General features: G+C 38.1%; 4 protein-coding genes across 11 annotated transcripts; 1 reads left to right on the plus strand and 3 right to left on the minus strand.

Annotated features, from left to right (window-relative positions):
• Positions 1-3,021: 3,021 nt before the first annotated feature.
• Positions 3,022-10,924, minus strand: jph3a (junctophilin 3a). The gene is made up of 6 exons (XM_053635564.1): positions 10,393-10,924; positions 9,427-10,156; positions 5,169-5,931; positions 4,852-4,976; positions 3,435-4,762; positions 3,022-3,176 (listed from the first exon to the last, which is right to left on the minus strand). The coding sequence occupies exons 2-6, from the start codon at positions 9,806-9,808 to the stop codon at positions 3,096-3,098; spliced, it is 2,679 nt and encodes an 892-aa protein (XP_053491539.1). The 5' UTR covers positions 9,809-10,156; positions 10,393-10,924; the 3' UTR covers positions 3,022-3,095.
• A 1,554-nt stretch (positions 10,925-12,478) lies between these two features.
• LOC128613760 (26S proteasome non-ATPase regulatory subunit 13-like) lies at positions 12,479-23,943 on the minus strand. 2 transcript variants are annotated; one of them, XM_053634834.1, is made up of 13 exons: positions 23,727-23,943; positions 21,207-21,285; positions 21,086-21,120; positions 20,717-20,772; positions 19,842-19,885; positions 19,661-19,747; positions 17,783-17,954; positions 17,571-17,650; positions 17,324-17,449; positions 17,173-17,235; positions 17,007-17,078; positions 15,205-15,321; positions 12,479-14,651 (listed from the first exon to the last, which is right to left on the minus strand). In XM_053634834.1, the coding sequence occupies exons 1-13, from the start codon at positions 23,825-23,827 to the stop codon at positions 14,556-14,558; spliced, it is 1,128 nt and encodes a 375-aa protein (XP_053490809.1). In that variant the 5' UTR covers positions 23,828-23,943; the 3' UTR covers positions 12,479-14,555. The 2 variants fall into 2 exon arrangements, with proteins under 2 accessions (XP_053490809.1, XP_053490808.1); XM_053634833.1 differs by having other exon boundaries at positions 16,998-17,078.
• Positions 23,944-24,142: 199 nt separating this feature from the next.
• sirt3 (sirtuin 3) lies at positions 24,143-32,998 on the plus strand. 7 transcript variants are annotated; one of them, XM_053634838.1, is made up of 9 exons: positions 24,143-24,260; positions 25,079-25,184; positions 25,293-25,566; positions 25,763-25,924; positions 26,064-26,296; positions 27,064-27,164; positions 27,299-27,460; positions 30,663-30,875; positions 32,131-32,998. In XM_053634838.1, the coding sequence occupies exons 3-9, from the start codon at positions 25,544-25,546 to the stop codon at positions 32,152-32,154; spliced, it is 918 nt and encodes a 305-aa protein (XP_053490813.1). In that variant the 5' UTR covers positions 24,143-24,260; positions 25,079-25,184; positions 25,293-25,543; the 3' UTR covers positions 32,155-32,998. The 7 variants fall into 7 exon arrangements, with proteins under 7 accessions (XP_053490813.1, XP_053490816.1, XP_053490815.1 ...); XM_053634841.1 differs by having other exon boundaries at positions 25,293-25,417; XM_053634840.1 differs by lacking the exons at positions 24,143-24,260; positions 25,293-25,566 and adding an exon at positions 24,377-24,406 and having other exon boundaries at positions 32,131-32,997.
• Positions 32,999-40,066: 7,068 nt separating this feature from the next.
• Positions 40,067-50,788, minus strand: drd4b (dopamine receptor D4b). Its single transcript, XM_053635506.1, has 4 exons — positions 50,167-50,788; positions 46,004-46,116; positions 45,180-45,778; positions 40,067-40,625 (listed from the first exon to the last, which is right to left on the minus strand). The coding sequence occupies exons 1-4, from the start codon at positions 50,416-50,418 to the stop codon at positions 40,381-40,383; spliced, it is 1,209 nt and encodes a 402-aa protein (XP_053491481.1). The 5' UTR covers positions 50,419-50,788; the 3' UTR covers positions 40,067-40,380.
• Between the last annotated feature and the right edge of the window lie 9,581 nt (positions 50,789-60,369).

Genomic DNA, 60,369 nt, shown 5'->3' on the forward strand with positions numbered 1-60,369 from the left:
CTCTAGTTTCCTGCAGGTCCCAAAAAACTTGACAGTAGGTGGAATGGAGACTCTTAGGTGTGCATGTGTGTGTATACAAGGTGTTCCTTGTATATATAGGCGGTGGATTTACTGCAACCCTGAAGCATTTATTGAAGATGGATGACTAAATAAATAATCGGGGATTGTTTATATTCCTAAAAATTTAACAGTGTTAGTGGGTTTTGTTTTGTTTTTTGACATTTTTAAGCTTTTATGATATTTTTAAGCTTTCTTTAAATTGTGAGTAATAACTTCCTACAGGAGAGATGTGCCTAAAAACATGTCATATCTTAAGGCTCTTAATACCTCAATGCTCTTGTAGTAGTTATGGAAAATTCCCGTTGGAGTCTCACTGTTCATGGGAACTTCATGTAAAAACATGGCTTCTCATTGAAATGCTGTGGTGCATTCATGGGCAAATCATGAGCTATATATAGGATCCCAAAAATCCATGGTCCACCCAGTTAGGTTCTCATTTAAGACAGAATGTTTGTGGTATTCACATAAATCCACATACCTCCATAAAAAAAGGGCCTAAAAAGGGCCAAAGGACTTCCATGGAACTCCTATAATTGCATATAAAAACTAGAATTTTTGTGTTCACGTGACTCACACTGAATGCTCTCCATAAGATAAAAGTATCTGTGTTATGCTATGGGGGTATTTCATTATTTTGCTGTGTGTCAATGGAAATCATTACAACACAATTCTGTCATTTCTATGTCTCTTCCAGGATGACCTCACCCTCATCCACAGGACAATAGTTTAATAAAGATGAAAATGATGTAAATCATATGCTAATTGGTCTTCAATTGGTCTCAACCCAATTGAACAACTATGGGAGATTCTGGAGCGATGTGTTACACACCACCATCATCTAAACACCAACTGAGGGAATATCATTTGGTAGAACGGCGTTCATTGCTCCAGTACAGTTCCACAGACTTGCAGACTTGATGCCAAGGTGCACTGAAGCTGTTCTGGTGGCTTGTAGTGTCCCAACATGACTTAGAAAGACACTTTATAGATTTTTTTCTCTTCAATTTGTCACCTGTTTATATACTGCATTTCACATAAATAACTAACCCATATATAAATAAGACGGTATTCCAATTGGTAACTCAACCTCCAACTGGAATGTGAGATAGCAATGGGAACCCCTGGGAATTTCCATTAAAGGTGACTAATCAGCAGAATCTCGGACAGAGCACGGTCTGTATCAGATCGGTATCGGACAGTATCAGGATCTGTCAGTATCAGATCGGTATCAGACACTTCTCTCAGGAATAAACGGGACTGTTGAATTCTTACCACATCACTTCCTTCATTACACGTACATAAAAGTGCATTCCTTGTTCTTGTTCCTTTTTTTTGGAAAAAAAAATATAAATAAATAAATAAAAGAAAACTGTAGAAAATATCATAACCTCAAACGTTTTATTAATTTTTCCACATAACTTGGAAACATGTCATAAATCATTGCGTAAGAAAGGGCATGCTCGGGCATGCAATGATTCCACAACATGATGATGTCACTGGATGAGTAGTATAAAATATACAGTAGCAGTTTTATCATTCATTAATTGAGATGATTTCAGTCAGGTCCCACTGAGAAACAAGCTGGCTTATTTTTTTTTAAACTTTTTTTTTTGTTTGTTTTTTTTACACTGCTTTCAGTCCCTATTGTCACCTAAAGTTGCTGGACAGAGAGACAGGCAGAAAAATCACACAGAATAACAGCAGAAGAATACAGGCCAACAAACATGCTGTAAAAATTTCCACGGGCTCAGTGTTCTAAAGCCAACCCATTCAGTTCAAAGGTGAGTAGAGAGAGAAAGAGAGACAGATGGTTCCATGCCTCCTTACACGACTTCCGTATATGTCGTCACTTTGTACAAAGCCTGCTTGCTGGGATGATTTTTTTTTCTCTTTAATTAAAAAAAGGCACTCAGCTTTATCAATGATATCTTGCAAACAGTTAAAAGATACTAACTTGTCAATAATATAGAATATATATATATGTATATATATACATACATACATACATATATATATATATATATATATATATATATATATATATATATATATATATATATATATATATATATATATATATATCGAAAGCAGTGGTCAAAAGGTAACAGTCTCAAACTTTCAAAGCATGAGCCAGAATACTCAACCGTCGATGTACCTCTGTTGTGGTTCAGGTCATACAGGATGTATGATGCATGTTTGGCATAGTAGAGTATGTAGTAGTTTAGTGTGAAGTAAAACAAACGAACAAAGCAATGGACTGGATTGTGCTGACATTCAGTGAGGGTGCCGAAAGGGTTCGTATTAGGAAGAAGGAAGAACGTCGCAGGGTTACTCCATTCACTACACACTTGTGAATTTGGATTCGGATGAAAACATATCATGATGAAGCCCTTTAAGATAGCCTTTACCTCTGACTTACAGAGTGTGGGTATGGATATGTGAGATTTTTCGATGGATGAACTGATGAGTGGTTGCAGTGGTCCTATAGGGCAGGAAGTACCCTTGGATATCCGAGGGGGTGTGTAGTCTTGGACTGACTAGTTACATATCAGTGCCGTGTGCACTTGACCGCCTCGCATGCGCTAGAACATCTTTGTACATAAGACCACAAGACCATCTCACTAACCCTATACAATCATGTTCAGAAAACAAAAATCAGGCCAGATGTGCACTCAAAAAGGAAAATAAACAACGTTGTTAACGAGCAAAAAAGACATGACAAATTATATCAGGCAATATTGTATCTTCAAAACCTAAATATGTGCAATACTTTTAATTCCTAAAGAATACTGTTAGTGGGCCTTTATTATGGAGATGGAAAAAAAGGAAGCAAAGATACCTAATGGATAAAAATGGAAATATATCATTAATGGAACCACAAACTAAACTTACAATTTACATGGTGTTTTCCAGCGTAGATTAATGTAAATTCTGGGTTCCTTACATAAAGTAGTGATGCTAAGTGTGCAGCATGTGCATATCTTACTTTTTCATAATAGTAAGTGCTGTTATTAACATTCTCTAGGCCATTGTGTTTAAATAAAGAAATGAATGAATAAAATGGCTACACCAATGTTGAGTAAAATCACCATGACCACCAGGACAGAGCTGGAGCCCTGTGGAAAGAAAAAGAAAGAGTTACAACGAGCTTTTCCTTGATACTTTCTGTCATTATTTGAGAGACATGACTCATTTGACGTCAGGAAAATGATCTTATCGACGATGATTCCGTATAATGCAGTTACAAGTGCTCGTTCCACTTACACATCTATCCAGGTCCCTCAATGCATATTCATAATCACAAAAAGAATATTACCTTTTAATCAATTTCCTTTGTTTTTTTGTTTTTTTTTTAAAAATAGAGTCATACTTACTGAGTTTGTTTTGACCAGGTTCAGATGCTCTCCATCGTTTTCTAGAGTGATTGGAGAGGATGTTAAAGGGGGAGAAAGGGTGACATCCCTGTGCAACGGCCATTCCTCCAAATCCACCCCGACATTCAGGCTGTCCAGCATCTGCACAGAATCCATGGATCCTTCCCTGGCTGCGAGACTCCACTCTTTTCCTTCATGACTCCGTTGACGTAGTGTCTGCGAATTGTGCCCTTGGAGACTTGGACATTCCATGCCTGAGCCAAAGTGCTGCTGCGAAATGGAGTCAAGGGGCTGAAACCTCATTTCCACCCGGTAGTCATCCAGCTTTTCATTGTCTTTCTCAGGCAGCTGTGAGTGGCAGGGGATCCACTGGGAAGAGTTCTCAACAGTCCATCCCAGACTGGAGCTCTTGGCTCCTTGTTCTGGTGGCTGGTAGTCATTCAGACTGGATTCACCAGCTGTATGATTAGTAAAGGTCTGGCTTAGTTTGTGATTGGAGTGGACATGCTCGTGTGATTTGCGATAGGAAGATACATGCTCTCTAGTGTTGTAGTGGGAGGATGCGCGGTCTTGTGGTTTTGCATGTGTGGAGATATACTCCTTTGGCTTGTGATTGGAGGAGGAATGCTCATGGGTTTTGTGATTGGACAAATTATGACCCGAGGCCTTGTGATTAGAGTATGTGTGCACTTGCGGTTTGATCTTGGAAGTGTTGTGGTCCATAGAGTTGTGACTTGATGGAATATGCTCCCATTCTCTGTGTTTGGAGATTGTGTATTCCCTGGACTTGTGATTCGAGGATGCATGCTTCCAGGACTTTTGATTGGACGGCATGTGATCCCATCCTTTATCTGAGGAGATGTGCTCAATGGGCTTGTGATTGGAAGAGCCATTCTCCCATGAGTGATGTGTTGAGGAGTTTTGCTCATGTCCATTGATGTGGCCGATCTCCTCCTCCAGTAGGGATGGTGTGGTAGAACGACTACTGTCTCCTTTGCTGCCCCGTCGGTTGGGATACATGTCTGCAGTCCAACTGTGTGCTCCACCTCTTCCATTGTCCATGCCTCTTCCTTCAACCAGAACCTGAATCTCTGCCCCTCCCTGTTCGTCCACAGCACTCTGACGCATGAAGCAGGTGTTCCTGGTGCGGTGAGATGGTGGGGTACATGGAGGTGATGGAGGGTTGCTTAGGACAGGACTCAGGTCTGGGGTCTGGGCTGGAGGAGTTGTGTCTGGTGTGCAGAGCTCTGGGCTGTCTGTCCCAGTTGAGATCACTTCCACCTCTTTCTCTTTTCTATCTTGATGCTTTGGTCTCTGGCATTCCAGTCCTGGTGGATAGCAATGACATTTTGTTAGTGAGACAATGGTGCATCAGAACAGGCTTTAATGTATTAAAGGGACCTTTCTATTAACTGACCATTTCCATAATGATGGAAGGAAGGGGAGAGTTCTTTGGCAATAATCCGGGCCAGACGAAACTCCTCCAGGGCCCTCTGTGCAACTCCCTCAGCTGCCTCAGCTTTTCCTCGGGCATGACTTGTTCTGCATCAAGTGGCATTAAGAAAGGTTATATTCAGCACAACGTTTAACTTCATTTTACAAGTTGCAAGTAATTTAAAATCTCTAATTGGTTAAAACTCTCAAAATTCCCCAATCAACATATTTACTCTTAATATATCCTTGGTTAAGAGTTAAAGATGAAACATGATGAGTTAGAACCCAGTAAGTGCATACCTTGACAATGCAATCTCTGCCTTCTGTTTAGCAATTTCTGCAGCCTTCTCAGAGGCTTCAACAGCGCGGTCCACTTTCTCCCGAATTTTGCTGGTGCGCAGTGGTATTATGTTCTTCCTCTTGCCACTCACCAGAACATTCTGCTTGTATTTGCCTTCCTCTTTTGTTCCATCAGGGAAGGTGGTGCAGCCATAACCATGCCGCTTGTTCCCAAACCACTCGCCCTGGTAGCGCAGCCCATCCGAGCGATGACTGATCCCCCAACCTGTTCGCATGTCATTCCTCCATTCCCCCACGTACGTCTCAGTGACTGTTGCATCTACACTGGCTCCTGTCTCCCCATCCCCGAGGCTGACGTTAGAGTTGATGTCGGATGCAGCTGAGCTGACCGTGCTCATGCCTGCCTCACTGCAGAAGGAGCTCTGTTTGCTTAGCTGGCTGGCCAGGGAGCTCTTGGACTCAGAACGGCGTAATTTCAGGCCACTAAGGATGGACTGCCGGAAACGCCCTTTCCTCTTTCGTTGCCGGTCAGCATCACTTTGGGCACAAAGAACAAAGCCTCCACGCCCCACCGGGCTCCCGGCCACCCCGCACACAGCAGAGCCATCATCGGGGGTTGGAGCTCCCTCGCTGTGTTCAGAACGAAGCGAGTTTATGGAGGTGCGCAGAGGGGAGAAGATGACAGCGGCCATGCCATAAGGCACACTCTGACGCACCCCATAGCCATGTCGCATGCCACTCAACCACTGTCCCTGGTAGGTACCTTTCAGAGAAGACATAATGCAGTTTAAGTCAAACAATGGCCACAATGCAATATATTTGCTCTATAACTTGTTTGGCTATATACTCAATCATCTTTCAAGGTTTCATTTTCCATAGCATGGCACAATGTTTTCCTTTTCCTGACAAACACAAAATCTAATCTTTTCTAATTAGATTAAATCCAACTGGTGTATTTTTTTTTTATCACTATCATGCACTATTTAGCTCGTTCTCAGGTCTGACACGAGTAACCAATATCCAGTAAAACCCCTTAAACTCCCAGGAGCAGGCAGGTCCAAGTTCCTAATTCTCATAACTATTATCTTTCCAAATAGTTTCACTGTAGTTACAGAATAATTCAGTAGTAGTAACATGCCTATTAAAATATCATCTATATGTATATTTGCTAAATGGCGTCTTGGGCTTTTAAAATAAGCAGTATTAATGATACTTTCTCTGGAATTCCAAATCATTGTCACAACTTAATTTAATAATAAACTAGCTTGTAAACATCGACTGTACAACACCGGATGGTTTTCTTTTCTATTATTCTTATTGTTCTTAATAATGAAATTACAATTCTTTACAGCAGCTATAGACAATTGACTTATTCAGTCAGTTGAACAAGACAGAATCATTAACCTTACAAATCAGTAGTGTGGATTTCTTTATATTGATTTATTTTAAATAATCAATAAATAAGTGCAGAGAAGCAGTCAATGAAATTACAAAATAATTCATAGTAGTTGCTGAATATTAGGTCATTTATCTTAACAATTTAATTCATTTAACAATAAATTAGCTTCTGATGTACACCTACCATATACCACTGGTTGGTTTACTATTATTATTATTAATGTGAAAATTATAATTCAGCTAATTTGTACAGATAATTTACAATTTACAGTTGAGGAGCTAGACCAAGGCAAAGATAATGAACCTTAGAAATCGATGGTGTGGATTTCTCAACATTGATTTAAATGAATGAATGAATAAATAAATAAATAAATAAATAAATAAATAAATAAGCACAGTCAGGGAAATAACAAAATAATTCATAGTAGCTGTTAAATATTTTTAATGTGCATATTAAATGATCATCAAACACTATATTTGGCTTTTTTTTAAATCAGCAGTTATATTTACATTTATGGCATTTGGCAGATGCCTTTATCCAGAGCGACTTACAATTATCTCATTTATGTAACTGAGCAGTTGAGGGTTAAGGGCCTTGCTGAAGGGCCCAGTAGTGGCAGCTTGACAGTGCTGGGGTTTGAACTCACTACCTTCTGATCAGTAGCCCAACATAACCATTGAGCTACCACTGCCCATAATGCTTCCAACTCACAATCCAGCACACTACATCCATAATCATTAAGAGAGTATGTGCTCTTTATATGCATATTGCAGTATAATCAGACCACACTGAAAGTTTGGAGGCAGTGTTTAAAATCCATGCTCCAGGTGAGGCTCGGACTCACAACCTCAGCATTGCTTCACCTGTACTGCTGTATAAGTACCACGCGCTGACCGATTGCGCCGCTGGAGCAATCGGTTGTCGGTATCATACTTTCTTTGGTATTGCCAATTATCTTAACATTTTAAATCACTGAACAATAAATAAGCTTCTAATAAACGTCTACCATTAGTCGGCTTACTTTTTTTTTTATTATTATTATTATTCTTAATATGAAACTTACAGTTTCTCTAAAGCAGCTAATTGCTATAGATAATTGACATATTCTCTTAGTTGAGAAGCTGGAGCAAGGCCAAATCATGAACCTTACAAATCGACGGTACGGATTTCTCCATACGACGCCACACAACAACAATAAATAAAGGCTGTCAGTGAAATAACAAAATAATTTATAGTAGTTGCTGAATAATAAGTTTTAAGGCGGATATTAAATTATTATATATATAAACTGGCTTATTCTTTCATTGCTATGGCAAAGTATCTTAACAACGTAATTCACTGAACAATTAATTTGCTTCTAGTAAACATAAGAAATACCATTGGTTGGCTTACTTTTATTATTATTAATGTGAAAATTACAAAATTCTGTGAAGCAGCTAAATTTGTGTAGATAATTTACAATTTACAGTTGAGAAGCTAGACCAAGGCAAAAATAACGAACCTTAGAAATGATGGTGTGGATTTCTCCACATTGCTTTAAAAAAAAAAAAAAAAAATCAGTAAATAAGCACAGTCAGTGAAATTACAAAATAATTCATAGTAGCTGCTAAATAATATTTTTTTAATGTGCAACATCTACCACTGGTCAGTTTACTGTTTATTATTCTTAATATGAAAATGACAGTTTCTCTAAAGCAGCTAATTCATATAGAGCATTTCAAATATACACTTGAGGAGCTGGAACAAGGCAAAAATCATGAAGCTTACAAATCGATGGTGTGGATTTCTTCATATTGATTTTTTAATTTAAATAATGGATAAGTAAGCGTTATAAGGCAGCCAAAGAAATGACTGCATTCTTATTTTGTGTGACGTCAACCTGGAAGTGGTGCGGCGTGAAACCAGATGCTGTCCAAGGTGCTATACTGGAGCCCAAAACAGTGGGTTATACTCTAAAATATTTATTTTTATTATTTTTTTTTTAAAGTAAAAATTGTGTAATCTGATACTCATAATGAGTTCTGGGAATCCATAAAATAAACGATAAATATACAAATGTAATATTTTCTCTGATATACTGTAAACTACCGTCTTCCTCTCCCAAAAATGCATGCTTCATTTTCCTATCGATCATGTCGTTAATTGTAGTGTAGGTAAATAAACAAGAACAGCAACATAACAGATGTGATTGTATGGATCAGCTGTCATGTATGTGCAGCGTGTACATTTTATATCCCATGCCTGCCCTAATGCAATCCTAAATATGTAGTCACTATTATGCGCATTCACATATGAACGGAAGTTGTAGCCCACGAGGGAGTGAATCACGAAAATGGCAGCCCGTCCAATCAGATTTCAGAACACTGGAGTCTCTGGTGACCCAATGACCCGCTGCCTTTTGGTTTCCATGGTGATTGACTGTACAGAGGCGTGTGTGGTGTGGATGGTGCTGGAGGAATGGGATGAGATGGTGGAGTGGTGATAGACCACTTCAAACAAACATCAGCCATTATCATTTGTGTTCTGGTAAATACATGATTACACACTGGAAAAAAAACATGCATTGTTTTTTTTGTTTTTTTGCATTAGGAAATCACATTCAGACTGCAGTGTTACATAATTGGCAAGAGCAGATTTTTACGTTACACACACACACACATATATATATATTTATATATATATATATATATATATATATATATATGAACACCCCCACCCACCCACTTGCTTACTCAGCGTGCAGTTGTATAAAAATGACACACCTAGAAAAATATACAAGTTAATATGAGTTTTAAAAAAAATGTGAAACAACTTTGGGTTAGCGAAATGAGAAATAAGAGTAGCATTTATTTTTCTCACCTCCATCAGAGTAGGTCTCAGACCCATAACCATCCTGTAAGCCATTACTCCAGGTCCCTTCATAACGAGCCCCGCTTCCGATGCTTTCCAGCCTCCCATAGCGGCCCTTGAATCCTTGCGTCCACTCCCCCTTATACTCCCACTTGCCTTTGGTCTCCACGCCGATGCCGTGCCTCTTCCCCTGCGCCCAGGTTCCTTTATAACTGTTCCCACTGGGCCAGGTATACACTCCAAGAACCTCAAATCCATGGCTCCAGGCCCCTGCGTATTCCCCTTGGCCCTGGGGCCCTGTGCAGACCCCTCGGCCGTGAGCCTTGCCCTGCTCCCACCCTCCACAGTACGACCCCCCATCATCAAAGTCAAACCTGCCTCCAGTGGACATGCATGAAACAGGTTTTGGCAAATCCTCAGAATGTTAGAGAAAGCACGAAACGAGCGAGGAAGACCGTGATAAACAGTAATGCTAAAGCAGCTTTCCTCCCCGTATCTCGAGTCTCGAATCTTGTCAGGGAGACAAAAGGATCTTTCAAGGCAAAAGGGAAAAGGGATGCAACCCAACTAATCAGGCTCTTATCCAAACGTTACAGCTCCTCGCTGTCTGTGCCGGGCCTGTGGTAATGGATGCCTTTATTACGCCTGCTTCTTCCCATGGGCATGCAGATGGTGTACTTCTCTGTCTCTCTCCACACGGCCCCGCCAGGCAGAAGCTCGCATCGGCGCTTTGCTTTCCCTGCGTGGAGGCAAACAAGGCCTGTTTTTTTCCACACTCACACAGATCCACACAGCAGCAACAGCACCATTGATATGCTCAACCAGACATTACATCGCACCCCACTCACCACCACCACCACCACCACCACTAATGTGCCGCACCGGTGATGGCAACAGTATATTAGGAAGAGAGGAAGGCCTCCGTTCTAGATCATGCTTTAAATACAAAAATGCAGCATTTCATCAGACGTGCACCTATCAAGACCTATCTGGCACAGCATTTCTCTCGTTGCTCCTGCTTCTCGTTCTCTCTCTCTCGCTCTCTCTCCTGCTTTGATGTAGAGGTGAAGCTCCTTCCCTGGAAGACTGATTAAAAAAAAAAAAAGATAAGAATGTCCAAGTGATCCTGCTCCCTCCCCAACGCCCCCGTCTTTTTTGTGGGCGGGGGGGTTATAGAGACATATAAACGGATGTTATATTGTCTTAAGCCATATGATGCTCAGAATGTGCTCATTACTGGACTGTTCCACCCCAGCCGATACCCCTCCCCCACTGATGCTCCTCTTGTCCTTGCTCTTAAAGGGAAAGAGGCTGAGAAGCATGCAGCATCAACACAACCAGACTGTGTATATACTATGACTTTTCAACATTTTAAACATTTAAGTCACCTGTCCATCAATTAACCCTAAATATCAAGAATAGTGCATTCATTCTGTTATTTGATTTCTTTAAATTTATTGCAGCACATTGATTTTTTTTTAAAGAAAGTCCTACATATTAAACAACAGTATTTAATTTTTTTCAATTCATTGTATGTATTTGTTCAAAAGTCATTTAAATTATTTAAACTGATTTAAAAATATAAAATGAAAATGATTTAAAAATAATTGGACTGTTTTATGAAGAGAAAAAAAGGAACTGGCCCTAGAATATTATGAATGTTGTCATTAAGGAAAAATAAGAGAAGAAAGGAGCCATTTATGGGTTCATCCATACACTAAAATAAGGATACGTATAATATTTTGATTATGTAACAAAAGTAAATGAGAAAAAGGTGATCTTAAAAACAGCAACAAATGTGCAAACAGTGCTGAAGATTCATTATCTTTTTATCACTGTAACCTAGCAACACCGCTTTCACTCTCAGAAAAAAACTGCAACTGCAAATGTCCCCAGAGGTCACAGAGCCAAACCTAACAAAGGTCAGATCAACTGACCGAGCAACACCAGTTTCACCTTGTCAACACTATCGCTTTCACCACTCAGAACACGTAAAGATAAATGTATCACCTAATTTAGTGTAAGACTGCGTGACTAGAAATATTCTGGCGTATACTGTATACACAGACAACTAATGAAAGTCGACAGTTCATTAAGTTACAGTTGCAATCAGAATGATTCAATCCCCATTGCAAAGCAGCCCCAGAGCATCACCGAGCCACCACCATGCTTGACTGTGGACAGAGTGTTCTTTATTCATTCTTCTTCCTCCAGACATACCGCTGATCTATCGTGCTGAAAAGTTCCAGTTTTGTTTCATCGCTCCACAGAACAGAATCCCATAACTTCTGAGGATTATTTATATGATTTTGAGCGAATTTTCTTGTGCTTTTGGGTCAGTAGTGGTGTACGTCTTGGAGTTCTGGCATGGAAACCTTCTGCGTTTAGTACGCGCCTTAAAGTGCTCACTGAAACCTCAGTGCCTGTTGCCACCAGGTCTTGCTGCAGGTCTTTTGTAGTCACTCGAGGGTTTTTCCACAACCTGCCTTCTCAGAGATCTGCTTGCAGCCATTGATAGCTTCCTTTTTCTTCCCCGTCCAGGTATTTCATTTATTTTCTACCCCTAGCCAGTTCAGGTATTTCATGTGTTCCAGCTCAAGCACACCTGCTGCAACTAATGAAGCCCTTGATTAGCACCTGTTCTGCATATTTGTGCTGTTGTGAGGGATTCTATTCAGGGGGGTGAATCATTTTGAGACTGGAGAAATCATTATAAGTTGCATTTTCAGTTGAATTTGGGGAAACCACTTGAAGCACTCGTTGTGTTGAACTATTTCAATTGCTTTTGTTTGATTTGCTCATCGCAAACAGCTGAAACTCTGTACATTTGGACAATAAACCCGATTTGTAATGGGGGTCGAATAATTTTGATTGCACCTGTACATTATTGACAAATAACAAACAGGAATTGTACTGCAACTCACAGCAAGAGCAAAATCTTTTTCACAATTCTCAAATCTTTTTGTATAGAAGATCATTTGTTTTAAGTTTAGTTTATGGAGCAACTTTATTGATGATGGGCAAAACTTAACATATAAGAAATAACAAGTGCAACAATTAGTGAAATTCTGAGCTTAAAAACAGAGATGATGTTTTATTTTCACACAATATGTCAAATTAATTCCAAATGAATGCTAACGTATTGTCATCCTTGCAAGAAAAAAAAACTTATATAAATATAAATTGCTCTTTCTGCTAGCCAGAAAGTACTTTTGTGTTTGAATTTTTTGCTTCTTTTGACCAAATATGAGGTTGTACACATGTAAAATCCATATTACACTGGTTTCAAAATTATTGGCAGCCACTCAACGAACATTTAATGACGTCTTCCCTGGATAAAATAAAGAAAATGAAATTTTACATGTATGCAACCTCATATTTGAGTAAAAGGCACAACGAGGTTGTTCAAATACAATGATTTCTGGCTGCTAAATAAGAGCAATTTATTTTTAAGGTAATGTTTTCTTTTCTAAAATTTTACAATTTCAAATAATTTCTTTTAATAATGATTTTCATCAGTGGAAAGGCATTTAATTTCACAAATTCCTTAAGTGAAAAATTTGACTCGTAGTGTGTAATGCTTATTTTGTACACTACTTTTCCTCACATTCTCATAAAAGGTGCCAAATATTTTGGATTTCACTGTACACCGACATTTAATAATTATGTAGGTATTAATCTAAAGTTGTTGTATCATTAATCCAAAAATGCAAAACACAGTTCGATGATTGAATAACTTGGATTAGTTACTTCTAACTGGCAGACCACCACCACCACCACCACCACCATCCTCATCATCATCTTACAACCATGTTGCTACTATAGATAAACGCGGAAATCGTAATCATTCTAATTCATAATTTACAAAACCATGAAACTGAATATTGATTTGTATCCTTGTTCCAAATTAAGTGTAAACTGAAATAAAAAACATACACAGGCATTCAGGTCATACGTTTGACTTTAGTCACTAATGCAGGAGGCGTACAATATGCAGCCATATACGTACACTTACAGGCAGGTGACAAATTAAAAGAAAAATGAACACATTTAAGAAGTGTGTTAGTAAGGTGTTGGGCCACAATGAATCACCAGAACAGTAATGAACACTGTTCTTTCAAAACCTCCCAGGTGTTCATTTTGGTTGAGATCTGGTGAGCGTGAAGCCCATGACATATGATGTACATCATTTTGATCTTCATTTTAGTATTCAGTGAGCCCTGTGGATGGTAAAATAAATAAATGCCGCCACCCCACTGTATACAAGAGCTGTTTTTATTTTTATCTTTAATTTGTCACCCATCAGTAAATCAGTAGTCTAAATTCTGGTCAGCTTAATTGATCAATTTATAATTGATTTTTTTTTTTCTTCAACCCTGTGATATGTGATTTGAGATATTTACAATTAGCAGCAGAATATTCTTGACTTGCACAGCAATGGACTACAATTTGATTTCAATCACTACATCAATGTAGGGATATGTGATATGTCAATAATATATTAACACCGCATTTATATTTCAACACAATACATTTTCACAAGGAGGAGTACCTAAGGCCAACTAGCAAGTTGTTTAAAGGAAATATTACCCTGTCCTGGACAAGCTTTGAATATATACAGTGTGTGTATATATATATATATATATATATATATATATATATATAAATAAAAGACTTCTGACTTATGTATCCATATGCAGGTTTAAATTTTTTGTCAGTAATTCGAAACGTGTCAAACAGCAAGAATAGATATATTGTACTTCAAGAAATATTATATCTGAAATTCCTGACAATGACATTTTATACGGTGCCTTAATTCACAAGGCTATTTCTATGGAATGAGTATGGAAGGAATTTTTCTTGACCTGTATTTTATCTACAATTATTATAGAATAAACATTTCTTTATCTGGACTATAACTGCATTTTCAGGAATGATAAATACATAGTGGTATTCTATTAATTGAATGCATCTAGAAAAACAAAAAACCCACAAAGCTAAAATTGCACAGAACCCAATAGAAAATATATGCTCACATTTACTGTGGAAATTAAAATCCTCAATGGCAACGTAAAAAGTGTAAACACAAAGGAAAAAAGGACTAGTGGAATGAGTGTTGATAGGATTGATACGTTGTGTTAAGTGAGGACGTCCTGGGCTCGCTGCTCCACTAACACTGCCATGTTCTTCACGTCTTTACACCACAAGTCCAGCCGCTCATTCATGCCCTTAATCTGAGAAAAACAAAATCAGCCCTTCTTATACACTACATGATCAAAAGTATGTGGACACCTGACCATCACACCCATGTATTGTACCCATACAACTGTATAGAATGTCTTTGCATGCCGTAGCATTACAATTTCCCTTCACTGGAACTAACAGGCCAAAACCTGTTCCAGCATGACAATGCCCCTGTGCACAAAGCATTCTCCATGAAGACATGGTTTGCTCAGGTTGGAGTAGAAGATCTGGAGTGTCCTGCACAGAGCCCTGACCTCAACCCTACTGAACACCAACTGCGCACCACACCTTCTCACTTAAATCAGTGCCTGAACTTGTGGCCGATTCATGAATGAACACAAATCCCCACAGCCACGCTCCAAAATCTAGTGGAAAGCCTTCCCCAGAAGAGTGGAGGTTCTTATAACAGCCAATGGTTGTTGGCCAATGTTTTGGAATGGGCACATATGGGTGTGATGATCCACATACTTTTGGCCATATAGTGTATAAAAAATCCTATGTTACAGACAAATGCTGAAAAATAAAAATTAAGTGGTGTAGTACCTGGTGTAAATCGAGTACTCTTGGCTGAACCCATGTCATCTGAACAGTCTGATCCACTTCATCAATGCTGCCTTTTATCAATCCAACTGAGAGTGCTTTCATCATGAGCGGCTCCACCTGCACACATGATCAAAACACATGGACATTCTCTATGGAATAAAACGTCATTATAGGAAAATAATCAGCGACAGGGTGGTGTGATGTGGAGTATTTTCCAATAACAGTGTTTTCTTCCTCTTATACCACATCAATTTGCCAATGATTTCATTTTCATTTCATTTTTTGGTCCATTTATAGTTACATTTAAATTTTGTGGAATGTCCACAAAACAAGTTAGTTCCTCTTCTCACTTACGCTACAGAGCACTGACACTGGAGACTCCTTCCATAGATGTTAAATAAACATTTCCTTACAGAAAGCACCATATTAACGGTTTTCTTTGTTAAATAACAATGCAATTTTATCAGTTTATTATTATTATTATTATTAGATTATATGGATAGCCCACCATAAAAGTTCCTGTGTAAGCTGTTACTATAGAAACAATATATCAAAACGAGCAAATTAATACAAACTGGTATAGAAAACTAATCAACAATTAAATAATAACTGAATAATTCCATGGTATAAAAAAAATACATCAAATCATGACTTTATTTAACAGCTTATACTGTATATGCCTGGTTTACACCAATGCTTAAAATATCTTAATGCTTAATTTAAGAGTTAAATTTGAATGAATTACTAGAAAATATTTGATTTTTTTTTCTTTTCAATCATATTATAATTGGACTAAATAACATTTGACAGAAAACTAAATTTGGCATTTTGTTACATTTTCCTTATAAGACTGGCGTGTATTATGAGCCCAATGAGCATGCAGTACTATGCAAGGTTCTTAATGGAGTTAAATGTCAGCAGTAGTGGGTCTACTATTAAATAATTATCTTCTAGCTAATATTACACCATTACGCCCAGCTGCCAGTCCAAATTTAATTGTAACTGAAAGTTGAAGCAATGGTTACAGCAAGGGACAATCATACACAATATCTGGCATATAATTATATATGTTTTATATATATATATATATATATATATATATATATATATATATATATATATATATATATATATATATATATGCCTTTTATTCAAATCCTTATGTTATGCCAAAGGAATAAGCCATACAAAAAGTACTGCATGAATTTCACTTTAGAATCCAGGAACATGAATTTACCAAGTGTACAGTGCCTTCCATTAATATTGGCACCCTTGGTAAATATGAGCAAAGAAGGCTGTGAAAAATTGTCTTTATTGTTTAACCTTTTGATCTTTTGTTTAAAAAAAAAATTCACAAAAATACTCTGCTCTAATGGATATCAAAGAATTGCAAACAAAACACAGGTTTATAAAAAATATTTGTTAAATATAGGTGTGAAACAATTATTGGCACCCTTTTAGTCAATACTTTGTGCTATCTCCCTTTGCCAAGATAACAGCTCTGAGTCTTCTCCTATTATGCCTGATGAAGTTGGAGAATACATGGGAAGGGATCTGAGACCGTTCCTCCGTACAGAATTTCTCCAGATCCTTCATATTTCGAGGTCCACGCTGGTGGACTCTCCTCTTCAGTTCACCCCACAGGTTTCTATGGGGTTCAAGTCAGGGGACTGGGAATGCCATGACAGGACCTTGATTTCGTGGTCAACTGTGACTGACGCCACATAGGTCAAATATTTCTAGATCTATTCATGCATGCTATTTGCGATGTTTGCTGTGTTAACACTGATCACCTCGCTCACTGGGATTTGGGCGCGCTGTGCAATTTCCTGGAATGAGAGCTGTCTGTTATTGGTGGGCCGTGTAAAAGTCATCTGGAAGGCATAAATAAAAAAAAAAAAAAAGAAATCTCATTTTTGTGAAATAATAAAATAGAAATCTACAAAAATGTATTTAAAAAAAAATCACCTCCATTACGCAGAGTAGCTGAATCTTCTGCATCAGTTTGACCTCATGAGCTGCAAGATCTGGCTGTAATGCAAAAGTTCCTTCTGTATCACTGTTACAAACCATGAACACACCACTTCTATTAGGAAATAATGTACTTTTTTTTGCTGACCTGCTGACCCCAGGCTGACTTTAAAGACTTGAACTTGATGACGTTGCCACTGTTGAAGCCGCACAGCGTTTCTATAAGCCACTGCTTGTCCGTGTTTCTTAAAGATTCCAACACTGGGTGCATCAGCTGACAAAAACAACAACAACAAAAACAACAGTTTACATTATACACGAATCATTGTGAAAAGCAGTGAGACTGAACATTCTCTGTGGAACAGAGGCATGGTGAGAATGCCCAAGGGACTTACGAGTTCTCCAAAATTATACACTCCCTCACCGAGCAGTCCCGCGAGCCCCAGTGTAAACGCTCTCTCCTGTTTCTCCGTCTCTGAAAACATGAACAATGAGCATCGTGAGGTGAACGTGTTTATGTGGAATTTAAAGGTCATATACTAACTAATGTCAAACATCAGGGTGCATTTTTATGTCTCCGCACTGCAAAAATAATTACACGACTTACCAGATAAATCTTTTATGTCTATGCAGCCGAGATATCTCAGCGCATCCTTGTAGTACAGCGCGTGGTTTCCCACAAATCGATAGTACTTGCTGGATAAATCATAGAAACGCCCGTGGACTGATGTTACGCCAGGCAAATTATTAAGCATCTCTTCCACTTCCTCTATCAGTTTCTGTAAACAATGAAAACACTGAATCAATATGTGGAAACTCAGACTCTTATTTGCACAAACACTGGCTCTTCAAGTAATATTTACCTATCAGGATTCCTCTTGAATCTCAGATAATCTACATGATGGTTTCACGATATATCCATGAGCCATCACTGGTGATCATGTGCACCAGTAATTATTCCCATGCTCTCAAAACCAACTCGCTAATATCCTCCATAACGCACAGTGTTCCTTTCTACATCAGATCCTGGGTTGTGCAAGATAACAAATATTCTCCATTACAAATATATTTCCAGCAACAAATAATTTTCAGCTCTACTGCCAGATAATTTGCACCTTGGGGGCAATTTAGTCTCGCCAGCCCACCCACCACCACCCAACATGCGAAACTCTGCTCAGGCAGTAACCCGAGCTCGGGACCCTGGAGCAGTGAGACAGCAGTGCTACCCGCTGTGCCCACCTGCTGAGGTCAGTTTCATAATCCAAATCAGTGTGTAGGATCAAACATCTGATCCAGCTAATGGCAGCCTTCAGTAACATCTGAATATTTAAGCCAGATGTTTTTCTAATTAGTGGTGTGATGGCATATTGCTATGACAGATGGTACACTGTGATCATAAAACCTTAAATACTGTTAATGAAATGCTATGTAGATATAAAATGAAGATTGAAAAAACATTATTCCCAGCTGTAGTGTAGGGGGAATATGATTCAAATATAGCAGGATAAATTCAAGGAAAAACTACTAAATGCTGAATGATCTAATTTTAAGTGACTGAAGAAGACTACTTCCGGTTTTTGTGTGCTACATTCAGGAAAACAAAATAAACCTGTAAAAAATTCAATTCCAAAAAAAAAACAGAGAGAGAGAGAATACGTAATGATGCTTTACAAGTTAAATATTAAGACAATACATCAGTTGCCTTTGTACATTTTCACTAACATGGCACAAGCAAGATTTAAAAATCTGCACTGTTTTCTCCAGTTTCTCATTTATAGACACAGTCAAAGCCTGATATTTGCTCATCTCTCACAAATGTTGGACAGACGAGCGTCTTTGTGTCTGAAGTGCTTTCATATTGTGTAACTGAAATAAGCCCCACCCCCAATACGATCCAACATCATCGTAGTCAGTTTTCCAAATGGGTTTTCTCAGCCACATAATACTTTTGTCCTGAGGTTATGGCTTAAACCATTATTTCTAATCAGGTACTACATATCTTGCAGGTTATTTGTTCAAGAACGGAAAAAAAAATAAATAAAAGCAACTATTGCATCTTTGATTGAAAAATGCAATTTACTGTAAAATATTTTAAGTAGTCAACGATTATAAAAAAAAAATTCCCTTTTTTTTATTGAAATTCAGAAATTATCAAAATAACAGATAATACAGTTTAAGATCTGGCAGATGGAGGAGGAGCTCATTTCAAGGCTAGAAACCTAAACATAAAATTCTGAAATGAAGAACCTAGTCAGATTCATAGCATGGAAAAATTGCAAGTTAGAATTTTTCAAAGTTATATATTTAAAATGACTAGATTGTTACAGGTATAGAAGCTCTTAACACTGCCAAAGAGTACAACCTGCACCTTTAAAACCTTTAAAATATTCACAAATGGGCCCATCCATAAGGTATCATGTCTTAACATCTATTTAATATGAAACCTTTTATATTACCTTCTCCAACTCGTCTGGTTATAATGTACCTTAGTCGTAGCGAGGTCATTGATCTCTAATTTCAGACACCCGATAGCTGTTTTGCACAAGATTACAGCTTCGTCACTGCTCTTCACCTGTCAACAAATGATAACATAATTATAACATATACACCATAAACGATTTGAGATTCCTGTTGTTCTATAAGACACTTATAAATCGGTTTCTTACCTTTTCTTTGGTCTTCTCAAGAAAGGTAATTGCATCATTTGGGTCTGTCGAAGATGAAGTGTAATATAAGGGAATATAAGTGGTTGCATCAATGTTACGATCATTTTAAGACCTCTATGATGATCCAGACATATTTCTGCTAAAAAAAAAAAAGAAAGAAAGGAAAAAGCCAGCACTTTCTCCGAGCGTGTAAGTTCATGTCTGTGTAGATGTGTTCTTTCTTGAAGTCTGAGGCGATCGATGTTCCATGTTCCTTGCAATTATGCAAATTATTGTTATTATTATTATTATTATTATTATAAACCATATTTATCTTGTAAGACTATATACTGAATTGCACTTTGCAGTCTGGTAATGCATTAAGCTTGTGCAATATAACCACGTAATCGTTTCTACATGAACTTACACCACCATGACATTTAAGACCTTTGATGAAATCATGCAAATCTGCCATAGAGCTTACAAATTATTTTCGTTTTGCATTTATTATGCAACAAATCATACACAACAGGACATATAATTATAGGAAAATAATAATCTATGCCACTTAATGGATTTTATGTCACTTTTAGGTCGCAAAATTCGACCTTCTTGTGTAGTTTCTAGACAATTAAATTGTTAATTGAGAGTTTTAAAATATAAACCACAGGCAGAGGACACGCAGTTGTTTTGGTCGGTCTCTTGAAATTTTTATCGGCTCAAGGCTTGGATTGAATCTTGCCTCACTTGTAAGTAACTGTTAACCAAACGATGAGTCACATGACTTAACAGTTATTGGATTAAGCACAATAAAAGGGAGGACAAAATAAATTCTCTTGTCTAATGAAAGGCAAAGGTGTCTTTTTTTTAAAAAACAAAACAAAAAAAAACCTCACCTGTGATTTGTCTAATAACATCGAGTATAATTTCCATCAGAGAGAGGGGGTTTATTCTGGAAATATAAAAATGACAATTAGTGCAGTGACAAATGAGCAAAGAAATCAAATACAGATTTCTTTTCGAAAAGTAAGAGTAGTGAAACGATTGAAAAACGTACAACAAGAACGTTATCATTACTGTGGTGTCATTATCTCTATTTATTATCTTTATAATTACCTTTTCGATAATGATCTATAATTATTAACGGTTTCTATTTATCTATTTTGATCATGCCTGAATCCAGGAAAACTCAACGTTCCAGGGACAACAGGATTGCAGACTACTGACATTTCTCTTTAAAGGAGATATCGACATGTTTGTCCTACCTGTGCTCAAAATCACTGAGAAAGTTTTCATAGAGCTGGAGAGGTAAAAACAGTCGGATGTGAATCACATGGGCATAAAAAAAAAAAAAAAAACCTGGTCACCATGGTAACATCGCCTCACCTGGATAAGAGTGTCTCCAGTTTTAAAATAAGGGTCTTTCACAAACTCCGTCAACTTCAGCGTTAACTGATGCCACAATCTAACAGTTAATAAAAAACACAGGTGTTGTCATGACAATAAAAATTACAACATTAAAACGTAAAAGTTAGTTGTTATTTTAAAATGAGTTTTTCAGCCAGAATGACTTCATATTGTCTAGTAAATATACTTTATATTATAAATAAATTGATAATAATAATAATATATAGCGTCATGGGAAAAAGAAAGTACATCCTCCATCAATGCTATGTTTTTATTTACCAGGGACTAAACTCCCCAACTTCTATAAACAAACAAATAACACAACAGACTTCAATTTGTCTTCATTTCCCCCCCAAAAAGTAAATCAACATTCATAAACAAGGTGGGAGAAGAAATAAGTACACCCTTCCGACTTCTACAATCATTAAGAGAGTAATTAGCAGCCAGGTGTTACTAATGAAATGCACAAGATTAGTCAATCATCAAGAAGTGCGAGTACCTCTAAAATAAATGCAGATCTTTTGGAAGTTTGGTGTTCTGGAGCACTCAGGTGTGTCTACATCATGCCAAGAAGAAAGGACTATGATCAGCCATGACCTCAATTTGGGAAGGGTTATAAGGCCATCTCCAAACACATTTTGAAATGAACTACTGTACTGTGAGAAGGACTGTTTACAAATGGAGAGCCAACTGCCAATCTTCCCAGGAGTGGAAATCCCAGCTCGGAGATATAAAGAAAAATGCTCAGAATTTAAAGCTCAAAGATATAAAGAAAAACCTACATCAGGGCTACATCATGTGACCTCTGTAAGCACAATAAATGTTTATGTTCATGGCTTTCATGGAAGGGTGTTTAGGAAAAAGTCCCTTGACGTAGGTTTGCAAAACTAAAAAAAAAAAAGTTCTGGAACAATATCCTTTGGACTGATGAGTCCAAGGTGGAGATGTTTGGTCATCATGCACCGTGCTATGTTTGGCAGAAACTAAACACAGCGTATCACCACAAACACCTCATACCAACTGTCGAGCATGGTGTTGGAGGGCTGATGATTTGAGCATGGTTTGCAGCCACAAGTCCTGGGGAACGTTGCAGTCACTGAGACAATGACGAACTCCACTTTACATCAGAATATTCCTGAGAAACGTGATGACATCTTTCCAGCGGCTTAAGCTGGGCTGACATTGGGTCATGGAACAGGATAATGATCCCAAACACGCCAGCTAATCGACATATGAATCCCTAAAGAAGAAAAAATTTGAGGTGTTGGAATCCATTTTCTATACTGCTTACCCTTTTCAGGGTCACGGGGAAACCTGGAGCCTATCCCAGGGAGCATTGGGCACAAGGCAGAGTACACCTTGGACAGGGTGCCAATCTATTGCAGGGCACACTCACATACACACTCCCATTCATACACTACAGACATGCCAATCAGCCTACCATGCATATCTTTGGACTGGGGGAGGAAACCCCCACAGCACAGGAAGAACATTCAAACTCCACACACACAGGGCCACGGCAGGATTTGAACCCCCAACCTGGAGGCGTGAGGCGAACGTGCTAACCACTAAGCCACCGTGCGCCCGAGGTGTTGGAATGGTCAAGTCAAAATCCAGACCTCAACCCCATTGAGATGCTGTAGCAAGATCTTAAGAGAGCTGTGCATAACCAAATACCTTCAATTAACTGAAGCGACGTTGTAAAGAAGAGAAGGTCTTTTCTATAGAAAAGAAGAGAAGGTTTTTATATGGTTATAAAAACCATAATGAACTTCCCTTTACTTTTACACTGTCCGGTGTGACCCAGATGAGGACGGGTTCCCTTCTGAGTCTGGTTCTTTTCAAGGTTTCTTGAAGGAGTTTTTCCTCGCCACTGTCACCTCCGGCTCGCTCATTAGGGATAAATTCACATGCGTAAAATCTGTATCCTGTGTTTATATGTTTCTGCAAAGCTGCTTTGAGACAATGTCCATTGTTAAAAGCGCTATACAAATAAAACTGAACTGAATTGAATGTGAAAATTTCCATACTGATGTAAGAGCCCAATAAACTCCTACAGAAAATGTTTACTTTGCTAAAGGCGGCTCTACATGTCACTGAATTGAGTATAGGGTGTACTTATTTTATCCCCAACTGCTTTCTGAATGCTGGATTACTTTTTAGGGGAGAAGTACTGTATATTGAAATCTCTAATTTATTTGTTTGTTTAGACAAGTTGGTGAAGATGACACAATTGTTATGTAGGACATGATGAATAAACACAGAACTGATGGAGGGTGTACTTTCTTTTTCACACGAATGTATGTACTGTAGATTAAACAGTATCTATATAACGATGTAAACCACTATAATAATGTGTACAGCAGGTCAAAATAAAAATAAAAAAGAAAGTCATTTTATTTTTGTATAAATATACAGTGGAGGAGAAGAAACGATGACTTGCTAAAACTTCACCTGTGACGTTTTTTGGCTAATGCTAATGCTAAACAGTAAGCTTACTTTCTGTTGTACAAATCTTCAAGCTCGTGCCACTGTGCCGCCATTTCAGGGCTGGCGCTCGTGCTCTGTTGAAGAACCAAATATCCCGGGACATCTTTCATGTTTTAAACCGGTCTTTAATTAACAACTAGTGCTGGAATCTGATGTAGGTTCTGAGTCTCTAATGCTGTACCCCCGACCTGTCAACGCTGTTATTTTCTTCAGGTATTACGATAAATCCCGCCTTCTTCTCTATCATTGGTTAATACTTTGTCAGTCAGTGTCAGTAACCAATCATAGCACGGGTGTGTTCTATCAGCCAATCATAGCACGGAAAAGGGCATTCCGCTAACCATTGTAGCAACGGCTCTGTTCCAAACAGCATCACATACTAAATAGTATTTAACGTACACTTTACTGCTGTAGCATGGGGATTGAAACACAGTCGGTCAAATCGTTTCGGTTCTAAAATAAAAGCCTTTAGACTCTTTGGAGAGACATTTCAACGTGGAAAAAAAGTTTACTTCCGTCAAAATAAAAAAATCATCTGAAAAGGTAATAGAAATGTATATAATGATATGTATTATTTTATATATTATTTAACTAATCTATCATTACAGATTATGCGAATAAAAATGGCGCCGGATTCGGACTTTTCAACGTCTACCAAGAATAGTCTAATACGTACGCATAGAAAAAAGGTAAAATTATAATATTTGCTAACGTCTATTAAAATGGCATGGTGTTGTAGAATTAATTACTTAAACAAAGTATATAGTTTTGAAATACTTAAAGAAACTTGGTGTCGTCGTTGTTGTTGTTGTTAGTGACCTTTTCTTAATATTAGCTGTGCATTTATTTCATGCGTTACGGTAAAGCGTCGATGTCATTGGAGCGACAATAACACTGTTGCCGGATCAGAGTGATATAATTATATTATAAATATATTGTATTATATTGATTAGTTTGAGTTTATCAGTCTGAGATATTGTGTATAAGTTTTAATACTCTGGATTTATCAGCAATATTTTGATAAACCTAACAGCATGACCTCGTTGCTAATTTTACCGAGACGTACTATAAATATCAAAAGTAATGGAGGCATTTTCACAGGCAAAGGTAGATTTTTGTATATTATTGTATGCAGGTAAAAAAAAAAAAACTTTTAATGTTATATATATAATTGATATGAATGACCATCTTCGGCACCTATACAATATTTATAACCATCTTTAGTCTGAAACATGCCATAATACATAATAAAATGTTTCATTCTTTCAGATTTGCACCATTAATATGCATGTTAAACCTTAGGTTTTGTTGTGTTCTTACTAGGAAAGTGTGTTTTAAATGTGTACTAACTTATCATTTAGGTCTATCAAGGGTACACTTTGCACGTAGGAATATTTCAGCCAAGTGTATACGTGTTCAGAAGCTGGACCTGGAGGGACATGGACTCTCAGGTATTTGGGGATGTTGGTAAGTATTCTCAGCTATACATTTGAACTGTCGTACACTATATGGCCAAAAGTTTCCGGATACCTGACCATCACACTTATGTGCTTGTGCTTGAAAATCCCATTCCAGATGTAGTCCTTCCTTTGCTGTTATAATAACCTCCACTCTTCTGGGAAGGATTTCCACTAGATTTTGGAGCGTGGCTGTGGGGATCTGTGTTCATTCAAGAGAGCAAGAACATTAGTGAGTTTGAGGTTAGGCACTGATGTTATGTGAGGAGCCTCCAGTTCCAATCCCAAAAATGTTCAGTGGAGTTGAGGTCAGGGCTTTGTACAGGACACTCGAGTTCTTCCACTCCAACCTTAACACACCATGTCTTCATGGAGGTTGGATTTGCACAGAGGTATTGTCATGCTGGAACAGGTTTGGGCGCCTTAGTTCCTCTGAAGGGAAATTTTACACTTACATTTACATTCTATACAGTTGTGTGCTTCCAAATTTATGGCAAGGTGTCTACAAGCGTTTGTCCATAAAGTGTACTTTGTACATGTCATGCCTTTCATTTATTATTGTTTAATATTGCAATATTTGTGGTATAGGAGAAGCGTCCATAGAGGGTTTTTTGGAGGAGGCCATGGTGGCACCAAACAGAATATGACTTTAGAGGACATCGCGAAAGGAATCAGAGAACGAGAATACAAACGGATAGTGGTGATGGCCGGAGCAGGGATCAGTACTCCAAGTGGAATTCCAGATTTCAGGTAAAAATCTGAAAAAGCCCTGATGATAACATGATTAGAACAAGTCCAGTCACATTGGCACCTGCATTTAAGAAAAATGTCTTCAAGACAAAAATCTTGCTCTTATCTGCTAATTTCCATTATCCATCTCTTTTGACAGATCACCCGGAAGTGGCCTTTATGACAACCTCCAACAGTATAACCTCCCCTATGCCGAGGCCATATTTGAGATTAACTATTTCAATCACAACCCTAAACCTTTCTTTGCCTTGGCTAAAGAGTTGTATCCTGGTAATTATCGTCCCAATCTGGCACACTACTTCATCCGGCTGCTTCATGACAAAGGCCAGCTGCTCAGGATGTACACTCAAAACATCGATGGACTGGAGAGAAGTGAGTTTCTTAGACTCTTGATATATAGTTATCTCCAGAATCATTGGCACCCTTTATGAAAATGAGACAAAATAGACCCCTAAAATGATTAACACATGCACTGACGTAAAGTCTAACAAGGTTGGAGAACATTTGTACCAAACAACACTAAAGAATTGGTTATTAATCACGTTATTTTACAATGAGCTTCGAGGATTGTCCTTATAATGTCCTTGTTATAGTTGATATTACAAGAATGAAATTATTTAAAGATAGATAGATATATAGATAGATAGGTAGATAGATTGCAGAAATTCTGTGCTTTATTGTGCTTAGCTGTAGTTTTTGTTGCTTAATTTCGCTTGTGGTTAAAGCTTATTGATTTCCCCATGGTGACAGGAAAGTGATTATGTACAACCTCATATTTCAAAATTGAATGCAACAATAGTTTTTGGAGAATGAAAGGAATTTAAACAAATAGTATCCCCCCCCCCTAATGATGACAATTAGTTTGTATTTATTTTATTTTTTTCTCTTGAGTGGCATCAATAATTTGGCCACAAATCTTATTTAGAAAATAATGTCTTATGGAAAAAAATAGAGCTATTAAGTCATACTGAGACAAAGGCAACAGTATAGTATTTGGTGACTGGAAACCATCAATATTCTTTGGGGGTGCCAATAATTTTGCCAAGGTTCTTGGGAGAAAATAGTTTTATTTTAAAAAAAGAAAAGAAAAGGTTTTCGAGATAGAAGAGTAGAAAATTCGTGTTTTTTTCCTCTCCCAGTGGCAGGAATCCCAGCTGTGAAGTTAGTGGAGGCACACGGGACATTCGCGACAGCCACGTGCACAGTTTGTCGTCGAGAATATCAAGGAGAAGACCTGCGTGTAAGTGTCGTTATTACATACCAGATACATCCCGATACATTGATCATGTAATAAAGAGAAATAACGATAAGACAACGTCTTTCCTCCGTACTGAATCTCGTCTGATGATTCGGAACCCTTTTTGTCTTTCCTAGAGCGATATAATGGAAGGAACAGTGCCTCACTGCTCTCAGTGTAAAGGAGTCGTTAAGCCTGATGTTGTGTTTTTTGGTGAAGAGCTGCCACAGCACTTTTTCCTCTACCTCACCGACTTCCCCATGGCAGACTTACTGATTGTAATGGGGACGTCTTTAGAGGTGAGAGAAGCCTCTGTCTTCAGGTTATTACCACTCTTTCCTTCTCTGTTTACTTTGAAACTTTTGCTTTGTGCTCATGAATCTTTTTGCAGCACAGGATTTTTTTTTTTTTTTTTACCAAGTGAGAATGTTGTGAACTAAAAACAAACAAACAAAAAAAATCTGTTAAAAAAAATCTGTCTTAAAAAACAGTCTGCTTATCTTATCTATGGTCTGGTCTGCACTTATATAGCGCTTTTTTAACCTTAGCGGTTCCAAAGCACTTTACACTGTGTCTCATTCACCCATTCACACACACACACTCACACCCGCTCTACCATCTGAGCCACAGCCGCTCATTTACAGTATAGGCAGATTGAACCCTCTGTTTTTGCCCCCTATTTTTATCTACCTAGTGCTTCGGGGGATTCCCCTGGGTACTCCGGCTTCCTCCCCAGTCCAAAGAAATGCGCTGTAGTAGGTTTGGCATTTCCAAATTGTTCATAGTGTGTGAATGTGTGTGTGATTTGTGTGATGGGTTGACACCCTGTCCAGGGTTGCGCCCCGAGTTCCCTGGGTTAGGCTTCAGGCTCCACGTGACCCTGTGTAGGATAAGCGGTATGGAAAATGTATGGATGGATAAATCTGGAGGTTTGATTTCTTTTAATTTTTCAGATTTTTTTGTTTTGTTTTGCAAGGCATTAACTGTAGATTCCTTTGTTTGATTATCTTTTATTTGAGATTCTCATTTTAATTTATGTTTTATTTAATCTTACAGAATTCTATTTATTGTGTTTTGTTATTCTAGTTGTTGTTTTTTTTTTTTTTATCTTACTCTATTATTGTATTGTATATTTTCCCTCTCAAATATATTTTTTTTCTGCATTTTTGAAGTATTTTTTATAAGATACAAGATAAGACACTAGTCAAATTTTGTAAAAACTTATTTTAGAACTAAATAGCTAACATAGAGACTTTTGGGACTCCCTGTATAATATACTGTATGATATAATTGAACCACTTTTAAGGTCACTTAAAAATGAACCTAATATCAAGTGATGCTAAGTGACTGCAATTAACATTGTGTTAGGAGCGCCATGTGGTACTGTTTGAAGGAAATAAGAAATTACAAAAATTTTGTTTCAACCATATATTATACAGTGAGGGAAAAAAGTATTTGATCCCCTGCTGATTTTGTATGTTTACCCACTGACAAAGAAATGATCAGTCTATAACTTTAATGGTAGATTTATTTGAACAGTGAGAGACAGAATAACAACAAAAAAATCCAGAAAAACGCACATCAAAAATGTTATAAATTGATTTGCATTTTAATGAGGGAAATAAGTATTTGACCCCTCTGCAAAACATGACTTAGTACTTGGTTTAAAAACCCTTGTTGGCAATCACAGAGGTCAGACGTTTCTTGTAGTTGGCCACCAGGTTTGCACACATCTCAGGAGGGATTTTGTCCCACCCCTCTTTGCAGATCTTCTCCAAATCATTAAGGTTTCGAGGCTGACGTTTGGCAACTCGAACCTTCAGCTCTCTCCACAGATTTTCTATGGGATTAAGGTCTGGAGACTGCCTAGGTCACTCCAGGACCTTAATGTGCTTCTTCTTGAGCCACTCCTTTGTTGCCTTGGCCATGTGTTTTGGGTCATTGTCATGCTGGAATATCCATCCACGACCCATTTTCAATGCCCTGTCTGAGGGAAGGAGGTTTTCACCCAAGATTTGACGGTACATGTCCCCGTCCATCGTCCCTTTGATGCGGTGAAGTTGTCCTGTCCCCTTAGCAGAAAAAAAACCCCAAAGCATAATGTTTCCACCTCCATGTTTGACGGTGGGGATGGTGTTCCAGGGGTCATAGGCAGCATTCCTCCTCCTCCAAACACGGCGAGTGGAGTTGATGCCAAAGAGCTCCATTTTGGTCTCATCTGACCTCAACGCTTTCACCCAGTTGTCCTCAGAATCATTCAGATGTTCATTGGCAAACTTCAGACGGGCATGTATATGTGTTTTCTTGAGCAGCGGACCTTGCGCGCGCTGCAGGATTTCAGTCCTTCACGGCGTAGTGTGTTACCAATTGTTTTCTTGGTGACTATGGTCCCAGCTGCCTTGAGATCATTGACAAGATCCTCCCGTGTAGTTCTGGGCTGATTCCTCACTGTTCTCATGATCAATGCAACTCCACGAGGTGAGATCTTGCATGGAGCCCCAGGCTGAGGGAGATTGACAGTTCTTTTGTGCTTCTTCCATTTGCGAATAATCGCACCAACTGTTGTCCCCTTCTCACCAAGCTGCTTGGCAATGGTCTTGTAGCCCATTTCAGACTTGTGTAGGTCTACAGTCTTGTCCCTGACATCCTTGGAGAGCTCTTTGGTCTTGGCCATGGTGGAGAGTTTGGAATATGACTGATTGATTGCTTCTGTGGACAGGTGTCTTTTATACAGGTAACAAACTGATATTAGGAGCACTCCCTTTAAGAGTGTGCTCCTAATCTCAGCTCGTTACCTGTATAAAAGACACCTGGGAGCCAGAAATCTTTCTGATTGAGAGGGGGTCAAATACTTTTTTCCCTCATTAAAATGCAAATTAATTTATAAAATTTTTGACATGCGTTTTTCTGGATTTTTTTGTTGTTATTCTGTCTCTCACTGTTCAAATACAACTACCATTAAAATTATAGACTGATCATTTCTTTGTCAGTGGGCAAACGTAGAAAATCAGCAGGGGATCAAATACTTTTTTCCCTCACTGTATATGAGGACTCCTCAAACAACTAAAAATGATTTGTCTAATTTTAATTTGAAATTATTTTAAATATTGTTCTAATGTTTACTGAGTGGAAGTGAATAAAAATGAGTATTGTATGGTTTTTTTTAATAAATAAATAAAAAACAGATACACAGAAGAATCTGAACAAATCCACAGTACAATTCCACTATAACAAACTGCTTTATTTTCATATAAAAACCAATCATTTATATATATATATATATATATATATATATATATATATATATATATATATATATATATATATATATATATAAACTTGTAGTTTTAAGTATCAAACCTTGTGTTTTTGATCCAACTGTCTTATAATTTTTGGCCTGAAGTGCTTACGTGTATTAAAACTACACTCAGGATCTGTGGTTACTCAGTTTGACCAGCAGATGTCACTGTTTAATTCTTATTCTCTGCTGGTTATCTGCAGGTGGAGCCATTTGCCAGCTTATCCAGCGCCGTGCGAGGTTCTGTGTCTCGCCTTCTTATAAACCGTGACTTGGTGGGACCCTTTGCCTGGGGCTCTTCACGGTACAGTGACGTGGCAGAGCTGGGTGATGTAGTGAGCGGCGTGAGGAAACTGGCAGACACTTTGGGCTGGATGCCTGAGCTGGAGGCTCTTATGTGTGATGAAGGTCAGAAGGTGAGTGAATGGATATGATTGGACAGTGGTATTCAGTATACAGTTGTTCAAGCTCTACACTAATGATAAGAAAGGAGTTCAAATCCCAGAAGTACCAGAGAGACCCCGGTGGGCCATGGAGTCAGACCCCTAACCCTCAGTCATACTGGAACTACAGAAGTAGTGTATATCAAATATGGAGACTAAAAGTGGAGTCTAAAAACCTTAGAATGCATTGAAAATCTGGGATTTTGTTCATTTAAAATTGTAAATAAACAAATTTAACAAATAAGTTAAGTTTTCAGTATCTTGAATATTTAGTATTCAAGATTCTGCACTATTTCTAGGTCACATTTTCGTTAACTCACATTTTCCTTTAGTTGTATCTTGTCCATTGTAGCCCATGTTCAGACAACTGATGGATTCGATTGAACACAGATCATCAGATTTGACACAGAGAGGGTATACTAAGATCTTCTGAAATTCATATAAATACGTCAGAGAGTCTACTTTTCACTCAAGTTATTGCTAATAATATCATTTCTAATGAAAAATGTTTTGTATTTAAATGAGAGAAGAATGAAAAAGAAGCATGTTCAGTAGTGGTCTCAGATTTGTGGACCCTGCTGTATATATAATCGTTTTGCCTCGATTGGTTTGTATGGTTTTTATTGAAGTACACCAATATCATCGATTTTAAACCTCAAATTTCATTTAATTTAAAATCAGTGATTTATAATAATCCTAAATTATATTAAACTATATTAACACCAATATTGGTGTTGCATAACACCAATGACAGCTACTTTAATGAATTATATTTTCAATGTTTGTTTCAATTTTTATTATTAAATTAAATGAACAGAATAAGGGATAAAATTATAAATAACAATAATAATAATAATAATAATAATAATAATAATAATAGAAGAGGAAGAATGTTATTATTTGCTATCCATTATTGTATCACGTTAGATGTGCGTTAATTTAATTTATAGAATATATGGTCGATAAATTGACATTGTCTGTGCACAATTTGACAGGCTTAACAGCACAATGCATTTTACATAAAATATAATTATACTGGCACAATTTTTTTTTTAGAAGCTCTTGATATTAGAGCAGAATTTGAAGTCTCAGCTTGGCCACTCTCAGGACAAATCCTTGTAAAAGCATAGCGGCTGTGAAACATCTCTGCTTGGTGTTAAAAAGGCAGAAAATGAGGGACACCTATCAGACATCACAGAACCTACAGCATTTTTCATTTCTTCTGCAGGCTTCAAAGAAGAGAGAGGAATGACGTGAGAGACCAGCTTCATTTCTCACATCCTCTCAGTCATTTTGTGGCTGTAATGTCTAGGCTCGAAACCCGTGGCACTTTAACGACCGTGACGGAGATGGACTGTGATGCACAACGGCACTTGGAAGCTCAGCTCAGGGAGACATTAGTCTCTCTTTGTAGCTTTTTTTAGTGGTTGTTTTACAGCTTCATAGTGAATAGGGAAATGATAACGGTATGAACTATGAGCTGTTTAAACGTGACATCATTTTCAGGAAGACATTTTTATTCCTATGTACAGTATTAAATATTAAAAGCTTTGAAAGGTGTCAGTTTCTTGCTGTTGCTTCGACTTGTTTCTCGCCAAAGCAGAATTCCGGCCTATATTTAGGGTGGACTAAGAAAAGAAGCTGAATATCAGCAAAACTTGCAGCACTGCCCCAAATAACCAAAATAAACTAAACAGGAGCTCTACTTCTGTCACTCCAAGGAACAAAATTATGAAGTTCTGCAACGAAGCGAGAGGTGTGTAATATATACGTACATTGTGCACAGATTTGTTGCTTCATTGCATCACTTTTTCATTGTTTTAGTCTGTGTATATATAGACATAGTGCAAAAGTTTGCATCCCCCTTGGTTTCTGCATGAAAAAAATATAAATCCATGTCCATTTAATAGTGTTTTCCTGCTGAACAGTAAATATTACGGCATACAGTCTAAATATTAAGCAATTAATAGTCTCACTCAGCTCTTTATTTGTCTTTATTTGTAATTTGGCCCATTCTAGTTCATGGATTCGAATGCGACTCATTAAGGTGTTTAATAATTTAAAACACATTTGTTTGCCTTGTTAAGTCCGACTTCAGGCATGAAAAGTTCGTGCAGGCTCTTTTAGTGAGTTAGAAATCAGAAAAACAGCTCTCACAAAAACTAAATTGTCTTTTCACAGAGCTTAAGAACGGGATAAAATATATCCAAATGTCTAGGAAGAGATCATAAGTGAAATCTGTCATTTAGAAATTGAAGAAAGACAGAAACAACAAAGTGACCAAAGTGTGGAAGGAAGGGATTCACACACACACACACACAAAAATCCAATACAAAACCGTATTAAGATACTAGAGGATTAAAGGGCCTGTTCACACCTGGTCACTTCATGCGTTTTCTCTGATCGGATAGCTATCTGATTTATTAAAACGGTTCCATTTACACTTGGCCTCGTAATGCGTTTCAGCTAAACAGATATGAATCCGATCTTCTCTTCCCGCGCAAAATGCAAACCCACATTTCCGAACTGAAATGCCAGCCACCGTTATTTTGCTCTGTTTGGGTTTGCGAATGCAGTCGAAAAGAAAATGAAAACGCTTGCTACAACACTTACGCAACAAAAGGCGGCACTTATTATGTGCAGCATTTTCGCTGTCGGCAGTACTAAACTTTAAAACCCGTGGATGAAGGCCCCGAGTCAACACTGGTGGGAAAATATAGTGCTGGCGTCTTTTACGGAACGAGACTGGCCATCCTGGCCATGGAAATCTAATGAGGAGGCACACTCATCTCCGTCAGGCTATACCGGTCCCATACTTCCGTTTGTGAAGAGAAGAGTGCTGATGGATGTGGTTTCAACAACCAGATGCGTTTAAACTTGTCCAGTTCGTCTGGAATGCGTGCCAGACCACCTCCTGATGTGGTTCGAGCGATCGGATTTAAATCCATCTCGAATGCGTTTCGGAAGGCATTTACACCTGGTCTTTTCACAATCGGATAGCTGATCTGAGCAGAGAAAACGCATGAAGTGACCAGGTGTAAACAGGCGCAAAGTTGAATGAAAGTTCACCTTCAGACGTATCACATTCAGACATGTCAGTTTGCATTGATAATATCTTATTAGACACTTTATGAGGTTTTTTTTTTTTTCTCTAACTTGTTAAAACGAAGAAAAACATCTGTAAAGTGTAACTGACATGAAAGATTCTTGGTTCATTCTGATCAAATTAGGTATGCAAACATTTGCATTCAACAGTATATAGGAAAAAAATCCCCAGTTGCGAAGCTAAATTGTACTTGAGTGAGCCAAACATCGATAAACATCACCACTTCTTTCTGCTGCTTTGAGATAAAGCTCCTTGGGCATCACTCCCGATTTGAGTCGGACTGCTTAAGCCGTCAGGAGTGCTGCCACTACCTGCTGTCACCTTCTTCAATGTCTCCGTTCAGTCAGTTTGTAGTTTGAAGAAGAAAGTGTCTCTTGATCAAATTGTCCTGTAAAAAAAAAAAAATCTAAGGGACACTTGAGAAACGTTCACAGCGCTGCTGAATTTCTCGATGATGGTTGAGAAGGAGTTGATTCATCCTCTCTGGTTGAGAAGGTTGAGAAGGTGTTGATTTAGCAGCTCTCACAAACAGTTCTGGCTCCAAATCACGTGTGTATTTTAATTCGAATAAGTTATCAATTCTATAGTAACAACTTACACACGGACTTCTGTGACAGATGTGCCATGTAATCTAATACTAATCATTTAAAAACCCGTAATTGATGATATGGTGACATTTTCTGTGAAGAGACCGTTATTTAAAATTGGAAGAAGTGTCCACTGAGTGTCCGGTATCAGTGATTTGTTACAGTCAGAGATAAAGCTTTTGGGGTCATTTTTTCCCGCCACTGGAAAAACTTCAGGACAAAAACATAAAGTGTTTTTTTACTTATTAATTCAAGAGAGAAAGGAGAGGATGGTGAGGAAACAAAATGACTCTTTACAACTGTTCTAGCATAGGTGATAACAAGGACTAACTTTTTTTGTTTTACGGATGTTCGACAATATTAAATGTAACTATAAACGGATAAAAGGTATGACGTGTCACTCTTTAATTAATATAAAATGTAATCGTTGGCAAATTACTGTGGTATAAGAGGAATGGTAGCAGGTTAGAGTGACACGTTTTCACATTATAATATTTTTTTAACAAACGATCAAAAGGTTAAATAATAAAGACAATTTTTCACCACCTTCTTTGCTCATATTTACCAAGGGTGCTAATATTACTTGAGGGCACTGTACCTTTTAGAATTGGTCTCATCAGACCATAGCACATTTTGCCCAATGGTTTGGGGTGATTTAGTTGAGCTTGGATGGCTTTTTTTTTTTGTGAGAAAGGGCTTCCGTCTAGCCGACCTACCCCATAACCCAGACATGTGAAGAATACGAGAGATTGTTGTCACATGCAGAGAATAATCAGTACTTGTCAGATATTCCTGTAGCTCCTTTAATGTTGCCGTTGGTCTCTTGGCAGCCTCCCTGGTAACTTTTTGTCTAGTCCTTTTGTAAATTTTGTAAGGACGTCCTGTTCTAATGTCACTGTGGTGCTCTATTTTCTCCACTTGATGATGTTCTTCATGGTGTTCCATGGTAAATCCAGTGTTTTGGAAATTTTTTTGTACCTCTCTCCTGATTGTTTCGAACAGTGAGACCCTGTACAGGCTTTGTCAACTCTTTGCAGCTCTTTGCAGACCTTCAGCAGCCAGATGCAGCTGCAAAACCAAGAAGATGTCAAGAAAATCCTACAGAAACATCTGGTCTTTGTTTGGGGGTTAATCTGAATAATTTCATTGATGACAGCTGTATGAGAATTACCTTTGAACATGAGATTGAATGTGATTGGTTCATGTGATTGGTTCCTCAATTGTAAAAGGTTGTGCACACTTTGCAACAAAGTTATTGTATCTTTATTTTCCCCCAAAATGTTTCCCTTAAATTATATATATATATATATATATATATATATATATATATATATATATATATATATATATATATATATATATATATACGTTGTAATTTCATATTGAGGGTGGAAAAAAGTTCTGACGTGATTTATCTTGGTTTCATTTTTTTTTTCCCCCCTATCAAAACAATTTCCCATTTTAACAGGGATGTGTGGACTTTTTCTTTTATATCCATTGTAAATGAACCTTACGAACCTCTGACATCATACATTGACAAGTTGTTATAAAAATTTTGCACCTCACAAGCCAACGCTCTAAATTTATCCGGAGCACTTAGATGGAGCAGCTGATCTTTGAGAAGTGAGAAATCTGTGTTCATCTATTCACAGATAACTGACTCTCAAATATGTCAGGTTTTAATGAGCTACAAATGCATGACCTGCTTTCTTCACCCTTCAGTGAGAAGCTCAAAAACATGACTCGAATGTGTTATGGTGGTTGAGTCAGTTACTTAATTATAGATTATTTAGCTGAACCATATGCAGTAAAGCAACCTTTGTAGAGAGTACCTCACTATTCTCCATGTACCAAAATATTAGCTGTGTAAGTGTTGCGTTAAGCTACAGTAGCTGTTGTACTGTGACAAATAATGGTAGAAGGAATAAGATCAATAGCCCAAGTGCAGCTGGAAAGATAGATAGATCTAAGGCTAAAAATAGTTACACACATCCAGTAAGTGATGATCATCATATAGTCAAGCCATCTTTGGTTAAGTACATGCCTGAACAGTCTGTTCATTATGTACAGTATGTACCCTTTAAAATACATTAACTGCCATAACTGCATTTCAGGAAGGCAATATTCTGCTAATACTTTTATTCAGCTTAGTAATTACTCAGTTTGTGCTTCACAGTTCTGTTGTTTCATGTAAGGATAAACCTTTTTAGCTATTTTGCTAACATTGTGACTTTAGTCACAAATAATTTGCTAGGTGTTGCTAAGTGTTGTTGCTAATTCACAATTCATACCCTACAAATATTTGTTTTTAGAATCATTGCTTCTAAAAGATTTGTGTTGGATATTTCTGTACACCCACACCACTAGCATGTTAAACGGTTGCTTGTTCTAGCAGTAGATGCTACGTTAGTTTGCACCAAGATAGAAGGGGGAAATTTGTATGTTCCTAGGGTCCAATGTTCTCCGGATTTATACGGCACATAATAAACACATAGTGATTTCAAACTGGAGTTAGGTTTCAGCATAAGTGAGAGCTGGGACATGTTCATACTTAAGATTTTCTTCCTTTTATGACCGTTTACTCTGTTTTATAGGTGTCAGTATGGCATTTCTTCAGTTTAGTGTATACATTTGACTATGGTTCATGCATGGAGTTGAACTGCATGAATGTATCTGTACTTTTAGAGCACCGCAAATGACGGTTCAGCATGTATAACCTAGCTCATTTTCCATGTTCATCACTTTAATAAATTTCAAGTGTGGATGAAGGATGGATTTTAAACTAACGTATGTTGGTATTCATTTAAAGGTGTGTTTGGTGTTTAAAGTTAAAAGATAATAAAGTTAATAGGGCCCTGGGAAAATGAGTCCTGACTACATAAAACCTTTGGAAAAGTTTACTTAATGTGTGTTAACAGAATACAGAATTAGGGAACCTAGGACCCAGGGAACATAGGAAGAACCCTGATAGGAGCTAACATGCTGTGTTACATTTAGCATGTACAACACATCATATTTGGATAAATGTTAGCTTATCATCATGTCTTTTCTTAAGTAACCTTAAAGGATTTCTCCATTTTCCTGTCGTTCTCTCATTTATCCCTGGCTGTGAAGTGTGTAAGTAACATACGCTAAATTAATACCAAAACGCCTCTCAGGGAATGTCCCTGTTGGGAAGACGAGAAAAGTTAGGGTTTAACAAATAGCTTTGTTGTCCATTCAGCGAAAGTATAATAGTGTAATATTGTAGTTATACACAAAGGTTTCCTGGGATATGTTCTAGCTTCTCGCTTTGCAAAGAAACCGTGAAATATGGCTCGAGGTCACACTTTCTCCAACCTGACAGTTCAGCGAACTGACACCTGCTTCGCTTGATCAGACATTTGATCTATTATTCAACAAGAAATGAAAAAGTATGAATACGGTATGTCATTTAATACATTCCACTGGGAATGTGCCAGACTTTAAGAGTAGTTAATTAGACAGTTTCTGATGATTTAATGCCTCCATATTGCATGTTAAGCCTTCTCTTGGACTCTAGGTAGCCCAGTTTCAAACCTCATTAGTTAGTCAGTTTTTTAGTTTAATTGCCATGCTGATGAAAGTGAAGTGCACAGTTGTAACCAGTCAGAACTGTCCACATGTTCAAATCTTTTCACCTTCACCTTTCTCACGTTTTAGTTTCAGCATCTAAAAATAGTATAGTTCAAGTCTTGGATTCAGTCATATAATGCTTTTGTTCTTTCTTCAGTTTCTGTTCATAAAATTTTTAAAAATATGTGTGTGATATATTAAGCTTATACCACAGCGCTGTTGAATTCTCAAATCTGATTGGTGAGAAGTCGTTTTATATAAAAGTAGCTCTGACTGTAATCTATATTAATGCACTCGTTCTAATATGTTATCGTTTCTATAGCAACAACTTCCACAGGGACTTGTATGGCAAATGTTCCACATAATATAAGGCTAATAATAATAATAATAATAATAATAATAATACAAAAAACATGGTTATTTAACAGAAAAATGTATACTCATTATATATGTAATATAATAATCATGGTTTCGTGATTCTATAAAGAGACAATTATTTAACATTCATGGAAGGAGTCTCCAGTGTCAGCGCTGTGTAAAAGTCAGTAAGTTTTATCACCACCGGAAAGTCGAAGACATTTTGGTTTGAGATCAAAAGATGAATATCAGAATTTCATCTTCATTTCCTGATATTTACATCGAGATGTGGTAAACAACTTAAAACATGGCACCTTTGGTGTCAGACCACCCAATTTTTAGATGAGCAAAATTATTGGAAGAGATAGTCTTAAAGTAAATTCATGTAAATAACACTTAATATTTGGTTGCATGTCCCTTGCTTGCAATAACTGCATCAAGCCGGTGACCCACTGACATCACTAAACTGTTGCATTTTTCTTTTGCGATGTTTTTCCAGGCTTGTACTGCAGCTTCTTTCAGTTATTTTTTTGTTTTGGGGGGTTTCCTCCCTTCAGTCTCCTCTTCATGAGATGAAATGCATGCTCAACTGGGTCTGACCAGTCTAAAACCTTCCACTTTTCCCTCCTGATAGTCCTTTGTTGTGTTGGCAGTATGTTTTGGATCATTGTCTTGCTGCATGATGAAGTTCCTCCCAATTAGATTGGATGCATTTCTCTGTAAATTGGAAGACAGAATGTTTCTATTGATATCTGAATTCATTCTGCTGCTACCATCATGAGTTACATCATCAATAAAGATTAATAAGTCCATTCCAGAAGCAGCCATGCAAGCCTAAGCCATGGCACCACCTCCACCATGCTTGACTTATGAGCTCCTATGTTTTGGCTCATAAGCAGATCCATTATTTCGCCACACTTTGGTCTGTCCATCACTTTGGTAGAGTAACCTTGGTTCCAGAACATTTGTGTCTCATCTCTGTGTTTCTTTGCGAATTCCAAACTGGTTTTCTGATTCTTACTGCTTATGAGTGGTTTGCATCTTGTGGAATTCTCTATATTTCTGCTCTCAATGTCTTCTTCAAATGGTGGACTGTGATACCTTCAACCCTGCCCTGTGGAGGCTGTTAGTGATGTCACTAACTGTTGTTTTGGGGTTTTTCTTCACAGCTCTCACAGTGTTTCTGACATCGACTGCTGATGTTTTCCTTGGCCAACCTGTTCCATGTCTGATCGTTAGTACACCAGTGGTTTCTTTCTTCTTCTTTTTTCAAGTTAGTTGAGTGCAACATATTTTGATAATCTGATAATTTGCCATCACAAACAGGTTTGACCAAAATTGTGCTACTGCAGTGGTACCATGAACCTCATATAAATGAAATCTCAGTCATCAGATGAGCATACATCATATGTATCTTTACTTAAAATGATCTCCACATGAAATGTGGACTTGGTAAATATTAGGCACATTTAATTCAATGGCCAAATATACATTTTTTTTCTTCAAAGGCATATAAAGTCTTTATCGATTTTATCAGGTAAACCTTCCACATATTTGAACAGTCGTCAGCTCCCTTTTCACCCCTGCTGCATTATTGTATATTACTACCACAAGACCATTACCATTGCTGCACTGAGAATAATATTTATAGGGCAGCTGACATATTCTGCATACCATCAAATACATTATTTTTGGTAGGTGAACCTGATAAAATGGCCAGTCTGCATAGCTTCATTGCCGGCGTACATAATAACTGGCACCGCTTTATAAACGTGCATACAAACGTGTGTTGTTGTTTTTTTTTTAATCCAACATGCTCATTCGTTACAATAGTTCATAGCATCATTATAGTTTCATCCATTCTTCTAGCCGAGTAACAGCATGTGCTTTGTAGAAACTTGTGGAAAAACCTGCGGAACTCCGTATTGAAGACGGTGTAGATGATGGGGTTCAGCGCACTGTTCACGTAACCCAGCCATGTCACTGTGCTCATTAGGTAGTGTGAGATTTCACATGTCTCGCAGAGGGCCCGTGTCGTATGAACCACGAAGAATGGAGTCCAACAGAAAAGGAAGGCACCTGGAGACAAAGAGAATTAAATGAAACTACTCTAATCTCAGGGGACGTGATTCAAATGTGAACAGGCTGGTGAAACTTTCAATATTGGTGATATTTCAGCTCAGTGAACACAGGGTGTTTAATTTACTCTTATTCAGAGCACACATGGTGTGAGTGAGGATTTAATACCAAGATTTTGCACACTGATATGCAGGCTTCAGAAATAACTACGGTGTGTCTCAATTATGCATGATTCTGACCTTGAACGTACATGTAACCACAATCTGTCAGGTTGAAATTTATTGTTAATTAATTTAACACTAGCATTGTCCAATTAAAGTCCATGAAAGGGTCCCCCCCCCACACGGAGTACAGTGGACGGTACAGGCTCTTAAAGTGAGACCTTGCTTATCTCAAGGAATAAATGGATTTTAATGGAAAGTTTATGAACAACACGTGATTACAGTGAGATGTAATCACAGCAGGCAGATGGACGCTTGGTCAGCTTATCCTTCAAACTGTGGCTATATTTTCTTTACAGGAGAGCGTGTCAATTTAACAAAAGTATTGATATTATTGTATTAATTCGACAATCTTGTAAATATTGACATACTGTAACTTTTGGACTTAAACCCTAAGCTCTGAATACACTGTGTCTATTTGTGTTCTGGTGAAATTATGTAACACTTCTAGGATTTCATTAAACAATGGCTGTGTTACTGTAGTCAGATATCTGGAAAGAGATACATATTACGTCATGTTTAAATCCTGGGACAAAACGTGAAAAGGCAACATAGCATGCTCTGACCACGGCATGCCCCCCTGCTCTTCTTATTAAGGATGAGGAGTCTGAGTCTTAGAATTAGCCAGCATTACAGCACAGTTTGCACAAAAAGCTTTGGATAATTCGGTAATGCGACCGGCGACACACATATTTATTCTGCCTTATGCAACTGCGGCACATGAGCCTATTGTGAAAATGACCTTAGTGTCCAAATTCAAATAATATCACGAAAAGCATGGACTAAATGCATAAATTGGATTTAGGAATGTGTTTTATGTATGTCATGCTAAATTATTCAAAAAACCATGATGGGATTTCTATAAATATCCACTAATGCGGTTGGACTCTGATACTGCAAATGTGACGTTGTAATAAGATGTATTTTAAGTGCGCTTCAGGTTCTGGCCACAAATTAATAGCACTTGATTGTTTTCATCTTTATATATGAGGTGGAAATGAAATTGTTGATTAAACTGGATGGATGCCCATTTTGATGTAATGCATACTGGATAGATATCTGGTTTCATGTATTATGAGAAAGAATTACCAATAATGTCCGCTACATCAAAGATTCGAATGCTATCTCTCTTTTTCGAATTCGTATCCGTAAGGGATCAGTCACTATAAAACGTAAGATAATGTATTTAAATATGTTTAATGGAGAAATATCTTATATATCTTGTCTCCTGTCACAGGATTTTTTTAGCTACTGTATACTGAGAGTAGAATAAGACTGGATTCCTTGTCACATGGCACTACAATGCATCCACTATAATGTGTAAAGGGACTCCAGGGCTTGTGTAGAGGGAGATGTCAATAAGCTCAAACCCAAGTATTAATTTCTCAATATAGTAACTTTCATAATTGCAATGAACTTGAAAAAAATGATATCAGCGCTACGAGCGCTTAGATACAATCAGTTAATTTACTCTGTGAAAAATGAATAAGCTAGAAATGAAAAGCTTGAGACAGCATGAACACATGATATATGTTAGGTAGAAAATGGTGCAGAGTGTGAATACAGAAGATGCCATGTGACATCTTTGACTTTTTTTTTTTTCTTTCTGTGTGTGCGTTTCATTTAGATGTGCCACCTCCAGCATTGGTGTGATTACAATTATTTTTCCTTCTGAATCATGAGATGGTTTGAACTGTGGCAAGGCATGGGCCAGGAGAAAAACTAATGCGATTTTCATAAGCAAGGATTGGTTTCATATAAAGAAAATTCCAGGAAGACACTGCAATGTAGATGTTAGATTTTCTTTTCTTTCATTCTTTTTTTATTTTTTTTCTTTTTTTTTTTTCTTTTTTAGAAATCTGCTGAAATATAAAAACAGGACAGGTTGTCTTCCTCATTTATTCATTATTTATTCATCATTTTCTAAATTCTAATTTGAACATGTCACTCAGCATCTCTTTAGACATAGCAGGCATCTTTGCCAAACTTTCCAAGTTCAGAATTAGGGATGAATGAATACTTGAGTAGGAATACATGGTTTTTTTTTTTTTGTACTGGTCGATATAATGATACCGAACTGAGTAACCTACTTAATCAATCAGGGGCATCATGGAACATGTTATTATGCTGGTTGCTCTTGGAATTAGCTTGGAAAGCAGCCTGGAAAACAGGATTCCTAATGTGAGTCTGATGAACGTGAGTGAAGGCTGGTTAGGGATGGATGGTCTGAATATTAAACGTGTACACCCAGCAAATATGATCAAGCTAATAGGTAAGGTGAAGGTGTGGACTTACAAGAGTGAGAATTTAAAGGGTTAAAATTGCAGGTAATTTAATCCGGTTAGCACTGGGAGTAATGACACATTAATCATATCTGAGTTCTGCAGTCAGTTGTGCATTTCATAAACATCGGAAAATATGCGTGCTTTCCAGTATGCCGGAATGTTTTTTTTCTTTCTTTCTTTCTATAAATATATATTTTTTTGAAAGACTAATATGTCTGTATACAAAATCTACTCAAAGAACTATTCATAAAAAATTTAATCTATCTGGCCGACATGAGTCACAAAATGACTCAAATTATTTATGCAGAGAGTTTCCGGGTTTCTAGCTCATCACACTATCTGCTTACAGCTGCACATCTTCAGAGATCATCACATTAGGACCCACAGACAAAAATGCACATTGCCTCTGGTTGTTTATCAAGAAATTGAAAAACACTGTTTTCTCTGAGTGTCAGCTGCCATGTTTGTTCTTTAAAAAGTCAGATTTCCTTTGCAACCATCCTTGTTGCAAGTCAATGTCATCATCCATAATACTTTGGCACAGTACAAAAAAAAAACAGCATCAGCATTTGTTGTCTGCAGGCTGTAGACCACAGTCTTTGAGCCATAAAGACTCATGTCTTTGAGCCCATATATGGAAATATGGATGTGCCATTAAGTCCATATATGGCAAAGGGGATGCATCTCCGTGTCCATATATGGATATTTTCTAGTAGATAAACATCCTTGTTATATGTATTTATTTTCCACATATTTTCTCACCAGCTAGCTAACATGAGCTACTCTGACAGGATTTTGCAATTATATTCATTTATTTATTCATTCATAACTGCTCATAACCTTCACTACTAAGATTGTCAGCTAAGTAACACAAGCTAACTGCTACCTGACAGGATTTTTGTCATGTTATAAATGTTCATAATCATCAAGACAGCCAGCTAGCTAACCTGAGCTAACTGATAACCTGACACTACATTTGAGAGGATGTTTAAGTCAATAAATGTTTATCATTTCACTGCTAATCCTAGCCACCTAGCTAAATTGAGCGAACCAGACAGGATTTCTAAAGGGATTTTAAGTCCTATAAACTTTATTGATGCTAATGCTAACCTACTAGGTAACTTGAGCCAACTTGACAGGCTTAGCAAGATCATTTCAAAATAATATTCACAGCTGATCTTTACTGCTATAGCTAACATAAACTAACCCGCTAACCTGATTGGTTAAAAACTCGTAATAAATGTTAAGAATTTTCAGTGCTAAAAAAAATACTCCACTGACTAAAATGAGCTGCTAGCCATCTAGCTAACATGAGCCAACCTGACAACATTTCCAGGACAATTTTTAAGTCATGTTCACAGCTGTGTATGATCTTTACTGCTAGCAATACCTACATGATCTAACTGCTAACCCGACAGGATTTTTAAAACTCATAATAAATGTTCATAATATTCACTGCTTAAAAAATAGCCAGCTATGAAAAATTAGCTAATCAGGCTATATTTATAGAATTTTCGATGATATAACCTGGTAGGATTTCTGAGAAGATTTGAAAGTCATAATCATAAGTGTTTATAATCACTATCTATGCCAGCTTGATGTTTAAGATAAGTTAACATGACGGGATGTTTCTGGAAACCAAAATGTCTTGAGAAAAGTGCAATCATAGAACTATGGCTATTTGGGAAGGTTTATTGCAGGAGTCTTCAATCTTATCCACAAAGCGCCGGTGTGGCTGCAGGCTTTCATTCCAACCAAGCAGGAGCCACACCTGAGTCCGCTTGTCTAATCAGCTCATCTTGGTCTCCAATCAACTATCAAATGTGCCTGTTATTTGACTGGAATGGAAGCCTCCAGCCACACCAGCCCTTTGTGGTTAAGATTGAAGGCCTCTGGTTTATTGGTATGTCTCTTAATCCATGTATGGGCTCTAAGACACATCCATCTGTACCGCTGAAAGACATGCCCACCAGTCATCCAGTGTAATCCAATGGTGAGATCAGCATTACCCTTAGATATTTGAAGTTATCCTTGATTCAAACTCTTACCCACAACGACAGGTAGGACCTTCATGGCTTTCCGCTCCCTGCCATTGATCTTCGCACGCTTCCTTTTTTGGCCTGTGTTCTGAATCGCGGCATAAGCAACAGTCTGAATGGTGCTGTTATTGTACTCCGGCGGTAAGGGGCAGCTGGGCTGCATGTCGTCATCGAGCTCGTCCACGTTGCACTGAGCCAGGTCTTGCTGGATGACACGAGGCAACACGGGCATAGGAGATGGCAAGGCTGCCAGCGGTGGAAGAGCAGCGGCAGCGGCAGCATGCTGAAGCTTACGGCAGGCCTGGATGCTCTTCTTCAGCTTGGCCTTACGGGCCTCCTCCCAGCGGCGGAGGCCATGGAACATCCCGCAGTACAGCAGGAGCATAATGGGACAGGGGATGAAAAAAGAACAGACGGAAGAGTAAACCACATAGTTGTCGTCCTCCAACTTGCACACTGTCGGGTCACGGTTCGGGACATTGTTTATGCCAAAAATGATAGGGGAGGCCACAGCTAGGGCAAGGAGCCAGGTGCCTGAGAGTAAAGTGATTTGCCGATGGTCCACATGCCGTCGGTTGTAGTTCAACGGTATGGACACTGCGATGAACCTGTCAAGAGGATGCACAGAAGTAAAACCAGAGCAGCATGAACATGAAAAAAAAAACATACAGTGTCTACATACAGTTCAACTTATAAATAATGCTGTTTATTTTTTATAGACATTTTACAGAACTTTTCCACTAAGCTACATGGCCACTTACACTACTCATAAACACTAAGGAAATATTTTCCTGAACCCGTTAGATATAAATAAAGTGGGAATTTATGCAAACCTGTCAATGCTAATCGCACACAGGTTGAATATAGAGGCTGTGCAAAGCATCACGTCCATAGCCATCAACCCATCACAGACGACCATGTCCAAGGACCAGACACCACCCTGAAACTAGACAGAATATAGTCTGATATAAAACAGTTCCCTTTCCCCACAAGCTTTTGCCATAAACACAGTTAAGCACAGTTAAGCACAGTTAAGCATTGGTGGCTCAATGGTTAAGGCTCTGAGCTACAGGGGTTCAAGCCGCAGCACTGCCAAGCTGCCCCTTTTGGACCTTTGAGCATGGCCCTTAACCATGACTGCTCCAGCTGTACCATGGCCTGCATCCTAACAAACTGGGATATGCGAAAAAAGAATTTCACTGTGCTATAATGTATATGTGACAAATAAAGGCTCCTTCTTCTTACTGATTCGTTCATGGCTATGATTAAACAATGTGAAGCAGTCTTGTTTTGTTTCGACTAGCACCACGGCCTCTGAACAGATGAGATACATCGGTTTTGAACATGACGCAGAGAATAAACACATGCTTCTCTGTCCAATCATCTCTAAACATTCTGCTTTCGTTGTCACCTTATTTTTAACAAGCCATGTTGTCGATTTGCTGATCAGACCAGAGAGGGTGAAAAATAAAACAATGGATGAGTTTGTCAGTTTGCCGTACGCTAATTATCCTACATATTCTCTACGTTAGTGTCCTAACTCGAGTTGGACGCCACATGTCTTCGCTCTTTGAACATCCATGAGGTAAGAGGCAAATCTATACATTTTATTTCCCTCTGAAATTTTATTTCCCTCTATTTTCCCACTCATTTAACACTCACAATGTGTGATTAAGTCCCGCAGTGTTTATTTTTCTCACTCTAAGACTTCGACTATATAAAACTTGCAGGTATTGGCACCACGCTGGGGATTTGTCTGCGTACAAACACCAACTGGGTGAAGGTTAATCTTTCCATTCGTGCCCCATTTAAGGGATTTTCTCGGTTTTTGTCTGAATCTGTGTAATACATAAAGGTGTGCAGACTTGAAGGAGCCTCAACGTACGGTTGACTTTCATCTTGTCTGTTAAGGCATCACTAAACTGCTGTCTTACGCAATAGGGCAGACAGATTAAACCTGTGCTAGTGACCCAAGGTTAATGGGATCAGATAAGTGGATTAAATTATAAACACGCAGCAGGACAGAGGTATTTCCAGGCATGCTCTTTTTTCTTCCTTTTTTATTTTTTTATTTTTTTAAAAATACAGTCGTTGATAGATGCACTGGAATACTCCGGTAATTTATATAGTTGAATGGTAAAGTTTGTACGCATGGATTCTGGACTATATTGTACAATTTACACGTTGAAAATAAAATGTGGATGTATGGTGAAACAAGACAACCGTCCAGCAAAACGTTTTGCTATGCAATTATATTTGTTTAATTTGAAGCTGGTCAGAGGAGATCGATTTTAAACTGGCATTACAGTGACTGTTACATATGTAAACAATTTCACAATTTAACTGATATGGAAAGAAACCCCAGTGAATGAGCAAACTTGAGCGAATTTCTTGTCTTTTGTCTCAAGGGTACGCAAACTTTTGTACTTTATATTATAAGATAATTAGCATTGTTGCCAGGAATAAAAGTCTACATGATTTGTGTAATATACTTTTATTTAAAAAATATTACATCTTGTAATCTTAAGGGTTCCTGGGTTGGTGCCCAGAAACTTTCAATGTAGAAACTTTCAGAGTCTTTTCCATGTAGACTTCTATTAAGTTGCCAAGAAGCCATCTTTGGCCAGCTTTCAAAACATGTAGGCTATGCAGTCCAATTTTAGTGAGAAATGATTTAATTATTTTTGCTTGTGATAATGGATTTCACGAAATAAAAATCATTCTCATAAACTTTACCACTAAAAACTTTTCGCATGAGTTAGTTCAGGTGAATTTATAAAACTGTGGTGGTTTTATAGTTAACTTTTCTCACGTCTATTCTTTGGGCATCAGGTAACTGGGAATGCCATTATCTGCAGGTGAATATAACAAAATTAGAATGGACTGAATATTCGAAATGGAGGGACCGTAGTGTTGTGGGATGTGTTTTTGCCTCACAGCTCCAGGGTTCGATCCTGAGCTTGGGTTACTGTCTGTGCGGATCTCTTCATGTTTGTTCCGTATCAAATCCCCAATACATGCGCGTAGCTGTTCTAAATTGCACCTATGTGAATGAGTGTGCAAATGTGTGTGTGCATGGTGTCATGTGTTAAACTGGCATCCTGGAATAGGCTCTCATGACCCTGACCAGGATTAAACAGTTAATGAAGATGAATTAGTGAATGAATATTCCAGCTGTTCTAAATGGCAGATGTTCAATAGTGGAAAAGTTGATTGAATATTTTAATATTTATTCAATATTTCAGTTTTAACTTATTAATGGAAGAGGTCAGTTTAGAAAAATCAATACATAAGGTCAAATGAGTTAAAGTGAGGTAAAATAAGATTTCGCATGGAGGTGCAGGGAGTTTGTATGCCCTCCCCGTGCTTTGGGGGTTTTCTCCAGGTACTCTGGTGTCCTCCCCCGAGTCCAGAGACATGCTTTGTAGGCTGAGTGGCATTTCCAAATTGTCCATAGTGTGTGAATGGGTGTGTGAGTGTGTGTGCAATTGTGCCTTGCGATGGGTTGGCGCTGTGTGCAATAGGCTCCAGCCTCCCCGCTCCCCTGTGTAGGAGAAGCGGTACAGAAAATGAATAGATGGATGGATGGATGGATGAATGGATGGAGGGTCAGTGGTTAGTATTGCTGCCTCACAGCTCCAGGGTCCTCAATTTGATCCTGAGCCTAGGGTACTGTCTAGGTGGAGTTTTGGATGTTTTCCATGTTCCTATGGTTTTCGTCTGGGTTGTCCGGTTTCCCTCTTTCTCCCAAAACCACCAGGGTGTGTTACCACCACACATCCTGTGTTCTTGGGGTAGGCTACGGCTCCAATATAAATATTGGCTGCCAATTATAAAGGATAAATTGAAAATATTGACGAGCATACTTACTATGAATATCCACTATTGACAGTTAACATTCAAAAAATGTGGTCATAGCTAAAGCGGGTTAAGGTGTACATATAAATGTAATTATTCAATATTGTGAAAACACCAGAATTTAAGCTACATGCTGTTCTGAGACACACAATGTTCACTCTGCATGCCTATAAACATTTACATTTCTTCACCTGACTAGCATTTTATAATACAGTTGAGAGAGGATACAACCCACACAAAGCCCCAACAGTGACTCCTTGGCAGTTACCAGGAACATGAAACCAGCAGAGCACGAATCCCCTTCATGCACATGTTCAAGGTCTCCAGAACAATCAGGCCGGATATGACGTTAACCAATGTATCAGGGTATGAAAAATGTCCATTATTTCCATTCACTACGTTTTCAATATTTCAAATGTATTCATATCCTGAATACAGTAGGAATTGAACGAAAAGACGATCTCACTCATTTACTCGGCTGATGAAAGGATTTGATCTGTAAGTGTATTACAATTTATTCAATGATCGCCCAAGTGCGAAACTGCACTTTTGGAGGAAAAAAAAAAAAAAGGTTCAATCAAGAGTGCATAAGAGTTCAGTTTTGTTTCCTATGAATGTTGAAATCCCAACATTTTAGAGCTTGTGCTTAAAATGGCAGCAGGTATAAGCAACTAATGTGCACTCAATCAATCAATCAATCAATCAATCAATCAATCAATCAACTAACCAATTTGTAGCCTATTTCCACACTCATGAAAATAAGTTTTTGGTTTTTTTTAAAAAAAAAAAAATATGAATGTTTTCAGAAGCTTTGCAAAAAGGTTGCATGTAATGCTTCTGTCATCAAGGTAATCTGAAGAATCTGTAAAATATCATCCAGGAACCTTTTGCTTTTAGAGCGCTGTAATGGGATAATGTACTTGACAGCCATCTAAGAAAGAAATGAAAGAAAGAAGGACTATTGAAGGATAGTGGAGACCTCGCATTCTGTTCGGATATTACGCAGATTTATATGCGGGATATGAAAACGACAATCTACCCAAACTTTTCTTTACTTCATCCTGCGCATCTCAGGTTCACATAGCTATATACATATATACATATATTTGCTATTTTTCCTTTCTTGCCATTGCCTTACCTCGGCGTAAACGAACAGCGGCAACACTAAGACAGCCAGCAGAAGATCAGCTACAGCCAGACTCACGATAAAATAATTGGTCGTGGTCTTTAAAGCCTTTTCCCTGTAAACACTAAGACAGACCAGGACATTGCCGCAGATGATGACTATGATGAGAAGAATGCCGAATATGAGCGCCGGGAAGTTGCGCACGGTGATGAGCGGCGGCGGCGGCGGAGGCGCGGTGCTGTTCAGCTCGCTCAGGTTCTTCATCCTGAAACCTCGTCGACATGGGCAACTTTTCTGCGCGTCTTCTTCAGCCAAACATCAAGTGAACCTTGTTTAATTCGATACATCCGCATCCATGTTCCCGACTTTTGGAGGGGGAAGATCTACCCCATGTCTGACAGAGCAGCTCAGCTCTCCGTCTCCTGACGCACTCCGACAATCCTGGAAAGTCACAGATAAACGTCTGTCTTTCAGATCTTTTTGAGTAGATTGGTCTTGATAGGATGTATGAAGGATGATCCGCGTGGAAGCTTCACACTGAGGGCTGGAAAGACTCACACTAAGTTGGGAGTGCTTTCAGACACACTGCTCAGGTGCGCCGCGTGGGAGGAACCGCTTTACATCACTGAACGGCTCCGTGTAATCCAGTGATGACGATGTTGAAGAAGAAGAACAAGAAGAAGAAGATGATGATGATGATGATGATGGCTGTCACGTGAAGTGGAGAGAGAGAGAGAGAGAGAGAGCACTATGATGGGAGGAGAATGTCTATACATTGTAGCTGTTGTCCTGGCACACTAGTGACAATTAGATTAAGCATTAAGACTGTAGTACATCATGTCTGTGCCTAATTATTTCTGTAAAGGTAAGACAGAAGGTAACAGGCTTGATAAGATTACTTCATAGTAATGAACTACTTCTCCAAGCACTGAATTAGCACCTACTGTAGTAGACTACTGAGCTAAATCATCCAGTGTGCAATAAATATTGTTAAATATTGAATATTGTTATTGTTGTTATTATTACACACTATCTGTAGCCTACTACTGCATCTAATTTGTTGTACACTTTTTTAAATACTACTTTGTACTGCTGCTTCTTCTGCTTATTATGCTCTCCTGTGTCTACAGATGACTGCTCAGACACTACACGTTGCACACAGCTACTGTTTATTTTACTCCCTTTGGCCAGAGCTGTATCACCCTGCAGGGCTTGACTGGTTTTCCACTGAAGCTAATCAGGGTTGAGTGTGACCAGTACCTAGATGAGAAACCTCCTGGGGAAAACTAAGGTTGCTGTTGGAAGTGGTATTAGTGAGGCCAACAGGGGGCGCTCACCTTGTGGTCTGTGTGGGGGCTAACGCCCCAGGATAGTGAAGGGGACACTATACTGTTAAAACAGCGCAGTCTTTCAGATGAGACCTGACTCTCCCTGGTCATTAAAAATCCCAGGACACTTCTGGTAAAGAGTAGGGGTATACTGGGGAAATTCCCCCGTTGGCCCTTATCTATTATGGCCACCTAATAATCTCCATCCCTGAACTGCATAATCTTGCTTTCCACCTCCAGTTGCTACTGAATCACCTCTTCCCATGTTAATTAAAACCTCTTGTACCAAATTAACTGTTCAAGGGTCCAAAACATACATTACTGGAGCTCTGAATTAACATCAGTACTGAATGAACTCTTCCTTTATTGAATACATGTTGTGTCAATATCATGGAATGAAATCAACACATAGAGTACTGAATATTTATCACATTAAAACTGGAAGAACATCTCACATGATTTATCATGGTTTCTTTTTTCATATCACAAAACCCTGCAATTGGAACAGGGATGTGTAGACTTTTTATATCCACTGTACTTATATTAAAAAAAAAAAAAAGTAAGAATGATTTTTATAATATAAGGTTTTGCACTTACAGTATCTGCCATCTTTTCATATCTTTTGATGTAATTTATAATGGATGAGGTCATATAACTGTGTGCATATGGTGAATCAGATATAATTATATACAATTATGATGTATATGATTAAGTCCAGCGCTGTTAAACAACAAAAAAAGGCACATTTTTGTTGCCTAGGTTATGAACAATGGAAATGTATCTTCAAAGATTATTTCTAATTCCATCCATCCATTTTCCATACAGCTTAACCTACACAGGGTCATAGGGAGCCTGGAGCCTATCCCAAGGGACACAGCGCACAAACCGGTGGACACGCTGGAGGGGATGGCAACCCATCGCAGGGCACAATCACACACTACGGGCAATTTGGAAATGCCAATCAGCCTACATTGCATGTCTTTGGACTGAAGGAGGAAACCCCCAAAGCACGGGGAGAACATGCTGTGTACAAAGGACAGAGGTGGGATTTGTAATCCTCAAACCCTGAGTTGTAAGGCAAACATACGAACCACTAAACTGCTGTGCCCTCCTTATTTCTAATTATATACTTTCTCAGGTAAAAGATACATTATGTTCCTCAGACCAAAGCGACAAAAGACATAGGTGGTAAGCATACTCTGAAAAGTGCAGTTTGGTCTGTTTTTTTCCCCGAAAGTGTTGCAAAGAAAACGTCTAGCCTCAAATTATCCCCGTTGTTGTTACACATGGCTAAACATTTGATAAATGTGACCGATCATTCATCAAGTGCTATAGCTTCTCCAAGCAGTCAAAAAGTTCTTACACTATAGCTCTATCGCAGTATCTCCGCTTATCCGAGTCGAATAATTGATCATTACTAGTTATAAATGCTTTGAGCAAAACACATCGATCTCGTTTGAATAGTTCTGCTTGTCCTTGCTTCAGTCAAATGCTAATCATAGCTTGTTAATCTCTACAGCAACTCGGTAACCGCTGAAGCCGAGGCTTTTAATCGCTTACCATATCACTCAGTCCTTTCACTTAAATAATATTAAAAATACTCCTTTTACAGTTTATTAGGAGTGAACTATTTCCTCGGCATCCTTTTTACTCTTGAATTTATATGCGAATAAATACATGATTCTAGATGTAAAATTTGAAATTTACATACAAGTGGATTGTTCTTATTTTCTCAATGCATATGAAATTTTTCATGATTCGTTTATTTTCACTTAAATGGATTTATTTGGGGTTTTTTTTATATGGTTATTTCATGTTTGGTTTTATTTTTCACATCATTAAGTGATTTTCACGTCTTACTTTTTCATACGTAGGGCATGTGCTTTTGTTTTTCCATAATCCGTGTATTTTCACTTTTTTTTTTTTTACATCCTTCATTTATTTTCATGTTTGTTTTAAAACAATTTTCCCCTTTTTTCTCACTGGCCACCTGCCAATTCCCTCCCACTTGCCAACTCTCCCCTATTATATGACAGACACCGACTGGGGATGGTGAAGCCTAACTCAGGCTTCGTCCGAGACACGTGAAGCCATATCTCATCTTTTGGGATCTCATCTGCTGCTCAAGCTGCATCACAGGACATCATAACACACTCGGAGGAAAGCATTATTTGCCCTCTTTTGCATAAATGTAGCTCACAGAAGCCCACAATTGGCTAGTGTTCAATTATTTGTCATGCTGTACATGCAAATAGACGACTGCTTGAAGCCGTGGGCTGCATCCGAAACCTCGTACTTACCTACTATACAATAGCCGAAATACATACATCTCGCCTACTATATAGCAGGTAAGTACGCGGTTTCGGACGCAGCCGTGCTCTCTTGTTTGCCGTGAAGCGGTTGAGCGCTGCCGTGTGTGTACGTGTCTTGTCGCAAAATGTAGTGAAAACTCCCACACGACGTTATTAATGTGATTAAGCTGTGTACATGTCTGTAACACATGTCGATAATGCGACTAAAACAGGAATACTCCACACGTCTTAATCCGATTTGTGTTTACTTCGAGTATGACTTTAATCAGATTAAGGTAATTAAAAATCGCTGTTTACATGCTAGTTTCTTAATCAGAGTAGCGTCTTAATCGGGTTAATATCGGATTATTGTTGTCCATGTAAACGTACTGATTGACAAGGGGGCGAAAGTATGCCATCCCTCCCACCCAGAGAGCATGGCCAGCTTTGCTGTGTTGGACTCCCAGCTACGGATGACTGTAGCATTGTCAGGATTCAAACTCATTAACACTTTTATGACTTCCACACCTGACTAATTTATATTCACATAGGGCATGTTTATTCTCATGAATAATTGTTTTTCCACATGCTGTGCACATGTTACAGCCGGACAAATTCCGTCATCACTGCCATTCTTAAATCGCTGTTCAACTAATAACTGCATTACGAATTTTTAACAGCGCCACTTCCTAATAAAGCGCAGTACATTGTCACTGTCACGTACATCTGTCATGAGTAATGAGGTTGATCGGGTTCACAAATCTATAATGATTTATATGTTGCAACCTCACATTCAAACACAGTTCTCATTTACCCACTTACGCCCGTGAGAGCTCTGCCAGCTGAACATCTGCGCTATTGTTCATTTGCATTTGTCGTTCTCCTCTGCTTGCTTCAGGACCCGGCAGATGCTTCTCTTCAACCGCCTCGCCCGGGGCCTGTGGGAGACTGATTGCTACTAATGTCACTGTAATCATATACAAGCCAACAGTACACAAGAAAAACACGCCGCCATTTGTTTTTAGATTTAAAAGATGGTGTGAAGAGTGTTTATGTGCGTAAGTGCTGTTCACCATACTGTATATGCTCTGCTAAGTTTGATTTAAGATGGAGAAGAATTATGTGGAGTAGTTTTAATTGTTAGTGGGTTAGGAAAACATGTTTCAGTCTGGGAAAGCCTCTGTCAACATGTTTTCGCTTATTTGTGATAATATGATCATGTCAATTAATAAGCATTATACCACAACACTAGTGAATTCTCAGAAGCCGATGATTCGTTTTCTGACAGTAGCCAAGGTATATATTGTAATACATAATCATATCTATAGTAACAACTTACACAGGAACTTGTATGGTGAACACTCCATACATAAAAACCCAAAACAAGATATGTAATTGTTGAGATGGTGAAGTTTTCTGAGAGCATGTAAGGAAGGAGTCTCCAGTGTCAGTGCTTTGTAACAATCAGAGGAAAAGATGTAGGTGTAAGTGTTAATAGGAATAATAGGTATAAAACACTTGTGGACTTGCATTTATAGGAAAATTGTTAACTGCATTGTGGTAACAGTACCTCTTCTTTGTGTTAGGCCACATAACACTACGCGATTGTTGATTATTATTATTTTTAGAACAGCATGTGCCATTGTGCTTTATTTTACTAAAGTTACATGTGAGCATGTCAGATCACATAACGATAATGTAAGCAACCTCGTGACGTGTTTTCCGCAATTCTTTTGTGCATTTGCGTCTTATCAAAAGTCTGGTACATTTTGTTTTTACTGGGTCAGTGAGATCTCCTAGCGTATTGTTGACATGTTGTGGAATAGGTCAGGCAAATGGCCAGTTCCTATGAAAACATCCGGTTTCAAAATGTTTTTAATCAGTTTGTAGCCAAGAGCGGTTACCAAGAGCAGTCTATTTTCACGGGAAGATGATATCTGACTAATCTTTTCCTGAGTACGTTGAGAAACACACTAGGATGTCTCATTTACCAAGCAAATTAATGAGTTTCAAACTAAACTTTTGAATAACTTTTAAAGACTGGACGATATAAACCTTTTTTTTTTTTTTCCCAATCCAGCGACTATATCTTGCTCCAAAAAGTTGACTGAATAAAGAGTTTTATTTTATGTTGGTGTATAGGACATATACAGAGACATGCAAAGAGCCAATCAGAATACAACCGTCAAGATCCTGAAGCTTGTGACCAGAAAAGTGTACAGAAAAGATGTTTATGAGGTTTATAGCGTTACTGTACTTGAAAATCATGATCATCTCTTTGTCACCCAGTCACTCTTCTGATTCCTGTTACTTTCACAGTTTTTAAGGTACATCTACTCACCATAACCACACATAACCAAGAGAGAGAGGTTGAGGGCTAACATGGACTTCCTCCAAGACACATAAAACCAGCCTCTGCATCTTTTCGAACCGCTGCTCGTGCAACACACTTGGAGGAGATGCTAACTGCCATCTTCTTTACAAATGAGCTTACAGACACCCACAATTGGCTATAGTGTTGCTCTAATTGACAGAATGAGGACATTCTAGAGGACAGAATGGCAGTTTACTCTCTCAGGCATCTTCAGGATCTGGGAACTGGCGAACACCTTTCTTTTGCACAGATGACTATTTCCGATTCCTAATTCCTACATGATATAATCTGATGTCATCTACTTACGACGTAGTCCCATCAGATCCAAACCAGGCAAGAAAACAGCAGAATAAAAGGTCAAATATTTCAATTATTAAATATTTCCATGCATTGTTCGTTCCATGTATTAATTCTTCAGGCCTAACCTGACAAAAAAAAGAGTGATGATTTTTCGTTCTTTTGCAGTTTTGCAAGCTCACAACAGGAGCAGGATAATTGTAAGAAGCTAATCATGAATATAAGTCGTGAGGGGGTCTAAATGCATATTCATATAGGATGTATTTTACATAAACCATGATTAAGTTGACATTTTACAGATCACATGGCTTGAAAGTTTAGGAAGTGACTCCGGCACTGCATAAGAAACGGCACTCTCAGGAAATCAGTATAATTGTCCAATTTAGTTACTTCTCTCAGCACAGTCGTCACATACACTGTACAGCTGGTACTGCAAGACAGCTGGTCAGCACGTCCAGTGTAATTACCATGTGTGTTGTCTTAAGATAATACCTCTGTGATAACTGCTTAGACACAATTAGGACAATGTGTGATGGTTTTTAAGAGCTATAGACAGGTTTGTAATTAGCTAGGTAGTCATGCAAAGATCACCTGATTTTGTCAGATTACGGCAGAAGTCGTAATCTGCATGTAGGAAATAGAATAAGACGGACTATTGGTCTCTCAATATATAGAGAGAAAGACATTATTTGTCACATACTGTAAACATGACAATACAGTGAAATTCTCAGCTTGTTAAGGAACCCAGGGTTAGCCATGATACAGTGTCCTGAAGCATAAAGATTTAAGTTTCTCCCTTATGGGCCGGCTTGAACCTCTAACCTTCCGATCAGTAACCCAAGGCCTTAGCTACAGACGCACCATAGCAATAAAAGCCATGCGTGATCGTTTAAGCTTAACAAATAGTAATAGTGTATAGTTTTCTAACTAGTTTTTAAACCTAAAATGTTTTATTAGTGCAATTTTTGTTTCAATATGATTGACACCTTTACCATTCATATTTGGTGAAGCCAAAACCTCCCTGGAAAGTATTATAATTCTGACGATGATAGAGACACTTGAAATTGACACTTCAGGACACAGGTTTCCAGAAACTGAGATACTGTAGTTGCGATATATTTTCATTCATTCTTTCATTTATCTTCAGTAACCATCTGGGTTAATCTGGGTTAATACTTCCTGGATGGAGACGCCAGTCCATTGCAGGGTACCATGCTCACAAGTTCACACAAAGGCCACTGGCTCATTAGGGATAAATCTAAATCTACTGTAAGTGTAGTAAACAAAGTTTCCAGAGAAACAAGACATTACATGTGTAAGCAAAGTGTACTATGCTTAACTTTGACTACATGCATCTGAACTGAAGTACACCGGAGTTACTTCCTGGATTTTTTTTTTTTTTTTTTTTTTTTGATTTAATGTGGTGCTTGAAAGTTTGTGAGCTTTAGAATTTTCTACATATCTGCATAAATATGATCTAAAACAGCATCAGATTTTCACACAAGTCTTTAAAAGTAGTTAAAGAGAACCCAGTTAAACAAATGAGACAAACAAAATATAGCTGGTCATTTATGTATTGATGAAAATGATCTAATATATGTTCAAAATCTGGAATAGTGAAGATTCTGCCCTATTTCTATGTCCCTATTTGTGCAAATGTGTGATATTGACTATGTTAACTACTTTGTACAAAAAGGTCAGATTTGCCGCAAGCTAAATCTCTTCTATCGAGGCATGAGTTCAGACGACACTCTGATGGATTTGATCTAAAATGGATCATAAGGTTTTGCACATACTTCTGGAGTCCATGCCAGCTTGAGTGCACACTGTCGTTAAAGCAAAAATGGGACACACCAAATACTAAGAAACTCTGAAGTTCATGTTAATATTTCAAAGATTCTACTTTTTTCACTCAAGCTGTTGTCAGTAATATCATTTGCACTGAAAATTGTTGTATTAAATTAGAAAAGAATCCAAAACATATGCATTTTCACTAGTGCTCTCAGACTTTTGGATCCCCACTATATATTTATATATACTGTAGGTTACCTAACATAGTTATTTGGTACCTGACTTATAATTTTGTGTTAGAGGAAACATAAGTAGTTTCTCCAGTTGTGTGAGTGGAAAATTTGAATCAGTGTCTGTAGTGTTCTTTTTTTGTTTGTTTGTTTTTGGAACATGTGAAAATAAAGTCTGATCAGTATCAGAGTTGCAACCTGGATATTTTCCAGTCTGTCACATAGGCAAACTATATTCTCACTGCCACACAGAAAACTGTGCTACTGTAACTTGAAACATCACTAATAGTGTTATTAAATTCTGTCTCCTGAACTCTGAATACCTGCTTTTGTTTTTCTTAGTGATGCAGGGGATTATATTTAAGTGGAACCTTGTTATACCAGCTGGTCCAGTGTAATGAACATAGCTGATGTCTTCTTGTGGTAAAAGTTTATTTAGATGTCTGGCTATGATGTCATCTCAGGTAAACCTTGACCACTGTTATCAGCATCATTTTAACCAAGAGTACCAAGAGTACATCTCTATGCATCTTTATAAATATTGCTCTTAGACATGATTTCACAGAAGCTTAAGGAAAACACAGAAGCAGAAGCCCACTGAGAAGACACTAGGCCTTTGTTTATCCTCTTATAGTTGGCTTTTTCCTTCCAGGTATTTCTCCCGTGCGTTTAAATCTCTTAGGTACTCAACAGAATATTAAACAGACGATGTTTAATACGATCAACAAGATGTTTTTAATTTTTTTTTTTTTTTACAAGTTGTATTTAAAGCCATGTTTCTACATGGAGTCCATCTGCTGACAATCATAAGGAAATCCAGATAAAAAAATCTTTGATGTGTTAATGTCCTTTTTCGTCTGTGTGATGTTGAAAAGACCTTAATTATGTTGTAGTTCCTGAATAATTCATCGTAGTTACCGAATAATATACTTTAAGAAAAAAAAAAAAAGAAAAAAAAAAAAAACACCCCGGAATAATAAGTCAGGAGTTTAAGGAGTTAAATGTATTATTGCTTCCTTTTCACAGCTGCATATTCTTACACTTGTGTCTCTGCTTGATGTTAATTGCTCCATAACAAAAATAGTTTATGGCACAATTAGTAAAAACTGTTCCCGGCTTATGACAGCGTCTTCTACCCATCATATTTCTGGGTTTATATCTGTGAAGTGGATTTATTTTAGTTACACCAAGCACCTATAATCAGATACAAATTAATGGAGCTGTAATACAGTGAGAAGGTAGAATACTTGTGTATTATGCTTCTGCTGAAGCTGTTAGACTCCCAGGAGCTGTCAGCAGACCCAGGTTTATATTCTTCATACCCTTACAATTAATTACTGAATATTTCATAGTAGTTACCGAATAATATGCTGAATAACTGAATAATAACCTGGGAGTTTAGTTCAATATGACATCACACTTAAAGAAATGATACAGTATTTGAGTTTTGTTTATAGTGAAATTACCTGAAATGTCAACCATCCATCCATCTTCTATACCGCTTATCCTTTTCAGGGTCACGGGGAAACCTGGAGCCTATCCCAGGGAGCATCTGGCATGAGGCGGGGTACACCCTGGACAGGGTGCCAGTCCATTGCAGGGCACAATCACATACACACTCACACACCCATTCATACACTACGGACACTTTGGGCATGCCAATCAGCCTACCATGCATGTCTTTGGACTGGGGGAGGAAACCGGAGTACCCGGACGAAACCCCCGCAGCACGGGGAGAACATGCAAACTCCGCACACACAGGGCCACGGTGGGAATCGAACCCCCGACCCTGGAGGTGTGAGGCGAGCGTGCTAACAGCTCAAGAACATGTTCATAGCAATTACAAGAACGTATTGGCAAGACTTCACAATGAACACGTATTGACTATTATAATTATACTGATT

This window comes from Ictalurus furcatus, chromosome 10, assembly GCF_023375685.1.
Source record: "Ictalurus furcatus strain D&B chromosome 10, Billie_1.0, whole genome shotgun sequence".
NCBI classification, from domain to species: Eukaryota; Metazoa; Chordata; class Actinopteri; order Siluriformes; family Ictaluridae; genus Ictalurus; species Ictalurus furcatus.

Coding starts and splice junctions, on each gene's coding strand:
- jph3a (XM_053635564.1), bottom strand. CDS start 9,808: ATGTCCACTGGAGGCAGGTTTGACTTTGATGATGGGGGGTCGTACTGT. Junction 5,932..9,426: donor TGAGACCTACTCTGATGGAG/GTGAGAAAAATA, acceptor CTTCTCTGAAAG/GTACCTACCAGGGACAGTGG. Junction 4,763..4,851: donor CTTCCATCATTATGGAAATG/GTCAGTTAATAG, acceptor GCTATCCACCAG/GACTGGAATGCCAGAGACCA.
- LOC128613760 (XM_053634833.1), bottom strand. CDS start 23,827: ATGAAAGATGTCCCGGGATATTTGGTTCTTCAACAGAGCACGAGCGCC. Junction 21,121..21,206: donor CTGGAGACACTCTTATCCAG/GTGAGGCGATGT, acceptor TTACCTCTCCAG/CTCTATGAAAACTTTCTCAG. Junction 17,955..19,660: donor ATGACCTCGCTACGACTAAG/GTACATTATAAC, acceptor CATTGTTTACAG/AAACTGATAGAGGAAGTGGA.
- sirt3 (XM_053634835.1), top strand. CDS start 24,752: ATGACCTCGTTGCTAATTTTACCGAGACGTACTATAAATATCAAAAGT. Junction 24,825..25,078: donor AGGCATTTTCACAGGCAAAG/GTAGATTTTTGT, acceptor CTTATCATTTAG/GTCTATCAAGGGTACACTTT. Junction 25,925..26,063: donor AGTGGAATTCCAGATTTCAG/GTAAAAATCTGA, acceptor CTCTTTTGACAG/ATCACCCGGAAGTGGCCTTT.
- drd4b (XM_053635506.1), bottom strand. CDS start 50,418: ATGAAGAACCTGAGCGAGCTGAACAGCACCGCGCCTCCGCCGCCGCCG. Junction 46,117..50,166: donor CGCTGTTCGTTTACGCCGAG/GTAAGGCAATGG, acceptor TATTCTGTCTAG/TTTCAGGGTGGTGTCTGGTC. Junction 40,626..45,179: donor GGTCCTACCTGTCGTTGTGG/GTAAGAGTTTGA, acceptor CTTTGTCTCCAG/GTGCCTTCCTTTTCTGTTGG.